The sequence below is a fragment of the Lotus japonicus genome, chromosome 3 (assembly GCF_012489685.1).
Source record: "Lotus japonicus ecotype B-129 chromosome 3, LjGifu_v1.2".
NCBI classification, from domain to species: Eukaryota; Viridiplantae; Streptophyta; class Magnoliopsida; order Fabales; family Fabaceae; genus Lotus; species Lotus japonicus.
This window is the reverse complement of record NC_080043.1, coordinates 97,238,927-97,301,909: the sequence shown is the minus strand read 5'-3', so window position 1 is coordinate 97,301,909 and position 62,983 is coordinate 97,238,927. Positions and strand designations below refer to the sequence as shown.

General features: G+C 34.5%; 9 protein-coding genes and 2 long non-coding RNA genes across 12 annotated transcripts; 6 read left to right on the top strand and 5 right to left on the bottom strand.

Moving 5' to 3' along the window:
* Positions 1 to 8,213: 8,213 nt before the first annotated feature.
* On the bottom strand, positions 8,214 to 10,005 carry LOC130747985 (DNA repair RAD52-like protein 1, mitochondrial). The gene is made up of 4 exons (XM_057601058.1): positions 9,706 to 10,005; positions 9,592 to 9,629; positions 9,384 to 9,478; positions 8,214 to 8,587 (listed from the first exon to the last, which is right to left on the bottom strand). The coding sequence occupies exons 1-4, from the start codon at positions 9,954 to 9,956 to the stop codon at positions 8,444 to 8,446; spliced, it is 528 nt and encodes a 175-aa protein (XP_057457041.1). The 5' UTR covers positions 9,957 to 10,005; the 3' UTR covers positions 8,214 to 8,443.
* Positions 10,006 to 13,884: 3,879 nt separating this feature from the next.
* LOC130747984 (ethylene-responsive transcription factor ERF039-like) lies at positions 13,885 to 14,941 on the top strand. The gene has a single exon (XM_057601057.1). It carries the CDS (start codon positions 14,194 to 14,196, stop codon positions 14,770 to 14,772), a length of 579 nt encoding a protein of 192 aa, XP_057457040.1. The 5' UTR covers positions 13,885 to 14,193; the 3' UTR covers positions 14,773 to 14,941.
* A 2,618-nt stretch (positions 14,942 to 17,559) lies between these two features.
* On the top strand, positions 17,560 to 22,609 carry LOC130747981 (probable beta-1,3-galactosyltransferase 8). The gene is made up of 8 exons (XM_057601056.1): positions 17,560 to 18,152; positions 18,328 to 18,392; positions 18,503 to 18,696; positions 19,156 to 19,413; positions 19,582 to 19,669; positions 19,760 to 19,885; positions 22,026 to 22,135; positions 22,263 to 22,609. The coding sequence occupies exons 1-8, from the start codon at positions 18,000 to 18,002 to the stop codon at positions 22,409 to 22,411; spliced, it is 1,143 nt and encodes a 380-aa protein (XP_057457039.1). The 5' UTR covers positions 17,560 to 17,999; the 3' UTR covers positions 22,412 to 22,609.
* On the bottom strand, positions 20,668 to 21,647 carry LOC130747982 (uncharacterized). The gene is made up of 2 exons (XR_009022569.1): positions 21,018 to 21,647; positions 20,668 to 20,941 (listed from the first exon to the last, which is right to left on the bottom strand). It is a non-coding gene; the product is annotated as an uncharacterized LOC130747982 (long non-coding RNA).
* Positions 22,610 to 25,515: 2,906 nt separating the features above from the next.
* LOC130747979 (PHD finger protein At1g33420) lies at positions 25,516 to 29,035 on the top strand. Its single transcript, XM_057601055.1, has 5 exons — positions 25,516 to 26,101; positions 26,431 to 26,557; positions 26,778 to 26,993; positions 27,075 to 27,698; positions 27,782 to 29,035. Exons 1-5 carry the CDS (start codon positions 25,774 to 25,776, stop codon positions 28,626 to 28,628), a joined length of 2,142 nt encoding a protein of 713 aa, XP_057457038.1. The 5' UTR covers positions 25,516 to 25,773; the 3' UTR covers positions 28,629 to 29,035.
* A 1-nt stretch (position 29,036) lies between these two features.
* Positions 29,037 to 32,854, bottom strand: LOC130747980 (uncharacterized). The gene is made up of 4 exons (XR_009022568.1): positions 32,650 to 32,854; positions 32,401 to 32,441; positions 31,384 to 31,531; positions 29,037 to 29,340 (listed from the first exon to the last, which is right to left on the bottom strand). It is a non-coding gene; the product is annotated as an uncharacterized LOC130747980 (long non-coding RNA).
* Positions 32,855 to 38,890: 6,036 nt separating this feature from the next.
* Positions 38,891 to 41,784, top strand: LOC130747978 (protein BEARSKIN2-like). Its single transcript, XM_057601054.1, has 3 exons — positions 38,891 to 39,175; positions 40,424 to 40,701; positions 40,817 to 41,784. The coding sequence occupies exons 1-3, from the start codon at positions 39,013 to 39,015 to the stop codon at positions 41,468 to 41,470; spliced, it is 1,095 nt and encodes a 364-aa protein (XP_057457037.1). The 5' UTR covers positions 38,891 to 39,012; the 3' UTR covers positions 41,471 to 41,784.
* Positions 41,785 to 45,806: 4,022 nt separating this feature from the next.
* On the bottom strand, positions 45,807 to 48,330 carry LOC130747977 (monooxygenase 1-like). Its single transcript, XM_057601053.1, has 6 exons — positions 47,689 to 48,330; positions 47,424 to 47,570; positions 47,246 to 47,296; positions 46,978 to 47,149; positions 46,548 to 46,782; positions 45,807 to 46,388 (listed from the first exon to the last, which is right to left on the bottom strand). The coding sequence occupies exons 1-6, from the start codon at positions 47,766 to 47,768 to the stop codon at positions 45,871 to 45,873; spliced, it is 1,203 nt and encodes a 400-aa protein (XP_057457036.1). The 5' UTR covers positions 47,769 to 48,330; the 3' UTR covers positions 45,807 to 45,870.
* Positions 48,331 to 51,651: 3,321 nt separating this feature from the next.
* Positions 51,652 to 54,574, bottom strand: LOC130747976 (protein ORANGE, chloroplastic-like). Of its 2 annotated transcripts, XM_057601051.1 has the most exons (8): positions 54,210 to 54,574; positions 54,011 to 54,125; positions 53,824 to 53,940; positions 53,628 to 53,714; positions 52,975 to 53,051; positions 52,616 to 52,743; positions 52,209 to 52,345; positions 51,652 to 51,894 (listed from the first exon to the last, which is right to left on the bottom strand). In XM_057601051.1, the coding sequence occupies exons 1-8, from the start codon at positions 54,404 to 54,406 to the stop codon at positions 51,817 to 51,819; spliced, it is 936 nt and encodes a 311-aa protein (XP_057457034.1). In that variant the 5' UTR covers positions 54,407 to 54,574; the 3' UTR covers positions 51,652 to 51,816. The 2 variants fall into 2 exon arrangements, with proteins under 2 accessions (XP_057457034.1, XP_057457035.1); XM_057601052.1 differs by lacking the exon at positions 53,824 to 53,940.
* Positions 54,575 to 55,384: 810 nt separating this feature from the next.
* Positions 55,385 to 57,956, top strand: LOC130747974 (malate dehydrogenase, cytoplasmic-like). Its single transcript, XM_057601048.1, has 7 exons — positions 55,385 to 55,560; positions 55,795 to 55,953; positions 56,177 to 56,352; positions 56,494 to 56,771; positions 57,005 to 57,140; positions 57,256 to 57,367; positions 57,662 to 57,956. The coding sequence occupies exons 1-7, from the start codon at positions 55,401 to 55,403 to the stop codon at positions 57,754 to 57,756; spliced, it is 1,116 nt and encodes a 371-aa protein (XP_057457031.1). The 5' UTR covers positions 55,385 to 55,400; the 3' UTR covers positions 57,757 to 57,956.
* Positions 57,957 to 59,296: 1,340 nt separating this feature from the next.
* Positions 59,297 to 61,171, top strand: LOC130747975 (chloride conductance regulatory protein ICln). Its single transcript, XM_057601049.1, has 6 exons — positions 59,297 to 59,718; positions 59,797 to 59,911; positions 59,996 to 60,070; positions 60,160 to 60,225; positions 60,307 to 60,392; positions 60,887 to 61,171. The coding sequence occupies exons 1-6, from the start codon at positions 59,404 to 59,406 to the stop codon at positions 60,956 to 60,958; spliced, it is 729 nt and encodes a 242-aa protein (XP_057457032.1). The 5' UTR covers positions 59,297 to 59,403; the 3' UTR covers positions 60,959 to 61,171.
* The last annotated feature ends 1,812 nt before the right edge of the window (positions 61,172 to 62,983 follow it).

Genomic DNA, 62,983 nt, shown 5'->3' with positions numbered 1-62,983 from the left:
TATCGGTGTAGAGAAATGGAATAAGAGAGATATAAAGAAATGAGAGAAAAAATAAAGATGTAATAAGTGATTTAATTGATAAAGAATTGAGAAATATATAGAAAATGAAAGTGGAAAAGAAGTTGAGGTGTGTGTATCATAACTCAGGTATTGTTTACCTTACACTTACACACACTCTCATAAAGGGATAGAAATTAAAAAATTAAACAAAGAAATATAATAAATAATGTAATGAAAATGTATAAGATATCGGGAAAAAGAAAATGATTTATATTCATATTTGCTTACTTATGCTTTGACATCCCCTTTACCAATTCATTTTCCCTCCAATTACGGCTTGAATCTCATGAGAATCCAAGTAAAGCCATTGAACCTATCTACATATATGTCCAGATTTTTTATAGAGTTTAATGGTGGTGCACGGTCAGTGTAAGGTATTTTTACATAGACGTCCAATCATTGGATGTCAAGTATTTTAAAGCATTTATATTTCATTTTATTATAATTAAATTTAAAGTTTATTTTCTGATTTAGCGACCATTATTGGATGCATGTGTAAAAAAATATTTACATGTATTTCCATTAAGTTCTTCGGTATATTCAATCACCATAGAAACAACAATAACAATTCGGATTCAGATTTAAGGGTCATGGCAAAACATCAATGATATAGATCTAAAGCAATTTCTCTAACAATACTCATTTAAAAGTACAAGGGCTTTATACCTTTAAATTTAATTTGTCATGATTTTTTCTATAATAATTTTTTATAATTTGCAATTTATCCTTTATACTCGAAATAATAAATAAAAGAATTACAACCCTTCTAATTTAAAAGAGTACCAGAGCAATATCTACATTTAATTTCCATAGAAAATAAATCTATAAAAATACAGCAGTGAGGAGTTACTTGTTTGAAGATCATGAGAGGAGGCGGTTTGATAAGATGATCAAGGAGATCGAATTGAACTGAATGATTTTTTTTTATAAGCTAAACAAATATATTGAATAGAAGTACAAGGGGTACTTCAACCCAATACAAGTAGGAAGAAAAGAAAATGAAAACTAGCAGTAGTACATTTATAAGATAGCATCAATGAACCTCCTACTAGTAAGAAACCCACCACCCACCACCTTCTTACCAGAAAAAATCTCTTGAAAAAACCTGGTGAAGGAAAAAAAGTACATGAAATCAGAAATCAAGAGAAATCTCCAAGAAGGACTATAGAAAGGAAACACTAATGAGGCGTGTGATGCACAAGAGAATGGTACGTGGGAGTTCCAGGCGCAATTATGGGATGCAACTATTATTAAGTTTTTTCTTTCTTCGTCTTAGCACTTTTTATTATTTTGAGAAGACCGATACGTGTCATCGCCCGTATAATACTCCCTCATATATACCTTTTCTTACCCATTTTACAGCGAGTAATGATATATACACATCTTATCTTTGAAACACTTCATTTCTACCTCTTTTTATTTCTATCTCTCTCATCTTATCATCTATCACATCTAATACTTTCTCTCTCTTACTTTTTTCTTTTCTTCCTATCTCTCTCTTCATTCCACCTCTCTCCACCTCAAAGAGAGGTGGGAAAATAACATTATTGATTTTACAGCCTCTACCACAAATAAACGGAATGCTACACACTTGTACACGGAAGTCAATGGTCAACTTTGCTTTTAGGGCAAATTTTCAGAACTCATCTTGTTCTACTACAGATTATAAGGGCTCATTAATATTAGAAAAACTAACTATTTATCTAAGTTATTATTTGAATAGAGATCCAGTACGTACTGTAGATTTTTTCTCTTTCTTTGGCTTGCATTTTTTGCATAAGCATATACAATTGAAATAATCTTCATCATAATTCTCATCACAAGGAAATACAGCATGTAAGTTCATCATTATGAATGATAGACCATAGTATATTTTGTTTTGACATCCCTAATTTGCAAGGAACTTAGGAAAATAATTAATCTCTCCATAGATATGACTTACTTTTAAGCAATTTATCTCTTCTCTCAAATAATCAATGAAATTCAAAAACATTTAAAATTTTCATCAAAGGCTATTACTTCTATTGTTAACTCACCTCACCCCACCACAAGAGAGAATCATTTTTTATAGTAGCATTCTTAAAATTAAATCGTTGGTGAAAATCATTTTTTCATTGTAGTTCCTTTTTTTTAAGTGTAAGACCATTTCTTGTTTGAAATGCTGAAATTGTTATTCATTTTAACAATGCAAATTTCCTATAAAAGTTACCCCTTGGAGTTGTGAATTGTGGTAGATGATAATGATAGTGTCTAACAATGGTTTTTTGACATAATTGGCGAAGGCAAACCGCGAGTCAATTAAGTTGGCCGAGCTTTGAATCATGTTAGAGGGTCCACTGTTAATTAATTATTTTTTAAGTGTCTTGGTAAGCTCTCAATTCTCAATCATACAATTTTATTAGTAAGGAAAAACAATAATCTTGATAATGACAGCCATGTCGGTTAGTAACAAAATTAATTGCTAGATTTATAAGTGTCACCCATCAAATTTGTTAAATAATTTATTTATTTCTATAATCTCTAACATTGATATCTTTGAGCTAGTACTAAAACTCCTTAAAGAGATCTCATGGTCGAATTCTGAGAATGAAAGAAGTGAAAGGTAGAATTACCTTCATCATCTTAAGCTAAAAAAAAAATAACATCTAATTTTGTTAATTTTAAGATAATTTCATACCTCCAATAATGTTACTATTTGTATGCCAACTAAACAAGATGCGTTATCCTTCGGCAAGAAACTTAGTTCTCAGTTGAACCATTGAATATTCTGATCTTTCCCACAAAAACTTCTGAACACGGTTACGCATATGATCGCACAAATTAAAGCAAACCTAATTAATCAAATGTTATTTCATCTTGAAAACCATTTTGGTATGAGAAAATGAGAATGATTTTTACACTATTAAATTAAATTAAATGACCACGATTAAATCAGTAATTAAAAAAATCACGTGAGCACATCTCCCACTTTTCTTCCGCCACCAAATTTTCTCTCCACAAACCTTGAAGAATGACGAAACTGTGAAGCTGGATTGAGAATCACGTAATCATATTCATAAACCTTGAATTTTTTATCTTTCTTTTTTGGTGAAGAGAGTAAAAAGCTAAAACAAAAAATTTAGAATGAAGAGAGTAACTTTTTTGTTTTGACGAATGTTGTCTCCTAACAAAATGTTTTTTGTTATTCAAACTTAGCTTTGTCAAAACTTATGCACATTTTACATATGATGCGTGACAAATAATTTTCTTTTAATTTTGGTCCATTGTCACTTAACTCCAGTTCATAACTCACATGGACCTAGATTCCATGGTCCATACTCTACAAACTTGAGCATCAGAATGAAAAACTAGATTTGTTGGCATGTTGGCAAATGGCACACCTTAGGGTATGTTTGGAATGCAGCTTCGTTCCGTTGAACGCTAGGGTTTTATTTGGTAGAAGAAATTTTGTTAGGGGAGAGATAGAGAAAATGGAAAATGGAAATTGGAAATTTCAAAAGAGAGAAGAACCAATCTTCATCTTGAAAAAAAAACAACAACAAAAAAAACAATCTTGTTTAGTTTAACCATCTATAGAGAAGATAGATTGATGCTACAATCGTGGGATCACCTTTATTTTTGACATATTTCTCTATTCTCTCTTTCTCTCTTAATTAAGTCAAATAAATCGTAAATGAGGAGCTTTGTGGCTCATTTGATGCTTTAAACATAAGAAATTGAGATTTTATTTTGTGAGAAACAGTAAATAGATATTGAGTATGTTGGGGTAAACAATTTAATTAAGAGCTTATTATTATAATTGTGAATCCTACAAGTGTTTAATCATAAACTAGTTTGAAAAATTATTAAAATATGTTATACCTTGATATAAACGTTTACTCATTAACTAATTTAAATAGTTTATGAAATTAAGCTCAAAACATCATATTATAAGTAGGTCATAAACTATTTTCATGAGTTACTTTCATAAGTTCACTCGAACATTTTCTTAAGAGGTTATGTTATAAGTTATGCTAAATAAATTCTTCCAAAACACGACCAACGGTGACAATTTGGCGGGGATCGGACGACATTGGTGGATAGTACTAAATAGTGGCGATATGATGTAGGCAAGTAGGTGATGGTGTACGGTGACCTACAATGCCCATGGCGGAGGGTGTTAGATAACGATAATGGTGGAAGGAGTCATGCAACAATGATGGTGATTGGGTGGTGGTCAGTGGGCAGATCCATACATATAATGTTGGGGGCATTAAAAAATTATAATTAAACATTATATGTTTAAGTTTATGCATATATGTGTATATATATTTCCCCCACAATTGATGTGTTGGTGAGTGATTTATAGCTATTTCAGTAAACAATATATGGCCTAAAAGCATGTAATAGCCCGTGGTGATGAATAGAACCAAATTGACTCAGTTTTTTTGTGCAAAAAAGAGATACCCCCCACAAGTTTGAGTTTATGGCTCTGTTGGCGGTGTTGGTGATACTGGTGAAATGATGGCGACAATATCGATCAATAGTTGTGGTTAAGGATACTAAGTGTCGGCTGCTATGGTGGAGTTGAGGGTTTGGGTGGTGATGAGTACTAGATGGCATTGTTGTTGAAGGGTACTCGCGTGGTGATGACATAATGTCGAAGGGTTCCTAGGTAAGGATGATAAAGTGGGTTTGACCCGACAGGTCTACCCACTTATCCCTCCAAGCGAGGCAGGATGGGTTGGGTGATTCAACTCACCAACTCGGGAGGACGAGCCAACCTATGAGACCATTTTTATTTTTATTTCAAAATGTAATCTTAATGTATTTATTATTAGTGTTTTGAGCGAGTCTTTGAAAGGTTAACCGCCAAGAAATAATTTTTTATAATATTTTTGCATCACATATTTTAAAAATTAGTTCTTATGAGAAAGGAAGGATAAGATGATAGGGGTGATGAAAAATTAATTATTTCAATTCTAGTTCTCTATAATCCAAGTAAACATTTAAAATAATTTGAAAAAAAGTTACTTTTTTCTTTTTTTTATAGGTAAATGTTAGTGGTTAGTTGTTAGTAATTACAAATGTTCCTCATCAGGGTTCGAATTCTGACCTCCATCTCCAACACCTATTTGTACCCTTGGCTCAATCAAGTGAAAAAAAGTTACGTAATTCCAAATCGGAGATGATACCTTACAATTTAGGCCGCGTTTGGGAAAACAGCTTAATTAAGCGCTTATGGTCATAAGCGCTTATGACATAAGCGCTTATTCATAAGCTGTTTTAAAAAGTTTATTGAAAGAAATTGAAAATAAGCTATATATAAGCATAAACTCTTTTTCATAAGCTATTCTGAATAGCTTATGAAAATAAGCTCAAAACAGCTTATGGTAGGTCATAGGCCCAGTTTGGAAGAGCTTATTTGAGCTTATCTGACAGCATAAGCTCTTATGCCAGTGTTTGGGAGGGCTTATGCAAACAGCTTATGGCCTGCCATAAGCTATTTTCAGCTTATTTTCATAAGCTACTCAGGATAGCTTATGAAAAACAGCTTATGCTTATATACAGCTTATTTTTAATTTATTTCAATAAATTTTTAAAAATAGCTTATGAATAAGCGCTTATGTCATAAGCGCTTATACTCATAAGTGCTTAATTAAGCTGTTTATCCAAACGGGACCATAAGCTGTTTGCATAAGCTCTCTCAAACACTGGCATAAGCGTTTATGCTATCAGATAAACTCAAATAAGCTCTTCCAAACGGGGTCTTAATCTCATGTGAGCGCTGCATCAATCTCTCTCTAGCTAGTCTCTAGTCTCTACCACATATGTCCGTTCAAAAAAAAAATACTACATATGTATTGTGGTGGTCCCTCTGATCCGAAATTTCTATTTCTCTCTCTCAGCAAATTGCTTCCACCAAAAAGGCAAAAAATGGAGGTTATATATTGTGGTTGTTGTTGCTTGTTCGATACTCCGATTGCTTTCTCATCCTTAATCTGGATTCTAGAATTTTAAATTATAGAAAGAAAAAAAGTATATCCAAATCACGGGTGGGGTACAGCAGAATATTACATACTATATAATAGTATATTTTTTGGTTACAACTAAATAGTAGTATATATTAGATTACTCTTGATTTTATTATACTTTACTAACTAAAAATAATAATTCAAAATTGGTCTTTGTCTTTAATCATTTTATCCAGTTTTTATTTTATTTTTCACCCAATTTAAATATGCCGAAATGCTTATCCTTAAATGAATAAACTGTAAAGTTAAGTTTATGATTTTTCAAGATGAAGGCCTGACTCTATGGCAATCATTATATGTCATGCAATGTAACCTAGTCAGTAGTCACCATAATTTTATGATAGATCGAGATTTTTGAAACATGCAAATTATTTATAAAAATTCCAGCTCTATGTTTGCAGTGTTATTAATTAAAGTAATAATTTTATGAAGAAAAAAAATTGATTTTCGTATTTAATTGATTGAATAAAATGAATGCTAACTATGACCTCTTATTTTGAATTAGAAAAAAAGTGCAGCAATCATGGTTGGTGTGTCATTTCTGATCCTTGTCCGTTGATGATTATAAGGTTTCGAGTCGCTCGCGCGCGCGCGCAAGTTGGGAGTCACGTGGGTGAGACAGTTATTATTATGGCGGCAAATGAACGGGATGGCAATGTAGTGATATAACCAAACAATGTGGGGTCTTTTATTCATATATCAATATCAATTCAAGGGTTGGGTTGGGAGGGATGATGAGGTACACAAAGAAAGAAGAAATATCATAAACTAAAGATATGATATGATATAGTAGTAATAAAATTGTAAAGTATAAGTATCGAGTAATGATATATACACACCTCATTTTTAAAACACTTCATTTCCACCTCTTTTTGTTTCTATCTCTCTCCTCTTATCATCTATCACATCTCATACTTTCTCTCCCTTACTTTTTCTTTTCTTCCTATCTCTCTCATTATTCCACCTCACACACCTCAAAAGAGAGGTGTGTCAGTAACATTACTCTATAAGTATCTATCTATCTGGCACTGGCAGGTGGGGTAGAAGCAGCTGTCTCCAACTTTGGGATGAAGACTCAGAGAAAGTGTGAAGTGTATGACCAACTCACCCAACCAACCATGACATTGACACCGCACACCAACTCTTTTTTTCTCTCTACATATTGCAGACAGCCCAATCACTAATTCCATTTATGAATTCAATTACTTGTTCAAACATTTATTGTAAGGTTCTTATTTCTTATTTTTGAACTAAAAACTGAGTTCTTAACTATTAGAGGGGATAACGTGGAGTTTTTAGTTCTTAAAAATAAGAACTAGATTCTTAATATAAGGAGTTTTACTTTTTGAGTTCTTAATCTAAAAAAATATTTTTTCTCTCCCATTCAAATTACTTTATGAGTTTTGTTTTATTACTTTATGAAAATAAAAATAAAAATAATGTGGTTGGTAGGACAAAAAAATAGTCCTAAGAACTAATAACTCATGGTTGGAGCAAAATTGCTTGAGAGTTACTTAAGCACATATGGCAGTACGGGCCCACATGAATAGTGCTAAGAACTAAGAATTAAAAACTAGCATTGGAGATGCTCTTACTTTATTATTCAGTGTGTGAATACATCTTTATTTTATTTTTTTACAAGTGGAAGGCTGAATACATCTTTATTGATTGAATATCTATATGCATCAATGCAAACATACATTACAACCTTCAAAACAAAAAATTAAAACAAGCCTTTTTTGCCAACGCTCTGAATTGGACTGCGTTTATTTTGTCAAAAAAAAAAAAAAAAGAGGCCTGCGTTTCAAGCACTTCACCTTGATTTGCTAAACTATTATTTTGAAAGAGAGGGAGGGAGTATTTCATAGTGACCACTATGAATGAGATTATGTTCCTCACCCAAAACAAAATAAAATCCAAATTAATACATATCTTTTAAGAAATTAAAAAGTTCAACAAGTAGTCAATAAACTACAATGCAAGTAGATTTTGAGCATAATTTTAGTATTTTACTGTTCTACATCAAATATTTTTACTGTTTTACATCAAAAGTGCAGCACTATATGAATTCTCCCCGCTGCGTATGAACTAGAGTTTTCTCCACTATGTGTTATAAGGTTGAAATGATGCCATAATAAATAACCAGATAAATGGAGGACTCCAAAAAGATAAAACATATGGCAAACATAACACAAGAGGGTCCAAGTTTAGTAGGCCACAATCAAGTGACAAGTAACAAAATGCTTCCCTTCTACTACTAAGTACTAACTAATCTACATGATCTCATTTAAGGCGATCCTTCCGTAAATTCAGTATAGCAAACAGTAGCAAATTACCAAGAGATCAAACCTGAGTAGCAGAACATTAGATTATGGTGCGTCTTCATGATAAAGATGGAGCCCCAGCCCAAAGCGTGCACAAGCTCTGCGAAATGCCATTGCTTCAGCCTTCTGTACAGGATCTCCATAACTTGTGTCACTCACTGAAGCAGTACCAGTTGATTCCCTAAAAATCTAGAGAAATAAACTGGCTTTAGCAGATAATTAGAACAGAATGTAAATAATGTGAAGGCAGAACGAACAGAGTTAATATCCACCCAAAGACTGTCAAGAACAACAGCAAGAAGTTTAAATCAATAATGATTGTATTTAAAGACAAAAGGCAAAGATACAAAAGCAACTTACAGTCATTTAAATGTAAATTTTGTTGAGTTTTAAAAGATCTGAAGCTATCCCATATTGCAGTTTAGCATCACAGACAAGAATGCCAGGCAATTCTTAAGTAGTTAACCCCAGAGTCAAGTACTTTCACATGTTTAAAGCTATATATCTAGACTCTACAGACATGGCTAGTTTAATATTCTTTTACCCTTGTTGTTGATTAACTTTCTTGTCATTTGTCACTCTAGCCCCATGAATGTTAGGTTCCTCACAAGTATATAGCTTGATCTACATGCATGATGGGGAATCAATAGTCTTGTAGTGTGCTATAACATGGTAACATGTCCTTGTATGGTTAGTTTTTCCCTTTTTAGAAGTTTTTTGATAGTAAAAAAGGGGATAACTACTAATTTGTGAGAGGTAGAGCATTGAGTGATAAGTACTATAGGTGTACTCAAAATTTGTTCCATGGAAAGACAATAAAATGCAAGAATCAATATACTAGAGCAAGTAAAAAAAATCAATGTTAGTGTAAGGTAAGCCATGTGATTTATGAAGCAAGATTAAGAATCTATCACAAAGTTTCAATGATGTCAAACAGTGAGTATACAACAACAACAAAGAAAGGGAAGGGAAGGGAAGTAAGCACCTCAGCATCAGTCCCGTAAAGGGTAACGCGGTAAACAACAGAGACAGACTTGGCATCAGCAGAATAGGAGATGTTTCGAACCTCACCAGACCACTCTACTCATCAGTCATCAGCATAAAAGGGCATTACAAAACATGAAAGCGATTGAAAGAGCATAGCAAATTAGCAATAGCATAAAAGGGTTAGTGCATAGCATAGCATAGCATACCAGGAGCGTGTAAGTTCAAAATGCGGTTCACAACATGCCTGCAATAACAACAATAATAAAAGTGAAATGAATGAAGAGGAACTGAGAGTGTAAGGACTCTAGGAAGTAGCATACCAGGGAATGTATCTGATGGGTGTGCCGTCGTTCTCGAGGCGGGTTTTGACTAGGGAATCGGGGACTTTCTTGTTGAGCTCCTTCAGTATTGCAGAGAGTGGCCTGCAGATTCCCGAACTCGGAATCGAAGCATCCTCACCCTCGTCGATTCCATGGCTGAACTTGGAGTAACAGCGATTCCACTTCCAACAACAGATTGCTCCTCTGCTCAAGTCTTTCAATTTCAGGGAACAAGAAGACGCTGACGCCATTCTCAACAACACAACACAACACAACACAACCTTCTTCTTCTTCGACTCTCTCAACTCAACTGGGTTTACTTTAAATTGCTCCAATGGGCCTCACACTTATTAGGCCTTTTCAAATAACCAATGTTGGGCCTTCTCGTACATATATTGTGTTGCTTATGACATAAAAGATACACCAATTTTCAACAATAATTTATGATTGGGTGTTAAATTTAACACTATGGATGGAAATATGCTAGCCTAGGTTAGGCATTGCTTAAATACTCATTCTTAAATGAGTATCACCTGTTATTTGTCATAGTTTTTTTTAGACCGACTATAATCTATTTTGAAAGTCTGGTCTGGCCTATTGGTCTATTTAAATACCTATTTTATAATAGTAAGACATTTGAGTATACATACAATTTCTTTTTATAAATATGTCAAACAAACTTATTGGCTAATCGGGAATAATGTATCGAGATCATTATATCATCGATCCATTTTCGAAGATGTTCATAGTTAAATGATTACATAGTCTAACTTGTTTAAAGAATAAATAAGTAAGTATACAATTTCAGTTTTGATAAGAAATAAATTTAATTTATATAAATCAAATTTAATTAAATAGGATGACTCATTAGGCTTACAAGGCTTTATGAGTTATGTAACATCCTGATCTGACGAATGGCCTCACGGTAACAATACGAGTCTTTTCAGCGCGCTTTATCCTCACTTGCGCACTTTCCGAGAAAACTTCCCAGGATGTCACCCATCCCAATATTACTCCAAGGCTAGCACACTTAACCATGGAGTTCTTATGAGTTGGGCTCCCGAAAAGAAGTTGCAACTTGTTGTCATGAGTAGTACCAATCAAATCTTTTATGCCCTCCTCAACTGTAAGTCCATCCCTATACAGTCTCGGAATACCTCTTGTTCGAGTGAGATCGGTTCATTCATGTGCCCCTCCGCCTAGAAGCCTGTCAGGAGCCGCTGCTTGTCCGTGCCTCACTGCACCGGCGATCACTCCCCACCCTCGTCGGCCCCTGGCGTCACAGGCTCACACTCGAATAATAATTTGATGACAAAAGGGCGCTCTAGGCGAAACGCGTCGGCTCGACCGTTTTCCGTACTGCAACCGAATCCTCCGATGAACGAAGAATAGAATACTTGGAAAAGTAAATTCGATATTAATAATCAAAATATTACTTTCATTAGATAAAATTCATCATACAAGGTCACACCCATAAGGATCACATTAACCGAGCATTAAAGCACTAAACCGAGAAATTGACCGAGTGTATTTCTCTTAAACTTTCACGGGTCTTACATTTCTACCCCCCTTAATGAGTTTCGTCCTCGAAAATACAAGTCTAAAGGTAGCTCTAACTACCGCACTCTCTTCTATTCACCCGAAGTATCACCTCTACCTAAACTCTTGGTAGCACATCCACAAACCACCACTTAAGGAAAATCAACTTGACACCGAAAGCTCCTTCTCTAGCTCGATAATTCCAACAAAATTCAAACCTTAGCCTCTTGATCACATCTCACTCAATCTTAAGTCTCTCATACTCATAGCAAGATTCCTCAAGCCCTATGATCTAAACCGTTCTCAAGTACAAATCTCTGCTATCCCCTCACCTATCAACTTCTAACGTGAATCCATTTCTTAACTCTACATCCTCTTCCATAAACATCAAGAACTTAATCACCAACTCATTTTCCACTCTCTAACAACCATAAACAATTAATGTCATCTTCCTCACTCATCTCATCACAAAGGAATACACTTAACTCGAAATCGAACCTAACATTGAATCCCTCGATTTAGTCTCACTCCTCGGATTTCACACAACCTAACATTGAATCCCTCGACTTAGTCTCTCTCTACTGGGAGCAATCGTGTGACATTTTTAACTAAATAGGGTTTTTAAAAAGCCTGTATCGTGTCTATTTACTAATTTAGTATGGTCTGGTCTGAACGTGATGTAGGCTAGGCCATAGACCACTGTCGGCAGCCTAACCTATTTTCATCCCAATTTAACACCCTACCCACATTCTTTGGCGAATGAAAGTATATCCAGTTTTGGTTGAGTTTTTTTTTTCCTTTGATATGTCAATATATATTAGTTGTTAGTAATATTAGTAAAAAACGAACTCAACCTAATTCTTATTCCAACCTTGTGCATTTTCAGCAAATAAATAAATCTTTAACATGCAAAAGGTTGGCGTCACCGGCAAGATCATCATAAAAGTAAGAGGAACATCACTTGAGAGCCAATTATGCTTCCAAATATCAATACTCCTACCACTATCAGCTCTTAAACGGGTCTTTTATCAAAAACCCTCCTCATATGGAAGATACTTGTCCAAGCGTGGCTAGGAATACTATGCTTCTATGCAAACAATTTTACAAATATGTACAAGGGATATGCACGATTAAATTTTAAATGTAACTAACTTGTATAGTCTTTTAAAATAAACTTTAACCCTCCATGGATACAAATCTATAATTATAGTTCTATTCCAACAGTTAATTTTAGAAATTATCTTGTATTGCAGATTGATAAAGTAATCGCTAGATTAACTTAGAATATATTGAGTAAAATATTTATCAATCTTTAGTCCAAACCTAACCAATTTAACATTATGTTGGCGAAAGGATACAAAAATGGCAGTAAGTTGTTAGAATCGTTGTTAAGAAGTTGCTAAGAACGGACTGGAAACTACTCGACAAAATTAACACTAATTTAATTGTGTCAGTTAGTGCAACCTAACCAACTTGACATGATAGATTTTTACTAATTGACAAATATGGAGGATGGTATGTCGCAAATTATAATTACAAGACTAGTAAGCTAGGGCTATGAGGAGACAAATCCTATTAAGCCTAGTTGACAAAGCGTACATATTTGCTGTTTAAAGTTGTAGGATCAACCTAGGTTAAGTGATCAATTAGGACACGCCCATTGATTTCATACAGTAATATCAAATTTATCTAAATTCCCAGCTATATCATCAAATTTGCATTCACACTCATGAGTCATGAAATCACATGATTGTCTCTACTGTCTACTCCATTTTAACATGTACATGTATCTTAATATTTCGTATTAAATAAAAAAAATTCCGGTTGAAATATCAATTATCACTAAATTAGTCTATACCAGCTAACTTGTTTATTCACCAAAATAAAAATATGAGCTAATTTGTTTTTTTTTTAGAATTTCTCAAAATTAAAAGTTCTCAACATTTTCTATTTTTTTGTTCTACTTTATTTTTAAATAAAAAATACTCAGATACTCATTAGGCAATGTTATGGTGGTGACATTAAAAAGTGATCACCTATTCATAATATGATTCATATGTGTTAAAATTTGTTTATAAAATTTGTTTTTTAATTTATGAATAAGTTTTTTTTATGAGTGATACCAATACTCTTTTTTACACTCTTTTTTTAACACACACACTTTTTCTAGTTGGTTAAAATATATTTAGATTACACCAAATTAGGAGTGAGACCTAAATAATTTAGTTGAGCAATTAAAGAGAAGATAGTGCCAAAGAGAGAATATTAGAAATATAATGTCAAAGAGAGCATTGCTAGCGTTTCTCTAAGTTTTTCCTTTCATATTCGACAAAGTGTAATAAAATGTATTAACGTAGTTGCTCAACATTTTATATCTTAAATAAGTGGTTGGGGTTTAAATTCTAACTCAAGTGTCTCACCGCTATCGAAATGTACGTAAAGAGCTCTCAAATTCAATTGTGCACAATAAAGAATCTTAGTTGTAATTAAATCTCAATCCGGAAGATTTTTCATATGAAGGATGACCTTATAATAAGGGGAGTCATACATATACTTATTGTTGTTAATCTAAATCCTGAATAGATCCACTAGCTAGACTGCATTTTAAAAGATGCAATGCTGTTATCAGTTCATGCTTATCTCTAAAAACAGTTCCAAATTCCAAGCAATTGATTCATCGTGGTAACATTACCCAGGCTCTGCACTTATCCAGATAAATTGTTCTGATTTATGGTTATCAAGCAAAATTCACTATTCAGAGGGTGGGTGCCACAGAAAAATGCCACCTAGCTAAATACACAAACAAACCACACTATCCATCTAAGTATCTATCTACATATATAAACCCCCTTCCTGAACCCACAAATTATACCTCTACTCCACATAACATTTGCTCTTCTTTTCACTTCACTGAGTTGTTGAACACTTAATCATCACTCACTTTCATTCATGTCCATCACAGAAACAGAGGAAGCCCATTCTCATTCTCAAGCTGGAAAAGCAGAAAACAGTGCAGTTGCATCGACGAAGCTGAAGAGTGAGTCCAGAATGTTCCGCGGGGTGCGCAAACGCAGCTGGGGACGCTATGTTTCCGAGATAAGACTGCCGGGTCAGAAAACCAGGATATGGCTCGGCTCATTCGCTTCGCCGGAAATGGCCGCTCGGGCATACGACTCCGCCGCCTTCTTCTTGAAAGGAGCCTCCGCCTACCTCAATTTCCCCGAACTGGTTCACTCTCTGCCTCGCCCTCTCTCCTCATCCCGGAGAGACATTCAATCCGCCGCCGCTAAAGCTGCCGCTCTCCGCCTCCCCTGTTCTTCTTCGAAAACAGAGCATCACGATTCCATGGAGAAGAAGACGGAAGAGTGTTGGTGGGAGGAGTTGGGACAACATGATCCCACGACGTCGTCGTTTCATGATGCTCCTCTTATGAGCCCTCTCTCCACCTTTGGAGATTTCACATGGAATGATTTAGTGTTTAATTTCAATGATGAGTATGATGGCATTCTCACATCAACTCTTTTTTAGTTTAGTTTCCTCTGCATTCTCCCCAAATTAGCTGTAAAAAGTTATGTGTATAAACATCACTCTGCTCTTTTCTTTTGCATTCTATCTAGTTTCTCTCAACAAATGTACTTCTCTAAACTGAACTTGCATCTAAACAACCACTGTATAAAATCACAAGTTTTAAGTTGAAGACCCTTGTATTTAATCAGTGCTATTTGTTACAATAAATTTTCTGACGAAATGCCAGAAAGACATTGTGAAGTGCTCTTGAAGAAAAATCAGGACAAGGATGAATTTGATTGAAAAGAATCAGTATACCTTACCATGTAATATTCAACAAACGAAATAATCTCTTCTTTCCTTGTTTACTCGTAGGTATTAGTTCATTCTTGTTTTATTTCTAGTCAATTTTCACTATAATTAGAAAATCATGATTTGAAAACGGAATTTAGACATGGAAAAGAACTTCATCGCTGAGATTGATTTAGCGATGGATAAGGCTTCTTGTTAATTTGTATTTTAGCGACAAACAGAAGAATCTGTCTCTAATTTTTCCTCACTTATTCCCTTGTTATTATTCATCCAACATCTCTTTCAAGGATTTTGTTACAGATTACGTCTTGTTATCATTCTCTGTCGCAAAATGTGTTGCTAAATGAGAGAGACTATTATGTTGCTAATTAGCGGTCAATATATTTTTGTCTCAAATTAGATAAAAATACTTGATCTATCTCCTTTTTTTTAACATTGAAAAGTATGTTCATCATCCCTTATCACTTAAGTTATCCTTCAGGGACTTGATTTATCTCTATTTGAGAGCAAATCTTTCTTTCACAAAATTATTTATCTAGAATTAGTTATTTTATTTTTACATATATTAAATTGTATTTTGTAAAAAAACTATATTTTAAAATAATTTTAAAAATCATCGCTATTTAAAAAGTATAAAATTTATACTTAGCTTTCAAAAATAAAAAATAAAATTATAGTTTTAATTTATAAATATAATAAAATGACTAAAAATGGTGTGATTTATGTGTCTTGTTCATTTAGGGTTTTAGATTTCTAATTCACCATGTTTGTCGTTGCGCCTTATCTATCATCACAAAGTTTAGCCCCTTGTTTTGTTCATCACAAAGTTTATGCCCTTGCCTGCCAACGCCACCCTGTCACCCCTGTCCTTCTTTGGCGGTTGCGACGACCATGCACATTTGTTGAATTGATTGTTGAATGTTGATGAAACATTTGTCTTCGCCTTAACATTCATTTGAATCGTTTTTTCCCTTCTCATTCGTCGTTCACCATGCAGGTCTTGTTGTCATCTTCTTCAGTCTTGATTGGAAACCGAACCCATATTATATTTTTATTTAAAACTTTCAAATTTGAAAAAATGAATAATAATTTTTATATGAAGAAAATGGAGAAATGTACCTATTAGACAATAGAGAGAGGAAATTTCATCTTTGAAAAATAAAAAATTGTCCTTAATAAAGGGGACAAACAAGTAATCTGCAACGAAGTATTTTCCCTAACAAATTTAGCGATGAAAACAATCCCCCTCCGAACAATTGGGAATTTCTAATCGAAACCCCCCCATTTTTGAGGGAACGTATTCTGCCGCCAATTGCAGTGGAATTTGATTTTTAAGTACTTAATTTGGTTAGTGCTTTGGCGACTAAAATTAAATTTATAGCGATGCCACTTTTTGCTACATTCATAAATTTCATCGTTGATTAATTAATGAGAGATTATTTAGTCTTTAGCAAATGATTTCTCCCCTCTCTGATTTTTTTTTAAAGAAGTAATACTTCACTTTTTTTTTTGTTACAAGAGGAAGATAAGTAATACTTCACTTAACATGGTGCTCTAAATATTTTCCTAAAATTAAAGTTGGTCATGAACCTCTAGGGTTTAAATACTTAAAACAACTTTGAAGAATTTTAAACACCACAAATTCCGGTCTATGTACCCTTGCAACCCTATAATCCTAATTAAAATGGTAAATTGTAGTTCTGCATTATCATGTGCTGCTCTCTTTCTACCTTATGTCCATTTTAATATGCAGACAATTAGTTTAGGCAGAAAGCAAAATTTCAGTACACGCGTTATTGGTGTTAGAGAGATTACCGACACAAATAGATGAAGAGTTCTCTTCTTGTTAATAGCTGAACTTATCATCAAAACCACATGATCAAACTGCCAATATCAATCAAAATTAAATACACCATTTATGTATCTATGTAACTACAATGGCATATATATAGAGAGCTTGATATATTTACATTATTAGAAATTGTTGCCCCTAATCCTCCAATCATCAAACATACATCATTATCAGGTAATTTGATTTCTCATCTAGTCTAGTTTCAAATTTTTTTTGGATACAGATTGTTGCATAATACTCTGTTAATTTTATCTTCATGTATCTTCCTTTTTTTTTTCATAATTCTGGTCTATACGTATTTTGCAAAAACTAAAAATTGATGAGTTCATTGACATTCATATAACTAGAAGTAAATTGAAAAATGATAACCACATCAAGCCTTTAAAATTTAAAATTCTCTCTCAACTTGCAAGGGATTTAGAAATTAATAAGTTGTGGGTTTAGTGTATGTTTGGAAACAAGTTAGAAATAGGCTTTCAAGCTAACGAAATCACCAAGCTCCTTTTATTTTTTCTCTCGGAATATGTGTGAATTTGCTTTCAGTTTAGAGAAAACCAGTTTACGTACAAGACATACACTGATACACATGTTATAAGCAAGTCTTTGAAAAAGTTGATGAGTTCATACCTGTATTTCAGGGCATATATATCTTTCCCTTAGTTTTGTTGTCTTTTCTGAAGCAAGATAAACATGCTGCTTCACACATATATCGCTTCTTATTGAACATCCCACACAAGCTCACATGATATGCTCAACACACACATTTTTTGATGGCTCTAAGGACTTGAAAGTTGCTTTAACCAGATTTTCCTCCACTAGCAAATACATCAACGAACGCAAGAGCATGAGATTTTTGCTTATAATAGCAACACAAAATGTTTTATGAGGGCCTCATTTACTTTATTCCTGCTACCTAACATAGAAAATAGTTGGTGTATGTCCTTGTGTGACTAGCACTTTTTTCATGAAAATCATCCTCAAAGGCACCATTTAAGTTCAAGGTGCTGCCATCATTGGCTTGTGGCGCAATCACATAGTCTCCTTGTGGCCAAGGGAACTTGGTGACGGCAACAAGATCAGAAACATGAGGGGAAAACCAGCTTCAGGAAAAACCATTTTGATTCTGTGCACTGCATGCTTTCTTGCCGGAACACTCTTCACAGGGCAAATGTGGACACGCCCCTCCAACCATGAAAATGCAGTGGTGTCAGTAAGACATGATTGTGACCATAAGCGAGTGAGTACATATATGTGTCAATGTGTGTGTGTCTAATTTGTAGTTCATTAATTCTGAGAAGCTACTCTCATAAGCTTCTTCCTCAAATTGATTTTGGCTTTAGATTTCCAAACATGCTAGCTTGTTCTAAGAGATAGTAAAATATAGTATCTGATGTCCTGCATTTTTCAAACAGAAATTGACTGAAGGAAGACCTGGTGATGTAATGGAGGAAGTCACAAAGACCCATCAAGCTATCAAGTAAGATATATCTATACATGTATAATGAAGTTTTGCATTGCATTAATATTAAGTTTTGTGTTAATTACTAATATGTGTGACATGAATTGTGTGTGCACAAAAATGAATAGGTCTCTGGATAAGGCAGTTTCAACATTGGAAATGGAACTGACAGCAGCTAGGACAGGCCAAACTGGTGGGCAGCACTTGCGCCAGCATGCTCCTAACCACAGTTTAAAGAAAGCTTTTGTGGTGATTGGCATCAACACAGCCTTCAGCAGCAAAAGCAGAAGAGACTCCATCCGTGAAACATGGTTACCTAAAGGTGCATATTTCCTTAATTTGAATTCTGATCCTGATCTCAGATGTTTGGTTTCACAAATCAAAGGCAAGTTTATCCCAAGCATGTTTGGTTCCACAATTTGCTAAGAATCAAATACAAGTTTACTTGGATTCTATAGTCAGGACTCAAGAAAATCCTACATTCACGCAGACAAGGAATATAAACTGTTCAATCAAGACCTCGGTCAGCTCATATATTTTATCAAGATCACACGACAGAGATAAATTCAAAATTTGAGGCGTCCAATCTTAATCGAATGTCTCAGATTCCATGACTGCGTGAATTTCTTGAATTCATTGCCTGCAGGGAATCCAAATTCCTATTAGAAGCTAAAGCTAGTAGTTTCTAACCAGAAGTGATTCTAGAGCAATCCACAATAGAACCAAATTACATGCTATGAACCAATCAGGTGTATTGATGATGTATATATTTGTGAAACAGGAAATCAACTGAAGGAACTAGAGAAAGAGAAGGGCATTGTTGTAAGGTTCATGATCGGACATAGCACCACGCCAGGCAGCATTCTTGATAAGGCAATTGATGCAGAAGAGGCAGAACACAAAGACTTCCTGAGGTTAGACCATGTTGAGGGCTACCATGAGCTATCTGCCAAGACACGCCTCTATTTCTCCACAGTTATTTCTATGTGGGATGCTGAGTTCTATGTTAAGGTTGACGATGACATCCATCTAAATCTAGGTAGGTGTTTTCAATCTTATGTAATTTGCTGAGAATTTTTCACTTCTTCTCTTTCTTTCTTTCTTAAAATTTTGCTTGTTAAATTAAGTTAACTTGCTGATAACTACTCTTTGAGCTTACTTGATAATTAACACTAAAAATCACATCATTCCTTTCTTTAAAATGCAGGTGTGCTAGTGAGTACACTTGCCAAGTACCGATCAAGACCCAGGGTTTATATTGGTTGCATGAAATCTGGTCCAGTTCTATATCAAAAGTGAGTTTTTCACACACACATTTCATAGAGTGATTGCTATTAATTTATGCAAGGATATTTATGTGAAGTATCTCCTAATTTGTGTGGCAGAGGAGTGAAATATCATGAGGCTGAGCACTGGAAGTTTGGAGAAGAAGGGAACAAGTATTTCAGGCATGCCACTGGACAACTATATGCCATCTCCAAGGATCTTGCTACCTATATATCCATCAATTGGTGATTTCATCCTCCTTTCCCATAGTTCAATAATTCAATTAATGAATTAAAAATAGGAATTTTTCAGAAATTCATTAAAAATATATGTTTTAACACCAAAAAGTAGTCTTCACTCTTCTACCCACCATTAATAAAAATAGAAAGGTACAAGGGTTAAACCTGAAAACCGTCCTTAAACTTTAAGCGAGATTTGATTTCCGTCCCTCGCCGGAAAATCTTCCTAGCGCCACCCTCAGATTACCTTTTTTGTTTGGAAACCGTCCTTGCCGTTAAAAACCTCCGGCCGCCGTGTCTAGGTGTCCGTTTTGGACCTGCCACGTCATTTCATTAAATGACGTGTAATTTTTTTTTAAATAAAATAAAAACTAAAAATTTTAATTTTAATTAACTCCTCCAATTCTTTTCTAATTAAAACTAACCCCATAATCTTCTTCACCTTCCTCTAATTCTTTTCTAATTAAAACTAACCCCATAATCTTCTTCACCTTCTTCAAATCTTCATCATATTCCAGAATCATCTTCACCTCAATCTTCAATTCTTCATCATCATTTTTCCAACACCTTCCCCCACCCACCACACCCACCACCACGCCTCCAACCTTACTCCCACAGCCCCAACCTCATCTTCCCCCACCCACCAAAGTTGCAGGATCAAATCAAGTTCAACAAAAAACTGCAAAAAAAATCAAAACTAATTTTTTTTGTCAGCAAAAGTGAAATTGAATTAAACGGGGAGTACTTGGGGGTACTCCAAACCCATTACAATTTACAAAGACCAAACAGAAAAGGAAAACTACAAGAGCTGGTTCCCACACTTGGATAAACACTGTTTCAAAATACAAAAACTACAACCTTCAAGCAATTACAAACACAGGACCCATTCGCAACACAAAGAATTAAGACAGGGTGATAAGACTTAGTCTTTAAATAGACAAACAACACTTCTTCAATTTCATCAAGATAACACTCCACGGCCTTTATCCAAATTCCCACTTCAGCAGCAAATTAAGCCACAACCAGAGATTCTGATATGAATTTGCTGCAAAAGAATTGAACCTGTAATTGAAGAAAAAGAGGAGAAATTATCACTTTTTCAATTGAATTTGAGGGAAGAGAATCAAAAGCATCTTACAATTTGGACGGAGGAGAGAAGAAGCAATGGAATTGGGGCAGTGTTCGATCCCCAACCTCATCTTCAACACCCACAGCCACCGCCTCCAACCTAACCCACCACCCCCAACCTCACCCATAATCTGATCCCCAGGATGCAAAAGACCAGACCCATACTGCTATTGTTGTTGTTCCTAGTGGCGGTTTCACTGTTGAATCCAGATCTGAGTGACGCCAGACAAGGACGGAGGCGCGGTTGCTGCAAGAAGGGCGACCAAGGGCGGCGATGCCAGAGTGAGGAGTGGCGACGCTTGGGGTCGAGCGCGGGGTGGATACAAGCAAGGACCAGTGGCGGCGCTGTGGTTACCAGAGGCGCGTTGGGCTCGCGAATAAGGCAAGCGGCCGGCGGCCGGAGGAGCGGTGCACAGGGGTGCGTCGCGGACGTGGTGGGCAGCGGCTGGAGGATCTGTGGTTGTGTTGTGATGTTGAAGTTGTTCAACATAGCATTATTTCACTCCCAAAGAGTTTGAAGAAGGAGAAGTAAAAACTGAATTTTTTTTTTTTGAAACTGCTTATATTACTGATTGATTTTTAATTTTTTGATTAGTTCATTATTAGTTTAGGGGGCTTAATTAGTTGATTATTAGTTTAGGGGGCTTAATTAGAAATTTAAAAAAATTATTTTTAATTTTTTTATTTTATTTAAATGACACGTCATTTAATGAAATGACGTGGCATGGCCACATAGGACGGTTGGCACGGTGACCGGAGGTAAATCGGCGGCAAGGACGGTTTTCAAACAAAAAATGTAGTTTGAGGGTGACGCTAGGAAGATTTTCCGGCGAAGGACGGAAATCAAATCTCACTTAAAGTTCAGGGATGGTTTTCAGGTTTAACCCAAGGTACAAATATGCAATCTGCAATGTAGGCCTTAAAGAAAAATAATAATAAAGGAAAAGCATTAATAAATTTTTGGGTCACTAGTAATTTTTTTGGGCTCATGGGTATGAAATACAACTTTTCATTACAGGCCCATACTACACAAATATGCAAATGAAGATGTGTCTTTGGGGTCATGGTTATTGGGCCTAGAAGTTGAACATGTAGATGAACGCTCTATGTGTTGCGGAACACCTCCAGGTAAGCCAATCTTTTTTTTTTTGAAACTCTTGTTTCTTTATTCATGTACATATTTTGTTGTTAACAAATCAGAATTAGTTTAATAAAATGTCCTAATTTTTTGTTTGTTGTTTGGGGATGGATATAGATTGTGATTGGAAGGCAAGGTCAGGAAATATGTGTGCGGCTTCTTTTGATTGGTCATGCAGTGGTATCTGTAAATCCGTGGAAAGAATGAAGGACATTCACAAAGCTTGTGGGGAGGGAGATGGAGCTGTTTGGAATGTTGAACTCTAATACGCTTTCAACTTTTGCATGAGAAGAGGATTTGAATATTAACAAAATTTGTCACCGGGTTTCATCCGGAGACATCAGCGTCTGTAGCTGTACTAGTAGCTTTTCATTTTGTTAAGCTTTTCAATTTTCAATATAGTTATCCTCCTTTAATATTTTGATATTGATAAATTTGTCTATTTCAATCTATTAAAAATACAATATAAGACCATTTAGAGTCGTTTACTAAAAGATTGAAATTTTGGCATAATTGATTTAAGACATCAATGACTATTAGAGTCCTAATATTGATAATTTTGTCTATTTCAATGTATTAGAAGTATAATATAAATCATTCTAAATCATTTACCAAACAATTTAAAATTTTAGGATAATTGAATCATGATATGGTATCATAGTCTCAGCGACTTTATACATTTACTTCAGAGGATGATACCATATCATCATTCAATTATCAGGGAGATGCTCTTTGAAGTAAATTTTAAGATAACAATCTATGTCCTCCGAAGTAAATTTTAGGATAACAATGGAGAATGCTCTTTGAAGCCTCTGAGCATTATATAAGAGAGCGTATTAAAAATATACTCCAAAGTCATTCATTCAAAGTCAATTACCTGACCGCTTAAGATTTTGGTTACAAAATTAACATTAACGAGGGACTTCAAAGTTTAACATATCTTGGAGGATGATACCTACCAAAGTAAAAATATGTTTTAAGTCATGATACTCTCTTGTCTCTTGTTCAAAAAGGAATGAAACATACATATAATTTGAAATGCGGTTTTAATATTTTTAATTTTTTAAAATATATTATTAGTTTTCTTAATTTATCAAGTATATTTTTATTTCTCCTTATAAAAAAACATTAATTAATGTTCTATTAGAATTCTAAATTGATAGTTATTATTCACTTCCGTTATTAGGGATGATATTTTTATTATAATCTAACCAATTTTGACAATTATAAATTTCAGCGACTTTGTATCTAGTTTGCTTATTTTCATAATATTGTTTTGAGTGGGAAAATGAAAATTCAAAATTTTGTTCAGCTAAAAAAGGCCAAAGGAGAACCGCCTTTATCCACCGAGTCTATCGTCCTTCGTCAGACAGCCACTACTTTGAAATTGGGATAATATATTTACTGCACCTTTATTTTATTATCTCTATAAACTAGACAGATACACGTACCCTTTCAACTTTCATGCCACCGTTACGTAAAATATATAATATCAAGGGCTATATTATTTAACACTTTTTCATATAATACTTTTATAAAAGTAGTTTTTTTCTTTCTATTCCTCTTCAAGAGATTCCACAATTATCTTTCTTGTCTCTCAATTAATAATTAATTAATTTTATAGAAACAATCAATTATATGACATATCACACTCTCTTTTGATTCAGTTAATCAACATTAAAAAAAAGTTAATTAATAATAGTAATACTACTCTCATATTCCTATTTAACTGTCCACTTTGAGTGAAGACACACATATTAAAGGTGTGATTAATTTTGTTAATTTTTTTAAAAAAGTGAGGATTATTTTTCTATTTTACCCTTTAAAGTAAAGTATGTGTTATCTCTTCTTATTTATTGTACTGACAATGACATTTGTTGTAAAAATATTATTTAATACTCTTTTAATACGTTAAATGAACCGTTAAATAGGAATAACAAAATTCTTCAAAGTAAAGTAAACAGTTAAATAGAAACCGAGAAAGTACTACTTATTTAGATTTTAAAAAAATTGGCTTATAAAAAAAAAACGAAGTTGGCCCACTTTTCTTTATGTCACAATCAATTTGTACCTAGAAAGACAACATGGACTAAAAAAAGAAAAATACTTAAATACCCCATTGGATAGGAGACATCATTTTCTGCAAATTTGTTTTGCAAATGTAATTTTGCATATCTACCGATCGACAGAGAAATTAGAAGTCGTTACATTAAGTTTAATATGGTTTAAATATGGATTTTCTCTCAAAAAAAAAAAAAATATGGATTTGAAGAAATAATATTTTAACACATTTTCTAATGTAAATCCACATTAAATTATACAGAAATTTAAACTCACTACTTGTGAATAAATTGTCCCACCCTGCTAGACGCTTACTCGCTTAGTATGTGATGATTTGCATCAAAGTCAAGCCATAAGATATATTTTATCCCACAACATTTTTACTTAATTTTCTAGGATTTAAAAAGTACTAAAACTATGCAATAGAAAAAAATTTATAGTTTTTTTTAATATCAATAAAGATAAATTAAACTTTGAAATGATTGATCCATAGACTTCTCCCACCCACTTATATGTCCTCAACTCTTACTACTTGAGTCATCATTTAGAGACTAGTTTTTAAAATAGCTTTCCCAAATTACCATCATTTAAAATTCTTTGGAAATAAAGCAAAATTTTGAACAAGTGGGAAAACTCTTTTAATATAGAGTATTAAATATAAAGGTAAACAAGGGAAAATAATTAATATTTCGTAGTATTGTAAAGTGACTTATATTTTAAATGATATATTTTTCAATATTATAGATATTGTAATTTAAAAATTGAAACATAAAACATTTTTGAACTGTTATGGTATTTTAGTAAAAAGAAAATTATGAACTATTTTTAAAAACATACAAGTTCTTAAATCTTTAAGTTTTAAATAACAAAAAAAGTTTTATAAAACTCTCAAATGTATCTCTAATAGGTCTTATATTTAAGGATAGAGTAATTTGTAAGATTGTTTTTATTTTTAAATATTTGTAAGATTGTTAGAATATACATAACATATCAAGGTTTCCTCTCTTTTTTTTAAGAGAAAGGTTATTGTTAAGATTCTACTATTATTGATAAAATTGATATCGTATAATTCAGATTTCAGATATTGTTTAAAGACAAAAAAGTATCAGACGATACAAAATCCACCCCTGACCCCACCGTCATTAAAAAAATCATATACAACTAATTTTTATCTTTTAATCTTATTGTTGAGTAAATTGTAAAACTTGTTTATATATATATATATATATGTTGTTCACTGTATAGTTATCTATAAACCTGAATTAGATAACTTAAATTAAGAAAAAATTGGCAACACACACACGGCTACTGAAGTTAAAAAAGGCAGTTGAGAGAGAAAAGGAAAAGGAACCGGCATAAAAAGAGGCGAATTGACAATAATGCCATGGCTAGCACTGAATATATACAAAAAACAAACAAACCCTAACCACTAGCACCTTCTTCTCCACACCGCCGTCACGTCGATTTGCTTCTGCTTTTCTTTCGCGCCCACACACACAGTCACCTTCAGATCTATCTATTCCCCCCTAATCGTTACTCGATCATCGATTTAACTTAAGATCAAGCCATGGTGGTTAACGAGAGACCCTCCAAGAGGATGAAGCGGAGGGTCACCGCCGATCTCTATGATTTCCTCTCCTTTCCCTCCGCCGGCGATGTCTCCCCCGCCGCCGTGCCCTTCCGGAACCGCATTCAGCGCTTCCTCTCCGACCATGCACGCGTCACTTTCCCTCCCTCCCTCTTTCCCGCTCTCATGACGTGGCAAATCTTGTTCCGTGTCGGAGAACTCGTCGATGGCCCTGATCTCTCGCCGGCCATGGTTGCCCTCGACATTGTTGAGGAGGACGTCACCCGTTCCCGTACTTCTGTCTACTGTGACCAGTGCAGAGTCGTTGGTGAGTCGAATCGCTGAGTCTCAAACTCGAGTCGAGTCATAGTTGAATACACTGACTCAGGACGTAAAAAATAAAAGACACCATTTTTGTTTGTCTTTCTATAATTTTTATTTTTATTTTTATTGTGTCTTTACAATAAAATATGTGTTTTACTTTTCCTAAATAATATTTATTATGACGTGGGTGTGTTAAAAAGGATGGAAATTTAGGCATAGATAGATGAGTGGATATAGATAGAAGTTGATAACCTTTGATGTGTTGTTTGGTGGATATAGATAGCTGAGTTCTAATACTCTTGACTTTTTGTTTATAAAACTTTAAAAATAAAGGGTGGAGTGGTCATCCAGTGTGTCGAAAGCGATACCATTTCATAATTCGGGCTGCAAGTGATGCTGTCGAAGGATATCAAAGACCTTGTTCAAGATGCGGAAGTCTTCTCCAGCTATCTGAACCAAGGTGGTATTTAACTTTCAGCTCTCTTATTTATTTTTCCCAAGGAAAAAAGAGGGTCTCAAAGATAGAGGCTATTTATGCAATGTGATGGAATTGAGAGAGCTTATGTTAGATAATTTGAGTGTATGTGAGGTATTGGTGTTGTTTGAGTGTAAAAAATTAGGATTGTTTTTTTTTTGAATGTGCATTACTTACTTTATTCGGTTATTTGACATCCTGGCAGGTGTAAATCGTGTAACTTTGCCATTACTGCTGATGATCTTGAGGAATGGGTGTATCTTCAAATTGAAGATAACACCCATCTTCTGCATGGTGTTGTCCACGCCAATGGCTATGGTCACCTGCTTACTCTTAATGGAAGAGAAGGTGGCGCGGAGCTTCTCTCTGGAGCTGATATTATGGGTTTCTGGGATAGGCTATGTGCTGCAATTTCTGTCAGGTTTGAGTCCTTCAACTATCTCACATATTTACTTTGTCATTGTGTCTTTGCCTTATTGATGCTGTGAATTCTGGTGAGCAGGAAGGTGAGCGTGATGGATTTGTCCAAGAAATTTGGACTGGAATATCGATTGCTTCATGCAATCACCAAGGGACATTCCTGGTATGGCAATTGGAATTATGAATTTGGGACTGGCAGCTATGCTCTCACCCATGATACATACAAGAAAGCAGTAAAGACCTTGTCAAGCATGCCCTTGTCCTCATTTATATTCCAGCACCGAGGGCCGCCAAACCGCCTGCAGTGTGTCATTTCTCTTTACCAGTCTCTGGCAGATACTGAACTTTTAACAATTAAAGATCTCTTCTCCTTTTTGTTGGCATTGATTCATGGATTTCGTAAACCCATGGCTGTGAGCACATCTAAACAGCTTGAAGACACCAGTACATGCAATACATTGTGTGCTTGGATGAGAAATGATGTTGAAGATGTGCAACAGGCTTTGATCAAGGTATTGCTTGCATCGGGGGCATATAGTGAGGCCAAATGGGTGACAAGGCGTGCTCTCAAAGGTGCAGTATGCAGGGGGGTTGCATCTCCAGAGCTTTTAGATTACTGTCTCAAGCACTTCCAAGGGAAATTAGCTGCCAATGGAATGGTGGTTTGTTCACGATGCAATCCTGTTTCTAGTGCTATTGAATACAGGTAAAAAAGTCAAGATTGTGCCTTTTTCAATTGCTTCTATTCCAGCGCAACTAATGCTTGTATTATATGTCCAATACAAACAGGCTAGAACTTCTGAGTAATGCATTTATAGCAAATTCAAGCTCTCCCTCAGAAGAGCAAGTGATCTCTGATTTGACATTCTTATTCAATTCAATCATTCACCCTGACAAAATGGTGAGCTACAGGCCTAAGGATTTGAGGAAAAGGGTGACTGATTCAGCCAGGACGCTCCTTGACTGTAAGCAGTTTATGAAGGATTACAAGCTTGATCAGATGACTGAAGAACTGCCTTCAGTCATTAGGCTGTGGTGTCATGTGGAGCTTTCTGATCAGCCTAAAGATGACCCATCCCCACCTCTAGAGCTGATTGTGTTGCCTTTGAATGCTACTGTTGCTGACCTCAAGAACGAAGTCACCAGTGCTTTCCAAGAGGTTTATGCAATGTATAAAAGGTTTCAAGCCGAGGAGCTCCTGGGATATGGGTCAGTAAGTGATTCCCTCACAGTAAAATTCCTGTTTGGAACAAGTGGGTCAGTCCAAATTCGAGGTAGATGCCCAGCTAAACATGGGCTAAGCCGATTCCGAATGGAACGTGGAACAGAAGTGTGGAAAGTTGATTGCACTTGCGGGGCAAAGGATGATGATGGAGAAAGAATGCTAGAATGTGATACTTGTGGTGTTTGGCTGCATACTAGATGCGCGGGTGTTGATAATTCTAATGGCATGCCTTCCAAGTTTGTATGTATAAGATGTGTGATCTCATACCGTGAGGAAACTGAAAAGATGCCAGAGTCTGGTGGCAAGGCTGATGAGGCTTGTAAATTGAACATATATTGCAGAGATGAAGCAGTGGGAACAGATTGTGCAGCAGTTTCCTGCAACATAGCTGTGAATTTTGGTGTGCGTTGAGTGTATATAGCTTTTGTATCTATCTGTATATAGATTTTGTCCCTGAAGGATGCTCAAAGTGTTAAGAGCTAATGGGACAGGGTTCTGAGATAGTGAGAATTGATTCCTACAGAGGATAAAATTCCTTAGAAAAAAAAAGAAAAAAAATGGCTGATTAAAAAGAGGTATTAGGGCTGGTTGTCTTCCCCTTGGATTTTATCATATGGGCCTAGAGGTTGTGAACTTTATGAAACCTCATTTTTGGAGATGCTAAGCTCTTTTGTCATTTTACCTGATCATATCGAGCTCAAAGAAGAAATATGTATTGACCATGATACTTGTTTTTCATATTTTCTCTTTAAGGCTTTTTTATGTATTGCAATTACTTATAGTAACATCTGGTAAAATCCAGATCACCAGTTAAGCCACTTATAAAAATCGCCTATATGTAGAAACCCATTGGGTTCTCAATAACACAATTCTCTATCCAATCAATAGCTTTGCTATGGAAAATACATTTACCAATATGATCCTCGTAGAGGACTTTACAATCATACTCGAGCAACAAATAAATCAAACAAGCGATAATTTAAAAAGTGTTGAACTAACCTCCGGTTGCTACACCTTAGTCATACATTTACTTCGGAGGACACATTTGAACAATGATAATTCGCTTGTTAATTCACCAACCAATTTGCTGCTTGCACACTCCTCAAATTTGATTTCTCATTCACTGAAAGTAATTCATCTTTATTAGATTTGTGAAATGATATGCAGCAGCCTCTGAGAGGAGTTTTGCTCGCTGGAATCACTCCTCCCCCAAACACACACACACAAAAGGTATTCCTAATAGCTTCTCCTAGAATAGTTTCTCCCCCCCCCCCCACCCCAATGTGGAAACCTATGGCTATGGGGTTTCATGTTATATATTTCTCTAATTTCTCAAGATATAACACATGGGGAAATATAACACATAGGTAGATGAATTCTGATAAAAAAAAAGAGAGTAGACAGCCAATATCAACTAAGACAGCATTACCCAAACAACTTTGCTTAAAGCAGCTATAGACATTCTACTACAAATATAATTAGGGGTCTAAAATAGTTGTACAAATATAAAAATACCAATACCATCATGACTACAAATTAAGTCTCTAGATCCTCATGTGAAGTAACAAGTCCGGGAGGATAATTTATGGCATGTTTGGGTCCATGGCTAAACTTTCCATAATCACTCCTCCCCACCCCCAAACACAAACACACACACACACACAAAAGGTATTCCTAAGGGCTTCTACTAGAATGACTTTGCTATAACAGTAGGAGAATCCTTATTGGAGACAACCAAATTCTGACTTGTAACTGAAATATAATATTATTAGAGAAGAATGTTCTCTAGAAGAATTGCAAATTGGTCTCCAATAGCCAGCCATCAAATCCTACTTCTCCCGAAAACTAATCCTAATAGAGGTCTAGCCACCTCTATTTATGCTAAACCAAATAAAATAAGAAAAGTATATTAACCCAAATAAACTATTCAAATATAATAATAAAATAGAGAAACCCAAGGTTGTTTGGCTACTAACGCACACCATCAAATGAGGACGTATTGTGGCGCCTCCTATAGAACTTAGTAATAGGAAATTTAGGTCTAATCCTATCAAATTTCTCCCACCAATGTGGAAACCTATGGTGTTTGATGTCATATATTTCTCTAATTCTCAAGATATAACACATGGGTAACTATAACACATAGGTACATGACTTCTGATAAAAAAAAATGAGAGTAGACAGCTAATATCAACTAAGACAACATTACCAAAGAACTTTGCTTGAGGCAGCTACAGACATTCTACTACAAATTTAATTAGGGTCTGAAATAGTTGTACAAAAAAAAAATACCAATACCATCATTACTACAAATTATTCTCTAGATCCTCACGTGAAGTAACAAGTCCGGGAGAATAATTTATAGACTGGGTCCATGGTTAAACTTTCCAAAATCACCCCCCCCCCCCCCTCCAGCAACAAACCCAAAAGCTAATCCTAAAAGTTTCTGCTAGAAACATCCCCTCATGTAGAATCCTATTGGGTTTCCAATCACATTTGTATATTTCTCTAATATCTCAACATATGGGTTAATATAACATATAACACTCGGTAGATGAATGTTTGATAAAAATATTAGAGTAGATAGCCAATACCAACTAAGACAGCATTACCAAAAAACTTTGCTTAAAGCAATAGACATTCTACTACAAATTTAGGGTCTAAAATATTGGTACAAATAAAAAAATGAAAAAATATAACACACAGGTAAATGAATGTTTGATAAGAAAAATGAGAGTAGATAGCCAATATCAACTATGACAGCATTATCAAAATAACTTTGCTTAAAGCAGCTATAGACATTCTTCTACAAATGTAATTAGGTTCTAAAATAGTTGTATAAAAAGAAAATACCAATACCATCAGTCCATCATTAGTTTTAGAACTTATAAACCACAATATCTGGTTCAACTTTTGCTTGTTTCTGATAGATGGGGAAGCAATTATAAAGTTGTATCTTTCTGAACAAGTAATCACACATAAAGAACAATTAGCCATATTATAATGAACATATTACTGTGAGTGCCAATGACATGAAATGGGACAGGAAAGGCCTTACTGACAATATAACTCATTTTCCACTGAACCACTTACAAAGATGACTTCATTAAAAATAAAAAGATACCAAGGATAGCACACACAATCATGTAATAGGCAGTGCATTTACCTCAATTGCAGAGTCGATCTCTTCATCAGTGGCAAATGGCTGCACTGGATTATCTAAAATTGCAGTATCTGATGCCTTGAAGAAATCTCGCAATCTTTTCCCATCACTTTCAGTACTGGGTGGATAAACTAGAACCTAAGCAATGAAGCTAGAAAATCATTTGTCAGAAAAGGAAAACAGTGTTCAGAAGCATCCACAGAAATAAACAAGATCACAAACCAAGCGCATCCTAACAAAATATATCTGATAAAGTTTTTCCATGAAAATGGTTATTCTCAAAGCTTGTAGGAAATTATAAATTCGATTCAACAATAAAGAGAAGATGAATGTGTATTTTAATTTTCAAGGCTGACCACATCCAATCAACTTCATTAAAGTTCAAGACGTCTTTAAAATTTTCCACGGCACCTTATTGTGCAGATTACTTGTCCATAATAATGGCAAAATTGTTTCCAGAAAAATAGAATGCCTAAAAATGCAACAAACACGTGTGCGTTTATGTTTCTGTTGAAGTCAAAGCCGATCCACGGCTCCACGCTGAAGTCAATGTGTCGAATTCTTGTTTTTACATCAATGCAAAAAACAAGTATACATGTTAACTTGCGTCGCAACTTTTTACAAATTATTTACAGCTGATTGTTTCACCAAATGAAAAGTAGAATGCCTAAAAATGCAACAAACACGTGTGCGTTTACATTTCCGTTGAAGTCAACGCCGACCGACGACTCCACATTGAAGTCAATGTGTTGAATTCTAGTCTTCACATCAATGCAAAAACAAATATACCGGAAAACTGGCGGCGCAGGTTTTTAAAAATGATTTACAACGGATTGGTTCACCAAATTAACAATCGCGCGCGAAAGGAGAAACAGCTACTAATATTTTGAACTAGATAGAAAGGAAAATGAAAAGAATAATGAGAGTAGTAAAAGGCATCTTGATGCAGAGCAGTGTAACAGAACATTGTCTAAAATAGAGGTATGCGTTATTAAGGGATAGATGCAGAGGTAAGCTTACTTAGTGGTTAGGGTTGGAGAAATCTCCGGTCCTTTGCGATCCTGCGATAATGAAATTGAAAGAAACAGGTAATGAATGCAAGTAAAGTAAAATTCGGTGTGTGATCTGATGAATTAAAACCTAGATCAAGTGAATGTAACTAAAATTGAATTCTATGAATGTATCTGCGATATTGTTAATAAGAGCGATATGCGATCGCATTGATCGAAACTGAATGAATAAAAGTAGAAAACAGGAGATAACGCTTACATGATTGAGATTGATTTGATCGGAAGGAAAGTGGAGATACGAATCCGAGTGAATTGAATCAAACGGGACGAAGACGAAGACGAAGACGACATTGGTATTCGTTGATCTCTTCCTCCTTCTCCTCCAGGCTCCAACCTAACTCGTGTTTTCAGTGAAAGGGAAAATACCTAACTCTTGTTTAACATTCCCAATCACATTATCGCGAGATACATACATCACATGCTCCTCCAAAAAAATAATAATGATAGGAGTATGTAAATACCTAAATTTTAGAATTTTAAAATTAATTAAATTTAATTGGTACAAAATAAACTTAATGTGTAACAAAAAAAAAGTTAATGAATTTGTAAGTATTTTATTGATTATTTCAAAACATTTAAGTATTTATAGACGTTCAAAAAAAAAGTATTTATAGAATATGGTAGTGAAATTATTAATATTTAAAAGTTAATTATTATTAGGATAGACACACGATTTTCAGATAAAGAATGTGGCATCTTTTAATTTTAGTCAACACTTACCCTTGTTTAGACAAATTATTACTGGTGTTTTTTTTACAGTCAAATTAATGATGTTACTCAAAAGTAAACTAATTATACTTTCCAGTTTTTTTTTTTTTTACAAGACGAAGATAATTTCAAGCTATTTTGTCTACTATTCTACTTTTTTTATTTGATGCATTTTCTTACTTATTATTGATAGATTTTTTTTGTTGGGTATTAGATGAGAGATTCAATCACTCAAGAAGTAATAATAATAATAATTATTATTATTATTACTAATAATAATAATACTAATTATGACTGTCTACAATAATAATTAATATGTGTAGGGAAGCGGTTTCACTTTGTGGTTCAATTTATTCCCGCGTAATTTTTAACCATGTAGATGCATGTTCATCTATTGGCCTGCATTTACTTGTTCCTGCTTTGTTTGAACTTTGAAGTTTGAAGACTCGATTCCCGCCACAAACAAGCGGTTAATATGCCAAAGATCTATGAGTATTTTATGACTTTGAAACTCCCTTTGAAACTCCCTTCTTCCTTCTCTTAGTAGTGCTTCGCCGAGATGTAGAAGAAGCGTTGTGGTCGTGTCAAGATGTATTCCCTCGAATCCATTCGAAATTCATTATTGTTCAGATGATAATGGTCTCCCCTTTCACTTCTCCATCTCTTCTACTATGAGCTTCATTGTTGAACGTGGAGCCTCACAGTTGCTACATCGTTGTCTAGTATGAGAGCTCTTCAACCCTGACCATCTACTAAAGTGTGATACTTATAAGGTTAAATATATATGTTCTAGGCCTCTGACATATATAGGTCAAATCCAAATAGGTTTTTAGAATTATTTTATAACTTTTGGTCCTTGACAATTTTTTTAATCCAAACAAGGATAAGTGATGTCAGTATTGCTTACATGAACTTTTAACATCACTTTTGGTGCTTCTAATTGTTTTTAATCACTTTTGGTTATTCTCCTTCCTTTAGCCCTTATACATCTTTCTTCTCTCACCCAACCTCCTCAACCACCACCCAACCTTCTCCGCCATGTTTCCATGAATACTTATTCGTTGCATATTATTTAGTGAAGGATTTTTTAGTGTTTAACGGGAGATACCTCCCTTCTCTAATTTGATTTTTTTTAATATATAGTGCATATTAAAAAAAATTATTAATAATAAATTTGGTTAAACAAATTTTGTTAATTATTTATTTATTTTTCTATTTAATGAAGTGGCAATTTTGTCAGATCCACATCACTAATAAATTCCACATAGGCAAACTTTGTTAGCAATTTGACAGAAGTACCTAATTATCACATCCTGATCTTTGATGTACCAAAATTGCTTGTTTTAAATAAATGGGACTAAAATTACACAAAGGGTATAGATCAGGGACGAAAAGTGCAATTAAGCCTACATATTACACGTAAGGAAATTAAGAATGCCAGAAAAAATATTCAACATTCGAAAAGGTGTATATGGATCTATTGCATGCATTGCGATAAAACTACTAGTTAAATATAGTCAAAGATGACTTCAAAATCAAGGAATGGATACCGTATTTCAGAACATTTGTATGAATGCTATGAATGCATATGCATATTGTACAAAATTTCCACCAGATTTGAGTCAAGCTGAATGAAAAGCTGTCATCAAAGAATTTTAATCAAGTCTATTTATTTATGGGAGAAACTTGCATATGCAAATGGACTTTGGGAACTCCATGAATAAGTCTGAAAATTTATCTTCCGAAGTTGATATGTAACCTATGATATATAGGAAGGTAATCAATTAGAATTACTACAAGTCTACAACTAGCTAGCTAGCATTAGTTTTCTTCTGTCTTTGATTCACTTACCTGAAGATTATGTGATTTGAAAAATAAAAAGAAATAATTAACTACTATACTACTATGATTCAGCTTTACGTACATAATGTATCTTTTATAATATTTCATATATATAATTGACATGCAAAAATACAGAAAGAAAGCGTGCAATTGAATCAAACGAAGCAACTGTTAAGGTCATACCCACATGTGTGGGTGCCCCAGCTATGGCTACTGCGTCTCCAACTGTTTCTACGAATATTTTATAGACTAAATTAAACCCAAATTTTTTAAAAGTTATATGATTGTCAATAATTAACATAAAATATTGTGAATGAAGAAGAAGAATTTTATTAGTATGAAATTTCGATCAACCGTCCAATGAAATGTGGAAATCCCAAGAAGCTTTAGCAGCTATTTTCCTAGCATTGCTTTAAGAACAATCAATTACCCATAGATTATACTGGTTTTAAATTCTCGGGATCATTTACTATATTCAGAAAACTAATTTAGTCCACATTCCTTTAACAAGCGCGTGGATTAGTATACAATAGCATTATAATTCTGGTCCATTGTTGTATACTCCATCCGTTTCAGAAAATTTGTAGTTTTGGATATGATTTCAATATTCCAAATAGTTTGTTATTTTAGGATATCAATGCATTTTCCCCGATTTTTTCCTTCTATACCCTTATTTATTAAACTTTCTCTATCCACTATGTTTATTGCAATTCTTGATATAGTTACCACTATCCCTGAAAATAGAACACCATAAATAAGAGCTATATAGTCAAATTGTACTATCAATAATTGTTTTCTTACTCTTGGTGTCACAACCTTAAACTACAAACTTTTTAGAACGGAGGAAGTATTACTTATCCATGCGTTTCGCTTACCAAAAAAAAAAACTCATCCATGCGTTTCAAAATAACTCTTTTAAACACATATATATTAAAAGTACAATTAATGTTATTTATTTTTTAAAACTTTTTTTTTCTATTTTATCACTTTAAATGTATTTTTATCTCTTCTCATATATTTTTCTTATGGAAAACATAAATTAATGCTCTTAGAATTTCAAGTTTACTGTTATTCAGAAACAATTTTTTCTCTAAGTGAATAATTATAGTTGGGGGTTCCTTGCCTGCTGTGTGTCTCACTGGGTAACTGTAGAGTCATTTGGTGTTGGCATCCCTTCCTTATCTCCAAGGAGTTTCATTGGCTCATGTTGCGTGGGAGATGTCGTTGAGGATGCTTCTCTGTTTGGTGACGACTTTGAGAGGGGAAATCTTCATCAGTCGAGTCACCTTTTGCTTCTCTTCCTCGTCGGAGAGGGCGTCCTAAAAAGCTCAAGAGGGGGCGCAGCAACCACATGTGTGGATTTGGTTGCGGCTGATGGTGGCAGATTTGTCCCTACTTTGATTACGCCTTCAGTTCATCTTGCTTCTTCGGACCCGGGGAGTGCTTCTGGTGATCGTTACTGAACGCGGGCCAAGAAGGCGTGGCTCAAAGACAAGTTTGTGGGCTTGACTTTTGATGGTGGGGACGAGGAGGCTATCAGCGGGCTAGAAAAGGAAATGAAGGAGTGGTGGCCGTCCTGAGTGTCGAGGTCTCTATAGGTTTTTTGGTATTGGTTCTAGTTTAGGTGTTTGGCTTTGTTTTCATTGCCTCCTTTTGGTTATTTGCCTCTTGGTTCATAGCGGGTTTTTCATTTTCTTTTAGGGTGGTAGCGGTTGTTTATCGTGTGGATGGAAGGAAATTTTTGTTTTTATTATCCCCTCCATTGCCTTGTTTGCTTGAACTTTAGTTGTTCAATGCCCTGGGCTTAGTCTCTTATATATTTGGATTTCAAAAAAAAAATTATCACTACTTTTGAAAGAATAGTTGTACTTGTGATACGAATAAATTAGATTTCTACATTTTTTTTGGTAAACTAGTATATTTATTAATTAAGATACTATTTTATATTTCATAATAAACTATTAAAACACTTAAATTTATACGAGTAATTAATTAACTAACCATACATGTCCAACTAAGTTTAAAATGTTATATATTTCAGAAAAAAATGTTTAATATGGTTAAGGGCCTATATATATATATATATATATATATATATATTAATTTACTTAAATTTAAATTGAGCATAAAATAGTGTGTCTACAGAGCTATCACTCACGGAAGCCCGAATTAAACACCCAGCTACTGTCTACGGTGATGCAACTTAATTTACGTGACACACTTCAAGCCAAATAAGCACAAGGCTTAAGAGACTGGATGATTGTGTGACTACTGAACTATACCGCCCACGGTAGCCCGACCTAGCTAATCATCGAGCTAGTGTCTACTAGGTAACCCAACTTAATTCATGAGACACATTTCAAACCTAATAAGCATGGGCTTAGAGGACCATGTGTTTATTAAGCTACCGCTCCGACTAGCCAGCCTAATAATCGAGCTTTTGTCTAGGTAACCTAACATAATCATTAGGGACACTTCAATCTCAATAAACATGTGTAGTATGTATGAACTTAAGAGACACATAATCCCAGATTAAATAGTCATCTTTAACCCCCGCACTCACTAACTAATCATTACACCATTTAAGAACCTAGTATAAATCACTCTAAACATAACACCCAAATTAACAATTGTTCCAACCGCTCAAAAGACTAAAATGCCCAATAGAATCTCAGTTGGTCTAAAAGTCTCGCAACTAACCAAGTAGTATACAGGCGAACTAGATGACTTAAACAAGGAACATCTCATCCCCATTAAGGCTGATCGGTCGCACAACAACCATCTTTACCTAAAACAAGCAAGGCTGCTTAGAAGTAACCTAACGTTCGGAAGACCAACTATATGATTTCCAAGAGACATGCAGAGCTCCAAGCCAATAAATACAATTGTAATCATTCATTTGTATAACACATTTTCTCATTATGCAATACTCTAAGTTCTTTTTAGATCCATAGATTCCTCTATTCTCTCACTGCCTTTAACGTACAAATATCTTCTGCAAGTTTACCCCTGACATGTCCAAGAAGCTCTATCACACAAGCAAAGCCAATCAAGGTCATGCACCACCATATGAGATATTTAACATAAAAAAAGTATCCTTCTATCAATTTAATTTATTTTTCATAATTTTAATATTTTCATCTATCAAATATAAATTTTTTTTTGTTTTTTATTCATGTAATATTTACTTAGCTATCACTTCAAAAAATGCTGGTAAAGTTGATATTTGATTTGAAATTTAAATTTAAACTGATACTACTCTTATTTTTTTCATAAATAAGATTTAATATTTTTTTTTTGAAATATTTTTTACTAATGTAGTTTTTATCATATTTAAAAATTAAATTAAAACAAATTATCTTATTTTATTTAAAATCAATTTATATACATGCTAGATATTTTTATCCTTTTAAGTTTTTTTTTTCAAATAATAATTTAAATTGATTAAACTTAGTTTACAATTGTGCTTACTAAGCTTTTTTTGCTTACTAAAAAGTTCTTAACAAATTTTTAAACTTACTCTGTTTTACTAATAATGTCCTTACTTTCAATTATGATAACTTAATTCGTATCTAAAAACCATATTCTTTTGTGAATGTAGGTACTAATATGGATAGGTACGTTTACACGCTCTCCATATGCTTGTGGGGATCCTTATGGTTAGTTCTAAAAATATTAGTAAAAGAAACCAAAGTGATAAAAAGATATGAATAAAATATCACAATCATGAAGTCACATTCATTTCGTAAACTTGCTTTTTACGATAAATAGCTTTAACCATTCCCGTAGGCGTAGTCACCGGCCGTCAACCCTTTCTAGTGTCACAATTGTGTAGTAATGGTGGCGTTGACAACCATGAAGGTATATAACCTCCATGCTTACAACCCCACGTACAAATTGATTGCTCATAGTTTCTTTTCAAAGTTTAAAGAGAAGAATAGTAGTACTTGTTATTGTTACATGTTATTGTTGTTTGTGTAAGTGATTGAGATTTTAAATTTGGAGATTATAGATGGCTTCTTCTAATGGTGGTGTTCCTCCGGGATTTCGATTTCATCCAACGGATGAAGAGCTTCTTCATTACTACTTGAAGAAGAAGGTGTCCTTTCAAAAGTTTGACATGGATGTTATTAGGGAGGTGGACTTGAACAAGATGGAGCCTTGGGACTTACAAGGTAAAGTGGTACCATTATATTACTTCATTTAATTTAATGTTTGGTTTCCTCTAAGTTCAATCGTGGCTTTTCCTGTTTCTTCGTGTAATCCTTTTTTATTAATCACCACAATTGATTAACACCATTGATATGATTTGCATACTCTTTTGTGTTTCTTACTAATTAACTTAAGGATGAATTCAAGCAAAGATGACATACTCGGATGATTTATTTGATTTTCTTCTCAGTTTTTTAGATTTTAAAATATTTTCATACACAATTTTTAAAACTTGATTTTTAGAAGAAGAAAATAAAAAACAATTTGAACAAGATAAGTTGAAAATTTAACTTGTTACTTGAAAATGAAAAAAAAAAAACTGAAAATATTTTTGAGATATTTTGAGAATTTTTAATAACTGAAATGAGAACTTTAGTTATAAGAATAAAATAGTTCATACCAAAAGTTTTTTTTTCTTCTGTTTTTAGAAACTAAAAATTTCTTTAATTTTTTTTTTCAAACATGCTCATCTCCATACCTTTAATTTGTTCTCTTCTTGGATGGCTACTCTTTTGTTTTCTTATTTGCAAAATATTTTATTACTCCATCCGTTCTTATTTATAAGAACCAAACTAACATTTCACGCCCCTTAAGAAAGTGGTTGATAGTATTAAATTTGTTCAAATTTATCTCAACTTTTCAAATCCCAACTTATTTTTTAAAATTTATATTTATCATTAATGAGTTGCATAATGAAAAGAAAGAGAAGATTCTATTAAATAAGGGTATTGTTGCCAAAATATAATTAATGCATCTTGAAATTTGAATTGGTTCTTATAAAAATGACCAAGATACACTTTTATTTGGTTCTTATAAATAGGAATGGAGGGAGTATAAGTTTTTTAAAAGCCAATAAATATTATTGATGATACAAAATGATCAGTAGAATTTGTACATAAAACACAAATACAAAAAATTAACCATCGTTCCTCAGATGCAGATGCATGGTTCATAGCTCCTACATCCTTATTAGTGCCTAGTTCACACACCTAAAAGGTGGGGGTAAGATTAGATGTTTGGGGGTGCGTTTAACAATTACCTTAAAATAACGGCAAGCGTATCAACTCTTTACCTAGTAACAGCATATAAAATCAGAGTTGATTTAGGCCACCTAATTTAATTAAGTTTTACCACCATTTGTTATATTTTTTCTCTCCATATATGTTAAACTTAATTATGTGTTAGAATTTTGTGTTTTTTATGATGCACAGAAAGATGTAAAATTGGATCAACCCCACAAAACGAGTGGTATTTCTTCAGTCACAAGGACAGAAAGTACCCTACAGGGTCAAGGACCAATAGGGCAACAAACGCAGGGTTTTGGAAAGCTACCGGCAGAGACAAGTGCATACGAAATAGCTACATGAAGATTGGAATGAGAAAAACTCTTGTTTTCTACAAAGGCAGGGCTCCTCATGGACAAAAGACTGATTGGATCATGCACGAGTATCGCCTTGAAGATGCAAATGATCCTGAAGGAAATACCAATGTATGTACATGATCTCTCTCCCTCGAGGACATCATATCATATATCATATTTATCATTTCTCCGTTTTATGGTCGTGTGTATGTATATGAAACATTTTCCATACATGTTTTTGTAGGAAGATGGGTGGGTGGTGTGCAGGGTGTTTAAGAAGAAGAACTTATTCAAGATTGGAAATAATGAAGGTAGCTCCGCTCACAATTCAGAGCAACCAATCAACAACTCCTCAGGAGCCAATGCCCGCTCTTTCATGCACAGGGACAACCAATACTTGCTACTACAACAACAAAACACTAGGAACCCATCAGGGTTTGAGCTGGATAAACCTGAGCTTGGTCTTCATCACTATCCACACTTGCAAAACCAACCTCAATACGCACTTTTCCAATCCCAACAACCTCTTCTTCAGAGCCACAAACCAATGGTTTACAATGACTATTCTTATGCATCATCTCTACCCTCAGATCCCCCTCTCAAGCAGCTCATGACAAACCCTAGAGATTGTGAGAGTGGTAGTGATGGCCTGAGATACCAAGTTTCAGAATCCGGTATGGAAGTCGGCTCGTGTGAACCGCCTCAAGAAATGGGTGGTGGAAGAGGTGAAGGAATGAATGAATGGGGGGTGCTTGATAGGCTAGTGACTTCTCATCTTGGAAATGAAGACTCAACTAAAGAGGTCAGGTTTGATGATGCAAACCCACAATCTGTCCACCAAATCAACCAACTTTCTTTGCGGGGAGAAATGGACTTTTGGGGCTATGCAAAACAATGATTTCCATCCTCAAAATTATTAAGTACGTGCAGTTAGATGGTTCTAACCATTTAAATTTGGGTGCACCAAAGACATTATATTTATTATTGTTATTATTACTTCGATCGTCTTCAACCTTTAAGGCTCGAGGTAAGAAAGTGAAAGTGGAAAGTTTATAGAAAAAAGCATTTGATGATTGCATTTTTGTATTTTTAATTTATTTTTTCATAAAATCTTTCCAATTTTGTATTCTTATCATCGGTCCTAAGGGCTGATATTAACAAAACCAATATTGTGTTAATAACATTGGAAATGGTTTGCTATGTTTTAGTTAATTTGGAGACAATATTTATTTTCAATTCATTATTTGTCAGGTACCATAATGTTTATTTTATGATTGTGTATTTCATAAGTTTAGTATGAGAAAATGTATTTTCCTTGTATTATATGTTGATGACATTCTTCTTATTGCCAAAAGTGATATAGCACTTCTACACAAAGTTAAGAGATTTCTAACATGGAATTTTTAGATGTAAGATCTTGGTGAATCCTCTTTTGTATTAGATATTAATATCCTTAGAAATTGATGTCGGTGTATTCATAAGTTATCACAAATGAGTAATTTAGATAACGTTTTAGGTAGATACGACATTATAGACATTTAAAATTATCATATCCATATCACATGTGAATATGTGATGGTGATCTCAATCGGGAGCATAGCAAGTCCAAAAGTCAAAGTGAATAAGTGGTTATAGCTTGATTTCCTCTTTTAAAGTGTTGACCATTACTTAGTGTGGAGAACGAGCTAGATTGATTACCCACAACTAAGAGTGGTACAAACAAACTCAGCCCACTAGAGGTATTTGTGTTCATCCAGTCGGTACGATCTTTGGGTATCGGAAGATCATTATGAGTCAAGGGTGGAAGAGAGGGAGACTTCCCTTCAGAGGCGAGTTTATCTTTATTTTTTGGTGTCTCCTCTTCATACATAGTGAAGAAAGAAATAAACATGCAACAAAGTAACACAAAAAAGGAAACAAAAGGCTGATAGTGGCTCAACAAGTCAAGTTTCACGTTCGTACAACGGGGAACAACCAATCTTCTTTACTAGTAAGCAGGAGGGATGATCTGAACTAATCGACCTTGGAAACATAACTAGGAGGTACCGATGAGTACTTCTGTGAATGTGACGTTGCGAGCAAAGGTCGACATGGAGGCGCGTGACTTACACATGCTTGAGGCTGCGGAGAGCCTTTCCGGCGATAGTGATTCGTGGAATGGTCGATCTGGGCAGTGTGACCATGGTGGGTGGTTCGTGCAGGCTGAACAATGACCAATAATAAGGCGAAACGCATGGATGAAACACAATAGTGGCCGAGCGATAAAATGTAACGATGGCTGAACAGAGCACTGTGACTGAAACCGTAGCTAAGGCAAAGCTACATGACCAGAAAAGAAAGAGGGTGCAATAAGCAGAGCCCTCATAATCGGGAGCTCTGACACCAACTTGAAAATTGAAAAAAGAATGACATTATCACTTGAATGAAAATACAATGGTTATGTTTGGCACACCTAGCTGAAAGCTGATAAGTTACGTGATTGGAACAAAAGTATTTGGTAAAACTAGATGTTGAAATTGTAAAATTACATAAAAGGACATACTTGTATAATTTTTTTTTTACATTTAACATTACTTTATGTAAGTCTGATAACTAATAAGTAAATAGGTTTAGTAAAAAATATATAAGGCTAAAGGTGGAATTTTAATAAAATAGTAAGGATAAAAATGAGAATATATTTAATAAGCTATAGGCTATGGCTATGTTTGACATGTCATTTCAGCTAGCTTATAGCTTATTTGACTAGCTTAAAAGCTCTTCAAAAGTGTTTGGTGAAGGAGCTTATTTTAGTAGCTTAAAGCTTTAAAGCTTATAGCTTATTAAATTTATTCTCATTTTTATCCTTATTATTTTATTAAAATTTTACCATTACCCTTATATATTTATAAAAACACTAAACTTATTTTCCCCTCACACTTACGTATGCAGTTTCCGCCACCATTCCCGCCACACCGCTACGCACCACAAGTATTATAAATATTATATTAATAAAAATAAATATTACATTTTTAAGATGATATATAACTGTAGCTAATAAAAATATTTAAAGTGATAATAATTTTAATATTAATATCATATTGGTATTAATGTGAAAATAAAGTAATGTTTAATATAAAAATAATTATACAAGTATGTCCTTTTATGTCATTTTACAATTTTCAGCTTGTTTAACAGCTAGTTCTACCAAACACTTTTGTTTCAATCACGTAGCCTTTCAGCTTTCAGCTATCAGCTTTCAGCTATCTTATCAGCTTTCAGCTATCAGCTAGCTTATAAGCTTTCAGCTAGCTTTTCAGCTTTCAGCTAGCTTATCAGCTAAACATGCCAAACATAGCATATGTTTGACATGCCTAACTGATAAGTTAGCTAAAAGCTGAAAAGCTAGCTGAAAGCTTACAAGCTAACTGAAAGCTGAAAGCTTATAAGTTATCTGAAAACTTAAAGCTGATAGCTGAAAAGCAACGTAATTAGAACAAAAGTGTTTGGTAAAACCAGCTGTTGAACAAGCTGAAATCGTAAAATGACATAAAATAACATACTTGTATAATTCTTTTTTATATTTAACATTACTTTATTTTCACATTAATACCTATATGTTATTAATATTAAAATTATTATTGAATATTTTAATTTCACTCAAGTTATTTATCATCTTAAAAATATAATATTAATTTTTACTTATTTAATTTTCTATATTTTTATTAAGTTAAATAGAATAAAACAAATAATTTGTAATATAAAATTATTCATTTTATTCCAAAGTATTAATTATATGTGTGCGGGAACGGAGTGCATAGAGACAAGTGTGATAACTGATAAGTAAATAGGTTTAGTAAAAGTCATGTAAGGCTAAAGGTGAAATTTTAATAAAATAATAAGGATAAAAATGAGAATACATTTAATAAGCTATAAGCTTTAAGCTTTAAGCGAGATAGCTTATAGCTTATAGCTTAAAGCTTAAATCTACTGAAATAAGCTTCTTCACCAAACACTTTTATAGAGTTTTTAAGCTAGTCAAATAAGTTTTAAGCTAGTAAAATAAGCTATAAGCTAGCTAAAATGACATACCAAACATAGCCTATGTCAAACGTAGCGATAAGCTACCTGAAATAAGTCCATTCACCAAACACTTTTAAAGAGTTTTTAATCTAGCTAGTTAAGCTAGCTGAAATTACATGTCAAACATAGCCAATAAGTAGCAACAATTGATAGGCTAGTTAAAAAGTGACATAGCCAACATAGCCATAGGTATGTCACTTTTTTTTATTCAACTTCAGTTTTTAATTGATCTTATACTTCCATTGCAATCTCATATTCGGTCACATGTCGTGTTAGATCCCGATGGTCATATTATTCCATCAAAGTTAAGAGCAGCTGATGTCTTGTCTACAAAAACTCCCAATAGGATATTAACCCAGTGGAATTCATGTAGCCAACCAGTAGGAGAGTCTGGTGGCTTATTGGGTCAAGCATTGGGGCTTCTGGCGAGCAATTTGTGGAACATGTTATGTGCACTTTGTGGAACATACCTTATATTTTGGATTTGTGTTAAGCACTCTTAGCTTCAATGTGAAAAATTGATGGATATATATATGTTTATGCAAGTATTTCGTGGTTGAATGGATTTTCTTTGCCACAACATTTTCCCTTTGTTAGTTAATTTAATATGCATTGAAAATTATAAAGCAGGTCTAAAAAAAAAAACAGGAAAAAAAGAAAAAATAACGTTAATTTTCTATAGATTTACCGGCGGTTACAACCGCCGCTAAGTCCACAAAAATACATAACTTATTTCATGTTACCGGCGGTTGTAACCGCCGTAACATCCAAATTTACATCGTTGAAGGAAGGTACTTGGCGGCGGTTGAAAACGCCCCTAAATATACAAGTTCTTTGGCGGCGGTTCCAACCGCCGTTAATCCTACCAGTTAATAGCATTAAATCAGTTATTTTGGCGACGGTTATAACCGCCGTAAACTATTTAACGGCAGATTGCGTGGCGGTTGACCCAACCGCCGGTAAATAAGTCCCCGACGCTCAACTTGGCGGCGGATAGGCAACCGCCGGGAGTAATTTTTTGCGGCGGTTTTAACCGCCGTCGGTCCTACTTTCAACCGCCGCTAAAGCCCTGTATTCTTGTAGTGAGGCTACACTAACCTAATTAAGGAAATAAGTGCAACTGTATTAAACATTTTTAAAACTAACTTAGACACTATAATATTAGGTAAACAGAATAACTGAAATTAATGATATTATTTCAAATCATGAGTATTAATACATTATACCCATTCATTTTCCCTATAGAGTCCCACAATCATAGCGGGTATGCCAATCTGGGTCTCTAAACAGAATCACCATGAGTGCAATGATAATCGATTTCATTATGAATGATTGTGCATCAAGCTTTTTCCCAATAAGAAAACTATGCAAAGAGATCCAAAAGATTCTCATCTTCCTTTCTTTAGCATATTGATGAAATGCTTCCTCTACATCTCTCTTTCTTATCGCGTTGTTCTTAGCACTATGCATCTTTTGGGCCAAGCATCTAGCAAGAACAATTGCATCTTCTATGGAAGCTGAGCCACCTTGTGCAATGAATGGGCCTGTAGCATGCAGTGCATCGCCAGCAATGGTTATTGTGCCTTTCCGGAAGTGGCTAAGAATCAAGTCCCATGGTGGACGATACTTCAAGTCAGTGAGATGCAAGAAGTTCAACATGCAATTTTGTATCATATCCATTGCGTGTGTTGGGAAACCCTTCATTGATTCCATCAAAGATTGTCTAATAAGACTTGTGTTATTTGAAATTATTGAATCTGCTTTGTAGGTTGAAACAAAAATACAAAAATCAATCCTCAAAATTTAAATCTCTAACACATAAAAGATATATTGAAGATAAACTTATTAACCAAAGAAATAAAATAAATAAGAGCAGGTATTGTTTGAATTGAAAGTTGATAAAGTTAACGAATGACCTTGAGAAGTTTTTGGCCTTGTTAAAAACCAGTAAACAAGCTTTTCCGTCACTGGGATTGTTCCAAGTTGGACATGACCTCTGACCATCATAACAAACTCACTACCAAATTGATGACCATTTGGATAATTTGTGAAGCCTCGCGCCACGCATGTCAAGAAGGGCAAGAAATTAGACCGTTGTAATCCAACCATGTTTGCAATGCAAGTATTCACGCCATCACATCCAATAACAACCTTACACCAGCAAATGTATAAGTAAGTAATTGTAGTATTGCAATTTCATAAATGTAGTACTTGCTAAGAAGATTTAACAAGCTAGCATTTTCACCCCTACCTATGCAAACAAAGGCATTGACTCTGTGGATATGTTTTGACACCAATATATAAGATTTCAAAATATGAAAATGTACAAAAGACAAAGATATATACATTGGCATGAAGGATGGTTCCATTGCTTAGCAAAAGTTTTTGATCATGTGTTACTGGATCCAATTCAACGGAAAGTACTTGACAACTGGTACGTATAGTTCCCTCCGGTAAACTATTGGCCATGGCTTCCATCAGATCAGTACGCTTCAAACAACGAAATTCGTGAGGAACCCTGTTTATCAACAAAATTAATTAGGATGTGTAAAATGCTCTATTTACGTAATTTAAACATAATAGTATTGAAAAATGCACTGCAAATGCAACTCACCCAAATGGTATTTCCTTTGACTCAGCCTCATTAAGCGTTATAAATTTCCCCCTGACAACATGCTTAAGTTATTATCATTCATGAGCTATCTAAATATTAGTTAATCCAATACAAATTAATTAGTTTAGTGAGTGAGATCGACATCGAGATCGAGATCGAGATCGAAAGATGATGTTACCCTTTAATTGGAATGGCCGTTTGTCTAAGAATTGAACCAACACCTAGCTGATCAAGAGCACGCCACCCATTTGCCTGCACAATAATGGCTGCTCCTGTAGCTCGCAACTTGTCTGATCTTTCTAACACCAAACTTTTAATGCTCTTCCTACATTTAAGTTAATGCAAATGAAATCTTAAATTAAAGAAACATTAAATCATGCATATAAATCAAATGATGATATAGAAGAAGGAAACAACAAAACATTTGGCTTGCAATATTAAACCTGTGAAGGGCGAGGGCTGTTGCAAGGCCACATATACCACCTCCCACGATCACAATCTCCACATCTTCATTTCTCTCCATTTTCTTGAACAGATTGGAAGGAGACCGATTTTCAAGACATGTTTATTTCTCTAAATCTCAAAATTCTTTCTATTGTCTTACTTATATAAGTTAATTAACTACAGAATGATATGATAGGAAGAATTTCTTTGATCAAATTGATCTCAACAACCAACAATGTGCTTTGCATGATCCAGGGACTTCGTTAAATTAGGATCTACGTACACAAGATAAGCATTTGCCATTTGTTGGTTATTATTAGAGGCATCCCAAAGATTAGAATTAGATGATGGATTTAGTTTTTTAATTGGTAGAAGGGCAAAAACATAAATTGACAAACTCAAAAACAGGAATAAGAGAGAAGGTAGATTGAATCTTTTTTAGTCAGAAGAGAAGATGGAAGAAGGAGGAAAGGATGGCGCAGCCGTGGAGGAGGATGACGTAGCCGGAAGATGGGAAGGGATAGGCGAGGAGGTGGGTTTGTGATTCAGGCATGGCTGAATGAATTTGAGTGTGTTGGAACTTGGAAACTTCTTTGAAATTGAAGGAATTAATTAATACTCCTACACGGTTGCTGGGTAAGAAGAGTTCTAGTTATATAGTAAAGCAAAGTTCAGAGAGAAAGAGAATAATTTCCCTGAACGTTGGTTGGGAACCGGGAAGTAATGGGAAGTGATTGACAAGTGAATGAGTGTTTTAGGATTTTTCTTCAAGCATTGACTGGATGGGGGTTACGCTTTTGATTAAACACTTCCCTTTTTTTCACTTTACTTGATTTATCATGAACTAAAGTTGTCATGGTTTATTGTTGTTGCATTCATGTACTGTCGAGATGAAGAAGGAGAAGAAGGACATATTAGAAATTTGGGTATGATAATCCTGGATAACTTCGAAGAATCGTGTTCGTACACTTTCCGAACAAAGTATTTCGACCCTATTCTTGCCTCGGTTCACGAAATCCTTGTTGGGATAATTCTTGAAGAACAATCTGCTTCAGGCAAATGAGAACAGATCAGGAATGTAGAGAGAAATATCGGTTTTTGTTTTCTGTGTATAAAACTGAGCCAGGGGCTCCGCCCCTTGGAACCCCGCAATCTAATCGCGGTCAATTATGCGTTGGCTCAACAAGCGTGCACTCCGCACTACCCTAACTCGTTTACGAGCTTAACGCATAATCACATCGGCCTACAATAAATCACATTACTACTAAAATCCATTGATGATACTAAAATCACCAACATGACATGTGCAAGGAGGGTAAGGAAAGTGGAGGAAGAAGGATATGTGCAAGGAGGGTGAGGAAAGTGGGAGGAAGAAGGAGAAGAATGAGAAGAAGGGGTAAAGTCTGAAATACTCTTGATAAAAAGTCAAATCTACCCCTGAAGCGCACCGGTTGAGTAAACAAAAAGTTGTCTACTCTAGTGGGCACCAAGGTTTTTTTTGTTTTGATAAGCAAAGATATATATATATATATATATATATATATATATATATATATATATATATATTGAAATGAAGTACAATGGGCACTTCAACCCAATACAAGTAGAAGTATTAAGAAAGCCAGCTATAGATGTAACATCATTTACAAAAGCATAAGATCCTTCTACTGCTAATGCTACCCGCCATTCCTTGGAGAAAGACTTTAGAAAAAATGTCTTATTAAAACCTTACTAGGAAAAACTCATTTGAGAAAATCTAATGAAGGAAAAAAGGTACAAATTTTCTAAAGTCAAAAGGGAATCTCCAAAAGGAGGAAATAGAAACCAAACAGAAAAGCTACATAGCATATGATCCACATTGCATATGATCCACCTCCCCTGTCAAATCTACCCTAACAAAACCAACAATTAAGCTACATAGCACCAAACCACCAAGATTAAATGGGGTTGTCTAAATGATCCATGATAAAGTTAGGGTTAAATAATCTATCACCCAAATACCCAATCACATTTGAGATAAATGAGTTGGAAATAAATTAATAAATGGCTTAAATACTCTTTTGGTCCTTGAAATTGTAAAGGAGAACCAAACCTGGTCCTTGTAAATTTTTTGCATCAAATTGGGTCCCTAAAATATTATTTTTAATCTAATTAAGTCATTTTGCTCAATTTTGACCGGTCAACGGTCCAGTGGCAAGCCTAGTCAGCTAAGGATGGTCATGTGAACTTTTTCACATCAATTTTAGTCCCTTAAAAAATATTTTAATCAACTTTAGACCCTGTTTTTTCACCTTCCTCTTCCACCTTCTTCCTCTTCTCCATAACTCAAATCCTTAAACCCAGAAATTCAAAACCCTAAAAAAACTATAGTTCATCATATTCACTTTGTTCTTCCTTTTTAATTTATGGGATTTGAGTTATGGAGGAAGAGGAAGAAGGTGGAAGAGGAAGAAGATGAAGGTGGAAGAACAAGGACTAAAATTGATTCAAATATATTTCAAGGGACTAAAATTGATGTGAAAAAGTTCACGTGGCTGTTCTTGGGTGACTAGACTTGCCACTGGACCGTTGACAGGTCAAAATTGAGCAAAAGAACTTAATTAGATTAAAAAAACAATTTTAAGAACCCAATTTGATGCAAAAATTTTACAGGGACTAAATTTGATTCCCTTTACAATTTCAAGGACCAAAAGGTTATTTAGGCCTTAATAAATAAAATATAGAAATTTCAACTCACTTATCTTTAATGTGATTGAATGATGGGTTATTTAACTCTAACTTTATCATGAGTCATTTAGACAACCCCAGATTAAATATGTGCTGTTCTAAAAAAAACCAAGGTTAAATATGTTTGTAACCTCTAATTTATACACTCGCATATAAAAGTATGTAAATTAGTCTCTGTTATTTTATTTTGTTAAAGATTTGATGTTTCATCATTGATAAAGGGCCAAGCCCAAAGGCTTAGAAGCCAAGTACAAACCGGCCTTTTCTACAGAAACCCATTAAGAGCCTAACAAGCAATACAAAGCACGGGTCTGCGCCTATTTTTTTGGACTCTTAATGAGTCCTGTGTTCTGATTATACTTGTAATTGTACTGCTCCTGTCGTTTGTTTACAGAACCCATTGACAAAAAAAAAAACACGGGTCTGGTAGCTGGTACAAGTAGAGTGAAAAAAACGACAAGGAGGGAAATTAAAGAATCAGGGGAAGTTAGTTGGGACAGCTGCTGTGAACACAGTTCAGCTTTGTACAAAAGATTCCACACTTCCCATTCAAACAACCAAGTAATGACAACTTCAAAGCTCGACCGATCCATCATAATAACTGAAGCACCAGTGGCCAGTTGCAGGCAAGAGACCACAGCAACCAAGGTTCCAAAAAAACTCTTTCTCCATGGCAGATAGAGGAATGTGTTGGCTTTTTTTTTGTCAAAAATGTGTGTGCCTTGAATAGGAAGAAGTTGATAGAGCAATGGAGTAAATGGATCAGTAGATGGACCAATTGTTGGCTAACACAACCAAGGCCCAAGTTAAAATGGCAGACACCACTGTCTCAACATTTATTTATCTTCCTATCCTTCGATAAAAGAAAAATCATCTTTCTAACTATTTTAAGTCTCAACATTTCAAATTTAAATTCTCAATTCTCATAAGTCCTGAGAAGCGGCAGTTAGTCCTGATACTCATGATTGGAAATAAATAATACTATTCTCAACATTCATAGATTATATTTGAACTCAGTTTCTTTGTTAGTTAATACCTAATACATGATAATTCAAAACGAGTTTTAAAAGCCAAAGAATAATCAAACGATATTCTCAATTTTTACTCCCAAAAGTTAAATCATTGAGCAATTTTTTCTCAAAGTAATCATATAAAAAGTACAGAACAGACGTATTTTTGTTTTAGTTTGTTAAAACAAAAAGCTGTGTTTGTAGTTTCTTGCTGCACCATTTCAATTCTCAAAAATAAAGGGAAACTCCCTTATTCTTAACAGCTTTCTTTTTCATATTCCGTATTTATACATATTTACATAAATTCCATTACTTCGCCACAGAAAAATTATACCACATAAATTATACATTTCAAATTGTCTCTTTAGGATATCTATCATATTTAAACCTTTAATCAAAAGGATCAATTCGTGGATCATGTTCGCTTGCCATTGCCATTCCAGTACAAAGACATGTTGGACACATAACCTGCAATAGGAATTGAGCATGAAAAACAATTACGAACAACTATTGCTACTTGTTGTGGACATAGCAGGTAAACAAACACATACCAAATTTGACCGCGTTTGGATGGTCATAAGTGCTTAACACCTAAACGCACCCTTAGTCTAGGTCTGGTTATTGCCTTACTGGCTATTAGTATCATCATTGGTTAATAATTATGATGTTATTACAAATACAATGAACAAGGCATTAAGCTCTATTTATGTAGATTATGGCAGTCCTCTAATATTATTAGTGCAAAGCTAACACAATGAAGTCAATACTTCTAAATAACGAACCTTGCCAGATCCAGAGCAATTTGAACATCTCTCAGTTTTTGGTGGTGATAGAGGCAGATCTCCACCATTAACTGTGGACACTGGTTCAATCAGAACAAGTGCGCCTGTGCTTGAACAGCGAGCACATGCAAGATATCCTGACATAACAAAAGTATAATCGGCATGTCAAGTTGCATTTACAACTAAGTTATCACAGATAGTAGAAGTTTTCCACTTTGAATATGTTTGGAATGATGCAAGAACCCATACAAGCTTCACCACCTCTTCCTTAGAAGTAGAAACTGGTAATAATGTGCATTAAAAGGGGAAAGAATGCCATGAGAAGAAAAATGACAAGACCCTTCAATTCCATCAATTAGAAGTTCAACGCGTAAAATGAAGATAATAGAGGAGGTTTGAAATCTTACCAGTGCCAAGACAGTATTTGCATCTTTTTTGCTCTTGCTGTTTCACATTGTTTATCTCAACAACCATTAATGCAGAGATTACCCCAACTGCTCCTCCAGAGAATGATGCCACGATGGGATCAACCTCACTAGAATAACCAACAAAATTTAGTTAAGATAAGGAACAATAAATAGAATGCACTGGTATTCAATTCAGCAACGAATGAACTGACACTATCCAAATATTCATATGTAGCCAAATAACTTGCAGCTTCTATTCATAAAAGCTGAAGTTTTGGGACTAGAAGACAATTTTTCCATTGCTCCCACTGAAAAGAACTACGTAAATAGGCAACAACGAATCAGGAAATGGGCACTACCTCAACTGCATAGGCAGATGCATATTTTGAATAAAATCTGCATAAGATGTGCCTCCTATTCCAAGCTTAAGTTCCAACTGAAAAATGAAACAAAGATGAGAGGAGTCGGAAAGACCGGAAGTTGAAAAAACTAAAAGGAATATGTTTACGAAATGCCACAAAAGATGGATAAAAGAAGGAAATGTTGAAATCAAATCCCAATTCTCTTAAATATTAAGCATAACTTTCACCCATGTATATGCAAGTAACTCCTTTTTTTAGGTTAAGCATGCCATATTAAAAAGAAAATATACATAAACACACAAATATAGTTAAGGAAAGTCCCTTACACATCAATTTGCAATACTTCCTATGCATCATCAGCAGCAATATTACAATTGCCAAGAATATAGTTAAGGGCAGTTTTTTTGGGTTAAAGAATTTTTACTTAATGTGCACCTAGTAAAGGGTATATGAGACTTAAATTAAGTAGTTGCAGCACTAGCATAAATGGGGAAGTAAATAATCTTTGTCACGGTTGCATTTCTCGCACCAGTTCAAAGGGTTAGATTCATCTTGACAAGAAAAGTAAACACAGTCAATGACTTCCAAGTAAGAAAATTGCAAAGGGAACAAACAACAAAGAAATAGAAATTTGGTTGAAAAAATCTTACACTGGGTGCAAGGAGACCACCAAAAAGAATTATTCCGGCAATAAGAGAAAAACAGGTTGCATAATACTGCTTGAGGTTTGCTGAAGTCTGCAAATAATATATGTGAAAAGTAAATTGTTGATGCTCATGAATAACAATAACAAGATAAATATGAGCAGTTATTAAATGCATGATGCAGATAAAGATAATTCCTTACCAAAGGAGGCAAGAATGGAATGAATGATGGGAAATTTGGAAGTTCATTTTCTTGCTCTTCATTAAAAATTCCAAGTTCAGCATTTTTAATCCTTTGTTGTATCCTAAGCCTACGCACCTACAAAAGGGTAATGAAATTGAAATGAGATGAAGATGATTTTACCTCTTCCATATGAATAGAATATTACCTCTTCCATATGCAGAAAAATCTTGTTCCTCCGACTTCGAATGTTGTCCTGAATTTCTTGAAGCTCCATCTTAGCAAAATCTTGCACCGTTTCGGGGCCTTCAATGATGCAGAATCTGCAGTTAACAGAATAAGACAAGAGGGTACATAATAATAATAATAATAATAATTACATATGAAACGAAAGAAAGAATGAATACCCAGCAGCAGCGGTGGCATCAGAATCAATGGAGGATGAGGGTGCAAAAGAAGATTCGGAATCGATGGCCATGAAGCGCCGCCATCTGGGTGTGTGGTTTACATGGTGATGGAGGAATCTGTTGTCCCTGTAACGGGAATCGTACAGCTGAAAGCATTTCACGCTGTAAAACGACACCGCACCACCCAGACAGAGCATCCTCAACTTCGATTCAATGAGCTTGTTTTGTTTTCGCTGTCACATATAATTGGAGTCTCCAACAACAAATTAAAATTAAAATATTTCCAACACGGTATTTTTAGTGGAGCAGATTCCTCCGCTAAATCCAAACCCCAAAAAAAAAACAGATAAAAGGACAAACAAACAAATGTGGAGCCGGAGGTTTCATTAGCTTCAGATATTAATTAGGATATAAGTATTTATTTATGTACTTTCACCATTACAATAAGTAAGTAAGCATATTTATTTTTACTCACAGACCCCGTACTGCTGGTAAAAAAGGAAATTGGTGATAGAAAGTTCATGATTGTCATTGATACTGTCAAAAACACCTATCTTATCTTGTGGCGGGTTTTAGACCGTCACAAGGTGTGGAAAACCTTGATAAAGTATGCGTTGACGGTTAGAAATTATCATAAATGTAGGTGTCGTGAATGGTTTACAATATGACATGATTCATGAATCATTTTTGAAAAAAGTTAACTTAAATTTTTTTTTTTTTGTGAATTGGAGTTTGGTCACCACCACGGGTTATGGTATGGTTTCAGAACCATATATCACCCATAAATCTCTCACATCGGCAACCAGAATCTAAAGTGCAACCTTTTAAAAGGAAGTGATCCGCCGTTAGTAATCTAATATGATTTTATTTACTAAATATTAATTTTACTATTTCACTTAATTATTAGTTTGTCATCTAAGAAAGTATGAGGAACAAAGATTCTAATATTGATTGCATAGTTCTCTCCCAATATCCTAGTGTATTTGATGACCACCCTTCAAAAAACGTTCTTTTCTTTGTTGTTAAGGTGATTGATTATCTTGGACTTGCATTTCTTGTGGACTTGGTTTTGGTACATGATTGCCTTGCTGTTGAGGAATGTGCATGGATTCTTTCATTTCAAATTGAAGTTGCATGTATAAAAAGATGAGGAAGTATATTGTTTCCTCTGCATCATAACAAAAACTGAACATGAAAATGTTTACTTGGGAGATTGTGGATCATACGATCCTTAAAAAACTTCTTGTAGTTTTGCTTTGTGCATTTTTGTTTTGGAAGATCATTAGATACATGTGTGGTCTTCTCAAAGTAGAGAAGGAACCGGTCACAGTATTGGTCACCGGTGCTGCAGGCATGAAATGTTCATTGAGTTCTTGTTTTAGCTTTGGCTAACCAAATGAAATGTTCATCATGTTTTATTTTACCATTCATTTGTTTTTTATCCATATTAAATTTCAAGAAATAAGAATTTGACTAATATCTCATTACATAATTGAAATTTTCGTGTATTATACTTTGGTTGAAGAATTACATTTTCCAATTTCATCGGCATGCCTCATTAAATTTAGATTTGATTCAAAAACAGGGCAAATTGGTTATGCTCTCGTTCCAATGATTGCAAGAGGAATGATGTTAGGCCCAAATCAGCCTGTAATTCTGCATATGCTTGATATTGAGCCAGCAGCAGAGGCCCTTAAAGGGGTAAAGATGGAACTAACTGATGCTGCTTTCCCACTTCTTAAAGGCATGTTTTTAAACTAATGTTGACATGAGTATAACTATTATATCACGTGCATGTTTAGAAATCGTTCTAAGATTGATTCTAGAGCCAGGATTAATTTTGAGGAAAAGCTTCTAACGAGTAGTTTATGAGAGCCATAATTGATTCTAGTGAAACAGAAGCTGATCCAAACATGCTTTTTTGTTGTTGAGATCTCATATTTCATTTGCGCATATAAATGCAATAGGTGTTGTTGCTACTACTGATGTTGTTGAAGCTTGCAAAGATGTCAACATTGCCATTATGGTGGGTGGATTCCCACGGAAGGAAGGAATGGAAAGAAAAGATGTGATGTCTAAGAATGTTTCAATTTACAAGGCTCAAGCTTCAGCCTTGGAGGAGCATGCTGCTGCAGATTGTAAAGTTAGAAACTACTAATCTAATTTTAATGTTGAATAAGACATAGCATCATGAATATGATTCACTATGCTACTTATATAGTCCTCTATCACCTAATTGCTCCTCTTATATTATTGAATTCCATTAATTTCTTGCTGAATGCAGGTGCTAGTGGTTGCCAATCCAGCAAACACTAATGCTCTCATTCTGAAAGAATTTGCTCCTTCAATCCCAGCGAAAAATATCACATGTCTCACTAGACTTGATCACAATAGAGCATTAGGCCAAATCTCAGAGAGGATAAATGTTCATGTCAGTGATGTAAAAAATGTCATCATTTGGGGCAATCATTCTTCAACTCAATATCCTGATGTCAACCATGCAACTATCACCACAAGTGGAGGGATGAAGCCTGTCAGAGATTTAATTGCTGATCACAATTGGTACCTCAATTTCAAACCCTAGTCATTGATTATTCAAATGTTCATCACCTCCAAATTCTCTCCCAATTAATCATTGATGATTTTGATTAATTTATATGTTGACTTTTAGTCCCTTACTTCATTTTTTCCTGGTTCTGTCCCTTACAATGTTTGTTATATAATGTAACTATTCTAAGCATACGTAACTTGCTTTGTTAGGAAAGTAATCTAATTTCTTTTTCCATTTATCCAAGGCTAAACACTGAGTTCATCACCACTGTTCAGCAACGTGGGGCTGCAATTATCAAAGCTAGGAAGTTATCTAGTGCATTATCAGCAGCAAGTGCTGCTTGTGATCATATACGTGATTGGGTTCTAGGTACTCCTAAGGTTGGTTCTTTCTTTGTTCCTGTAGAATTTCATTATTTGAAAGGTGTTGCCTTCTCATAATTTGTGCTACCACTTTATATTTGTTTACCTTTTGTTGCATATGCATCTACTTCAGGGAACGTGGGTTTCAATGGGAGTGTGTTCTGATGGATCTTATGGCATACAACCTGGTCTCATTTACTCTTTTCCGGTTACATGTGAGAAAGGGGAATGGAACATTGTGCAAGGTACATTGTTTTGTCTTATATAACTATGTAGGATTTGAATTTCTTTCTGCCTTTTTTTAATTAGCAAATGATTTTTGACTGACTCTTTATTATGTTTGCCATGATAAAGTAATTAGCAACCACAAGAAAATTATGCTTATTATCATTTGTTTCTATGTTTCCAATATGATTTTGAAATATAACTTTTTTTATTTTAATGTGAACAAAAAATGAACTTTTTATCAACGCCATGGTTTATTTGATAATAATTCCTTTTTTTTGGTCAACATAATAATATCTTTGAAATATTGGCAGGGCTCAAGATAGACCAGTTCTCTAGGGACAAGATGGATAAAACGGCCCAAGAGCTCATTGAGGAGAAAACATTGGCTAAATCATGTCTCAATTGATGACCACCCATGTTTACTTAGCAATTGTGGCTATTGAAAATAAAAAGGGACACTTTCCTCAATAATAGTTGGTTTTTTTAATGCATGCTTACACGAGAATATGGCCTTTCAAATGGAATAAAATGTGGAAGTTCCCTTCTTGTTATATTTATAGCTATTCAAAAGAAATGATATCACACTCTGCGAGCATTTTAGTGCAAGGTTTGATTTCAATCTCATGTCTAAATGAGTCATGGTAAAGTTTGGGTTAAATAACCAATCATCCAATCACATTTGAGATAAGTGAGTTGCAATTTCTATATTTTATTTATTAATTTATTTCCAACTCATTTATCACCAATGTGATTGGATGATGAGTTATTTAACTCAAACTTTATCATGACTCATTTAGACAACCCCTTTCAAAATAAATTTATTAAGCATACGTACTTAAGGAGTGATCGTGAATTGCTTGAGTTTGTGATCAACCTTCACTAAGTTCATAAGAGACCGTAAAAAAGCCACAATCCTTCATGAGAAGCAAACATGAAATCTCAAACACAATGCAAATAAAAAATGGCTTCACAAGACTTTGTTTGCATCATGAACCCAACCTTTAGGCCAATGATTTACAAAGCACAATTTCAAAATCACAAGTTTATTAAAAATCCTAACGCAATCTCTTATCCAATAGTATCAATGTGCCTCAAAAGTTTTAGCCCCGCTAAGGGTGCTCTTGCTCAGGGAAGGCTTTCCTACCAAGTCTAGGTGGGTTTTTCTCTCTTTCTAATAAGGGTTCTTCCATCTTCTAAGTAGGAGATCCCATTCTCCCTCCCCATCCCCTTCTTCAATGCAGACTCTACTTTTTTCATGGGCAACTATCTCCCTTTCTCCACCATCTTCCTTATTTGCCCTTTTCTATATTTTATGTCCTTTAATTTGTATATCCCCCTCTACCATTTATTTGATCAACATTTCCCCATGGTATCGTCCCCTTATCCTTCTCTTGGTTTGATGCTCTAGCAAACGTTAATGTGACTTCTATAAATGCAAACGAGCAGTTTGTTCCATCATTTTCATCCCTTGCAACAACTTCGACAAAACTAGTTGAGCCTAGAATGAGAGCAAAGAAGAAAATGGGGATTAAGGTTTTTGAAATGAGGATTAAAAGATTTTATAATTTTGCTTTTAAATTGATACTTTTAATTTAACTTACTTATTAATTATACACGTGTAAATTAAATTTTAATAATGTAACCAAAAATTAACTTTTAATAAAAAATTACACTCAAATGCCACTAATACTGGGCAAAGCTTTTTTTTGAACTTCTGGGCAAAGCTGCTAGAACTCTTGAGACAATAAGTAAAACTATATTATTTTACTTATGGTTGGGATTGAAATGTAACTTTGGTCAAGTGATTTAAGAACAAACTTAACTCTGGGTAATAAAACCCAACTCAGTTTTTTTGGTACATCAGAAAGACAAAACCCAACTCATTTTAAATGGCCTAAAACTTATTTAAGTCAAAAAAAAAAATAAATACTCCAAAAAAGAACCTTAAAATAAAAAGAGGGGTGCATTTAGGGGTGGTGGTGGAGCGGAGATTGAATTTGAAGTTGGAGTTTGCAAAACCCTAGACAGAAGAGAAGAGAAGAGGCGATTCGAAATGGTTTACGGGGTGAGAGAAATTAACGTGAGCCGCAGCGGCAGCGGCAGCGGCAGCGGAGGAGAGCCTGTGAATTTGATTGATACTGAAAATGGTGAATCGTTGATGCGTGTGCAACCCGGTGTCGACTTAGTCCTTTCCAATCTTCCTCCACACTCCCCCGGCAGCGGCACTCTCTATGTCACTACCAAGCAAGTCATCTGGGTCAGTGATCTCGACCAAACTAAAGGATTTGCGGTTGATTTTCTCTCTATTTCACTCCATGCTGTCTCCAGAGACCCTGATGCCTACCCTCTTCCATGTCTATATACCCAGGTTAGTACTACTACTACTAGTACTACCTTTTATTATATTCTCATTCTGATTACTCCTCCTGTTTCTGTTTTCCTCCAGATTGAAACTGAAGACGATCTTCATTCCAACGACTCTGATTCTGAATCAAATAATCATGCCTTGGATTTATCCACGGTCAGAGAGATGAGGCTCATTCCATCTGATCCCACTCAATGTATATCTTATCTTCATTCTTTATGTTTTCCCCAATTCACATTCTAGTACCATTTCATTCATTTAAGTGTTGTTGCTTTTCCAGTGGATTCTCTGTTTCAAACATTCTGCGACTGTGCTGAGCTTAATCCTGAACCTAATGCTGCTGCTGCTGCTGCTGGTCAGTATTGTTTTTCCACACACCCTACCCTCTTTTTTTATTTTCATCTTTCTCCGTTGTTTACCTTTAGAGGATATCTTGTTTTTTAGAGGAGGAAGGTCAACAACATAATTGGATCTTCAGCGCTGATCAGATGGAAGATGATGAACAACCTGGTATATGTGGATGCCTGTTAGCTTTTACCTTCTTTCCTATTAGTCGCTGTATTGTTGTTTAACCTCTACTTTTTCTTTCAGAGGAGGAAGGCTATATTGCTCCCAACCTTGCCAACTCTCTTGGTCATTCAAATGGAGATCATGACCTTGCTCGTACTGTGCTTGAGGTATGCTGTTCTTCCTTTAACTATAAATCTGTATGGCATAGGGAGTGCTTACAAGGAGGATGCTTGTCACAATTGCCAATTTCATCAACCTCAAGTTTCTCTAGTTATTATCTTGCAAATATATAGAGCGAATGAAGTTGAAGCAAATTCTATACTTGTACTTCATATGTTCTTGGTTATCTACTTACTATGCTTGTGGATATTTACCATGTTTGTGCCGCCAATGCACAATATCCCAAATCTTAACAATTCTTGTGACTAGTGATTTTTGAATGAATTCATGCCTGGAATTTAAATTGTTTTGTGCTTGCTTATCTTGGATGTACCTTTGAAATTGGGGTGTCTGAAGATTGGTTCTAGATCAGCAATTTATCACCTTTATGGCTTATATTGAAAATCTGTGAATTGATGGGAAACTCATGTTTCATTACTGAGTTTGCATAATTTGTTTTCTCTGTACTCCCTTTATTTATATTCAGTTGAATTTGTTGCAGCTTCAAATCAATGATCAACGATTTGAGGATGCAGAGGAGGTTGAGCATGATGGAGATGGTACCCATCATTGAGTACCGGTGTTTTTCTCAAATCAGCATATTCTAGTGTTGTGCAAAAGTTTTATCAACTGTGTTTTATGTAGTTTGGTTCTGTATATGTAAACTATTATGGAACATCTGACTAGAGTCATAGTGGTGAAGTTTTGATGTGTCTTTATGTGGAAGAAAATCATCGTATCTGGGATTTGCAAATGAGTAACACCTTGTAGCAGATTTCTGATCAAACTAGGGACATTCATTTCATAGGCTTAACATTGTTTGGATAATTTATCGAAAATTGGTTTTCAAGGAAGCATTTGCAAGTAATTAGCTTAACAGTGTTGAATGTAAATTAAGAAATATGACAAAAAAATTATTTGACAAATGACAATGAGTTTGCTTGGGTGAAATTTTCACAAGGTATAATGTAATGCCCTGTGTCACAATGCAAGAGAGTATTTTTTTTTCCTTTTAAGAAAAAATATAGCATGTGTGGTCTACAATTATCCGTACATCCCCATGAAGTATGTATGGATAATTTAGGGCTTGTTTGATTCTCTTTTTATTTTTCTGAATTCTAAAACTATTTTTAAAAATAACTTTTAAAACGTGTTTTTCTTTAAATTTAAAACAGGAAGCATTTCTGACATGTTTTGGAATTTCTGACATGTTTTGGAATTTTTGTTTTAAAATTGAAAACAAAAATTGATTTGAGAAATGTTTTCTATTCATGACAAATGAGTTTTTTCTTTTTTATATGTTTAAAAATTGTAAACTATTTTTTAAAACAGTAATCATACATGTCTTTTGTTACTATGAAAAGTAAACCCCAAATAGTTTTTTTTTTTCCAAAGGTGCTTGGATTAATACCTAAAGATTACCCAGCAACAATTGTATTAGCTAGACTAAAATTACAATGAGTGAGAAGACAAAAATGCTCACTTATGCTGATACAATACAAGTAGCTAGCATACTAAAACACTAAACAAAACCCCTAAATTCCTATGAACAATAAGGCTTGAAATTGGAATCTGGATCGTATTAGCATATTGGGCCTAGTCCAATATTTAGTAAAACTAACAAGTCACACTATGTTTGACCAAAAAAAAAAACAAGTCACACTATGCGTGGTGCATACCAAGTTTGCCTGAGCCTTCTTTTGGTACTTTGGTTATTGAAGAAAATTATGAAAAAATGTAAGAAAATAAGTAATTTTTTATATTCTCTGTTTCCGTTTGTTTTACTTGAGAGAAAAGTGAAAAGGAAGAAAAAAAATTATTGATTAATAAAAGTATCCTTAGACCTAAATATGAGTATGGTGCGGTACATAATTTGATTAGGCTATTGATGAAAAACAACCTCAAACCATTACTTTGAGTATAGACAATATTACATTTCGATTAAGATATTTAACTTGTTCAGCATCGAATCCTATTCTATTCTCCGACACCACATGATCCATTGATCCTTAAAAACCTTGAAAGGGTGTTCTAATATATATTGCACATAAGAAAGAATTGCAAATTTCAAGTGACATGCACAATGATCAAGGCTACTCACACCTTAACTGAAATTTGACCTTGTATGAAGTGAAGCGGTCATGCATATATATATTTTGCTAAACGATAGTTATTATTCAAACTGTATATAGTGGTCCTGATGAATCAAGTGGTGATATCATATCATATGATACACACACATGAATTAAAAGCAGAGCATGCAATAGACAAAGCAGAGTCACTGCCAGCATTCATTCAGTTGATGTTGGAAGAAATCCAATTTTTGTTACTGCCCATGTAAACAAACTTGCAGCGGGTCCTGACATAACATTTTCCTCCAACCAACCCTATCTCTATCAATTGGGACACCAACATAACATAAAAATAAAATACAACCATGTTATGTTATCTTATCTTTAGCTAGTAGCTAGTACTAAAGCAAAACAACCCAGCTAGCTAATTTCCTTTTCTTTTTTGGCCTTCACTCTACTCTCTACACATAAATAATTTCGCCGCCAACTATATTTGATCATAAAATGATGTCCGTGGCCGTGCATTG

Coding starts and splice junctions, on each gene's coding strand:
- LOC130747975 (XM_057601049.1), top strand. CDS start 59,404: ATGGTTTACGGGGTGAGAGAAATTAACGTGAGCCGCAGCGGCAGCGGC. Junction 59,912..59,995: donor TCCATCTGATCCCACTCAAT/GTATATCTTATC, acceptor TTGCTTTTCCAG/TGGATTCTCTGTTTCAAACA. Junction 60,226..60,306: donor GGAAGATGATGAACAACCTG/GTATATGTGGAT, acceptor TTTTTCTTTCAG/AGGAGGAAGGCTATATTGCT.
- LOC130747981 (XM_057601056.1), top strand. CDS start 18,000: ATGAGGGGAAAACCAGCTTCAGGAAAAACCATTTTGATTCTGTGCACT. Junction 19,670..19,759: donor GGTCCAGTTCTATATCAAAA/GTGAGTTTTTCA, acceptor TTTGTGTGGCAG/AGGAGTGAAATATCATGAGG. Junction 22,136..22,262: donor GTGTTGCGGAACACCTCCAG/GTAAGCCAATCT, acceptor GGATGGATATAG/ATTGTGATTGGAAGGCAAGG.
- LOC130747977 (XM_057601053.1), bottom strand. CDS start 47,768: ATGGAGAGAAATGAAGATGTGGAGATTGTGATCGTGGGAGGTGGTATA. Junction 47,571..47,688: donor ACAGCCCTCGCCCTTCACAG/GTTTAATATTGC, acceptor ACTTAAATGTAG/GAAGAGCATTAAAAGTTTGG. Junction 47,150..47,245: donor TCAAAGGAAATACCATTTGG/GTGAGTTGCATT, acceptor GTTGATAAACAG/GGTTCCTCACGAATTTCGTT.
- LOC130747978 (XM_057601054.1), top strand. CDS start 39,013: ATGGCTTCTTCTAATGGTGGTGTTCCTCCGGGATTTCGATTTCATCCA. Junction 39,176..40,423: donor GGAGCCTTGGGACTTACAAG/GTAAAGTGGTAC, acceptor TATGATGCACAG/AAAGATGTAAAATTGGATCA. Junction 40,702..40,816: donor ATCCTGAAGGAAATACCAAT/GTATGTACATGA, acceptor ATGTTTTTGTAG/GAAGATGGGTGGGTGGTGTG.
- LOC130747974 (XM_057601048.1), top strand. CDS start 55,401: ATGAAAATGTTTACTTGGGAGATTGTGGATCATACGATCCTTAAAAAA. Junction 55,561..55,794: donor ATTGGTCACCGGTGCTGCAG/GCATGAAATGTT, acceptor ATTCAAAAACAG/GGCAAATTGGTTATGCTCTC. Junction 57,368..57,661: donor GGAATGGAACATTGTGCAAG/GTACATTGTTTT, acceptor AAATATTGGCAG/GGCTCAAGATAGACCAGTTC.
- LOC130747985 (XM_057601058.1), bottom strand. CDS start 9,956: ATGGCGTCAGCGTCTTCTTGTTCCCTGAAATTGAAAGACTTGAGCAGA. Junction 9,630..9,705: donor CCCATCAGATACATTCCCTG/GTATGCTACTTC, acceptor TTGTTATTGCAG/GCATGTTGTGAACCGCATTT. Junction 8,588..9,383: donor TTTACGGGACTGATGCTGAG/GTGCTTACTTCC, acceptor TTATTTCTCTAG/ATTTTTAGGGAATCAACTGG.
- LOC130747976 (XM_057601051.1), bottom strand. CDS start 54,406: ATGCTCTGTCTGGGTGGTGCGGTGTCGTTTTACAGCGTGAAATGCTTT. Junction 53,941..54,010: donor TTTTTCTGCATATGGAAGAG/GTAATATTCTAT, acceptor ACCCTTTTGTAG/GTGCGTAGGCTTAGGATACA. Junction 53,052..53,627: donor GTGGTCTCCTTGCACCCAGT/GTAAGATTTTTT, acceptor TTCATTTTTCAG/TTGGAACTTAAGCTTGGAAT.
- LOC130747979 (XM_057601055.1), top strand. CDS start 25,774: ATGGTGGTTAACGAGAGACCCTCCAAGAGGATGAAGCGGAGGGTCACC. Junction 26,558..26,777: donor CTCCAGCTATCTGAACCAAG/GTGGTATTTAAC, acceptor ACATCCTGGCAG/GTGTAAATCGTGTAACTTTG. Junction 26,994..27,074: donor TGTGCTGCAATTTCTGTCAG/GTTTGAGTCCTT, acceptor TCTGGTGAGCAG/GAAGGTGAGCGTGATGGATT.
- LOC130747984 (XM_057601057.1), top strand. CDS start 14,194: ATGTCCATCACAGAAACAGAGGAAGCCCATTCTCATTCTCAAGCTGGA.